General features: G+C 49.6%; 1 protein-coding gene across 1 annotated transcript; it reads right to left on the reverse strand.

The window, feature by feature from the left end:
* Window positions 1-27,693: 27,693 nt before the first annotated feature.
* MARCO (macrophage receptor with collagenous structure) lies at window positions 27,694-58,446 on the reverse strand. Its single transcript, XM_046659239.1, has 14 exons — window positions 58,313-58,446; window positions 50,126-50,227; window positions 49,052-49,273; window positions 46,758-46,802; window positions 44,181-44,288; window positions 40,763-40,861; window positions 40,620-40,655; window positions 40,032-40,130; window positions 39,882-39,944; window positions 31,652-31,696; window positions 30,599-30,697; window positions 30,021-30,065; window positions 29,183-29,359; window positions 27,694-27,986 (listed from the first exon to the last, which is right to left on the reverse strand). Exons 1-14 carry the CDS (start codon window positions 58,419-58,421, stop codon window positions 27,856-27,858), a joined length of 1,380 nt encoding a protein of 459 aa, XP_046515195.1. The 5' UTR covers window positions 58,422-58,446; the 3' UTR covers window positions 27,694-27,855.
* Window positions 58,447-71,343: the final 12,897 nt, after the last annotated feature.

Raw genomic sequence — 71,343 nt, forward strand, 5'->3', positions numbered from 1 at the left:
TGTCCTGGGCTGAGGTAAGGGGCTGGGCTTTTATACCCTTGCACCAATCAAGTATTCTGTATTGTCTGCCCTGGAAAGTGGGCGTGACCTTGAATATGCCAAGGCAATTTCCAACGAGGGCTGGCTGGCAGGCAGTTGAGTGCTGTCTCCCCACAGGCTTCTCAGAAGCTCAGGGAGGGAGTGAGGGAGGGAGTAAGCCCTTCATTCCTGTAGGGGAGTCTGGGTGGCACATTACAGCATCCACTACAGATGGGCCATTATTTTCTCTTGTGGTCTCCTAAGTTTCTGCCCTGTTATTGGAATATCACAAGAGGCAGCAGTTTCCAAAATTGGTGGATGGTGGAGCAGTCCTCTCACGGTGGACTGCTGCTGCATCAGCAGGCAGGGTGACCATCCCTCTGGGATACCCGCGGGACACCTCCCTGACCCCTCCTTTTCTCCCAGCCCCTAAGCACAGAGGACAAGGTCTACTCATCCAGCTCTCTTGACCAAGCACGTGGGAGCAGGGGAAGGGCAGAGGTGGCACAGTCCCTGGGGGTGAACAGGTTTCTGCAGGCAAGCTCCTCCCATGCTTTACCATGCTTGTCATCCTTGCCATCCGCCATCCTGGAGAAGAAAGTCCTGCATCAGTTTTCTTGACCATGACCCCCACAGTACACAGGCCACTCACAGGTGCCTGTTTGACCTGGGAGAGTCAAACTGATTAGAGCTCATAGAGGAGAAGAAGGGAGCTGCAGACAGGCTGCCTTCTCCTCATAATCCCCTCCTCCTCACCTTCCTCATCTTGTCCACGAGAATCGTGTAAAGCATTTTGTTTGTTAGTTTCCAGTAGCAGAAATCAACATGCTAACTCAGCAGCCAGTAGGCCCACTGAGAACTGGGCTGGAGGCAGAAAAGGGACAAGCACACACTATTTGAAGGCGAGGGAAAAGTTTAACCAGTCACCAGACAGGTTCCTTGATTGTGAGCACACAGCCCTGGGCTAGGACCTGTGCAGAACTCTGAAAGGAACAACTAGCAAGCTTCTGGAGACAGCTTTCTCTGTGTATACTTCCATCCAAAGAGATCAATGTTTATGTATTTAAGTAAAGCCTTATATCTCAGTGTGAGCAGGTGGAACTGTTTACTCAGCCTGAATCCCTGGTTGCAGATCTCTCTGTGAATCCAGGTCCTTTGAAATTCAAACATATTCATGAGGTTTAAACACAGAGCCTCTTTATTAAGGCAGAAGAGGCTGTCTAAAAACATAACTCCCAACCCCGTATACATGCTTGGAAATAGATGCGTTAATTGAAGCGTCCCTGTCGTGGAGGAGCAAGGAACTGATGACTCCGGGGAAGGGGTGCGGCGTCCCACAGCCCCGGGGCCAGGGCTAAACCCGCAGCAGTCCGCCTGCACAATCACGGCTGAGCGGCAAGAGGAGGGAACGTGTGCAACGTGGAAGGCAGAGCCGGGGCTGCACAGGGAGCTCCGGCTGCGCGGGATGTCGGAAGGAGACGCACAAAAGGCAGACTCGCAGCCACGGACAAATGCTAAGGAACGCTCTGGAGCGGTAGAATAGTGTCAGGAAAGCTACAGTCCTGGATGAGCTGAGGTTTGGAAGAAAACAAGTCAAGGGCAAGAGAAAATTCATTCCTTTTTTCGTTTTGTTTGGATCCAGGAAAATACGAATTTGGCCCCTGGTTGGAGGCCGCTGGGTTCTCTGCGCAGGTGACCAGGTCCCCCCCCCCCCCCCGCCAACCCCCCCAATCCCCCACCGCCCCCCGCCCCCACACCCTATGCAGGGAGGCAGGCGTGTGCCAGGCTGCGCTGGTCCTGGGGCACAGTGGCAAGCCCGGGCACCCAGGCCTCATTCACAGTTTTCCTCCTGAGGAGTCTTCACGTGATCAGGAGGGTTGAGGGGTTTGATGTGGAAGGTGAAGCCCCGAAAGTCAAGAGACACACCCAGCCAGGAGGGAGGCGGAGAGGAGGACAGCCGCCCCACGGGCGGGCGGCCCTGCGGGAGCTTCACGAACTCTGTCTCATTCAAGTCCTGCGCTCACGCAAACTGTATCTCAAACAGGAAAAGAACTCCATGATACGACCTCAAAGAATCTCTGAAGACTCAGGGAGGACAAGAGGGGAGGAGCATGCGCACAGACACAACAAATGCGGTGCTGATGTTCAAAACCGAGAAAGAGAACAAAGGCGATTCCAAACAGGAAACTAAAGGCCCCTGGCCTTGGCGTTGATTCCTGGGGAAACCTCCAGACCCAGCTGCTCAAGAGCCCGTTTGTAAGTGCTGGAAGAAGGGAGCAGCCGGGCCAGGGAGGGCTCGTGAAGAAACGGTGCCAAATACAGGTGATTTTGTTTTAACTGGGTGAATCTGGTTGATCCCGGTGTTGGAACTTCAGCACAGCATCTCTGAGTCTCCAGGGGAGTCTGGCCTGTAGGATAGACCCACGGGGGCTACATGGTAGGAGGAGAATATGTGAGGCGTTTGAAGAAGCCCCCGAAAGAGTGTAGGTGAGCGGAAGGGTCTCCTGCAGTCTATCGCAAGGGTCTCTTTTTAGCCAGACTCCTCTTGACTTAATAGGTAGACAGGTGAGCATAGTGGTTAAAAGAGGTTTTTGACTCTAATGAACTTTCCACATGAAAATCTTGGCTCAGTCATTTAGCAGGTGCATGGCCAAAAAAACTTACTTTATTTCCATGAGCCTCAGTGTCTCCATCTGTAACATGGGAGATAATGCTACATCTACTTACAAAATTACACACATTCACACATACACACACGCACATAAGTGTGTAGGTATGTAGACATATACATACATAAATACATATGATATGTGTGTTTTTTATATATATGCACGCATATGCTTGTCACAGGTGTGGAATGTCGTGCGTACTGAACCAGCCACTGGTGGGCAGTAGTCTCTCATCTGAGTGCCCCCTCACCTCTTCCTCCAGGAGGCAGGGCCAGAGCTTATGCCCTTGAAGGGCAGGTTTGGGCGGCCCTCAGGGCATGAATGAGTAAGAACGTCAAGGACTTCATGAAAGGGGAAAATTTAAGGTTGGAATAAGTCTAAAAGAAAATAATAAATCCCGAACAGATTGGCTAAATGAGAATGGATTGTGGCCCTGTGGCCAGAGGGAAATTTAAGAGTTGGTGCAGTAATTACAGACCTCCCAGAGTTATAGGGCGCACCAGACAGTCTTTAGCTGATGCCCTTCCCGGAAGAGTAATTCACCAGGCTGGGCTGTACGTTTACAGAGAAGCCCTGCTCAAGACCAAGTGTTTTTTTCTCCCAGATTAAAAAGCAATTTACATCCCTAAATCACAAGCTGCTGAGTGCTCGCCCACACCACTATGCAAATCTTATTCTATAGGCAGACAGATTGAGACAGCAGTAAAAAAAAGTCACTGCTCCATACGTTGAAAGGTCCTCAGCTCTCTGTTAGGACAGAGCAGAGCGCAGGCCCCCACCCCTGCCCACACAGCTTCCAGAGCCCGGTTGCATCTGCCCTGTTCGCTCAGTCCATTCACTTGCTGAGCACCTGCAAAGTCCAGGCCCCCATCTGCGCTGCCAGCTCAATATGGGCAGCAGAGAGCTCATTAAGCCCCAGGCGTTCAGCTGGATCCTAAGGAAGGACTAGGGGATATTAAAATAACATGGAGGGAATCAATAGCTACTGAGCATGTCTTATGCAGTCTGGGCTCTCGAGTGGCGATTCTCACCGAAGAAACCCAGTTAGTACCATTATCCCTGGATACTGAGCATCAGTGAGGTGAGAATTCTTCCAGGTTCAAGCGACAGGAACCCAACCCAACCCAGAGTAGCTTCAGCAGGAAGGGGGTGTAAATGAGAGCTTAGCGGAAGGAGGAAGGACACGGGGGAGCTCACAGAAAGGCAGAAGAGGTGTGCAAACCCTGAGGACTTGAACCCCAGAGCCCGGACTGAGGGAAGCGTGCTCCCCCGGGACCCAGCCTGCTCTCTTCCCACCCCTTTGGGCTTTCTCAGTCCTTGCACACTCTCACACCCTCCACCTCACTGCTCTGCTTTCTCTGCTCGGCTCTGATTTGTCCAAGTTGGATCATGTGCCCACCCTCTGGACCCCTCATAATGGTACCATGATTGGCAAGCTGGGGGTGCAACTGGAATGAGGAAGAGCAGTTTGCCAAGGGACCGTGCGCATGTGTGGATGCACGTGTGTGTGTCGGGGGGCGGGTTATTGTTGGAAAAGAGGAGAGGAGAGCTAGGCAACAAAAGCTGCCAATGTCACTACATGTGTCCGAAGACCCCTGCAACCCACAGGAAGACCCTCTGCCTCAAATAGAGAAAAGGGGCAAAGATGTCCACAGGGACTGCTGGCATTTGGATTGGGCTGATGTGGTGCTTTTTAACCTGTGGTCCACTGACCCGCAGCATTGGAATCACCCGGGGATACTTGCTAAGATGCAGGTTCATGGGCCCAACCACAGCCCTAGAGAGTCAGGCTCCCTGGGGTGGGTCCTCAAGATCTTTCGGTTTGACAAGCCTAAGAAGGAGCAGAGGAATATCTCCACAGTTCCGGCACAAAGGGGCCGAGACATGTGTCATCCACATCTTTCTTGTCACCTTAGATGGTCTTTATGTGGAGTAGAGCCCTGTGACTTTCAAACCAGGACATCCCAAGGGTACCACAGGCCTCTAAGAGCATTCATTCATTCGTTCTACACCTGTTGACCATCTACTGTGTGCCAGGCACTGTGCCAGATGCTGGAGAAATGAGCCATGATCCCCGACCTCAGGGAGTCTACAGATGGCAGGAATTCTGCGTGCTGATGTTTACAGCTTCCCAGAGAGCCTGGTAACATATTCCTCACAGAGCAAACTCTCAGTAATTCAGAGTGAATAAATGAATGAATGAATGGAGCTTATAGGACCGCTAAGCTCTCATTTACTACCCATAAAACAACAAGCACGTGACAAAGAATTTAAAAAAGAACCTAGAAAATTGCAGAGATATACGTGTAGGGGGACTGGTCACTTGGCTGAGGTTATTGTTTCCATCGTGTGGGCATTTAAAGCTCATCTGAGGCCAGCCGGACGCTGCTGGAACAGGGCTGGCCAGTTGCTGAGTCTGTAGGGGGCCCTAGGGCCGCACCCATCACAGATCTTACTTTGGGATCTTACTCTGGTCTACATTATCAACAAAATCTGTCTATTAGGTGCCCAATTGCCTGTTAAACAGGACACTTTGTCTCCCTCCCTCCTGTTCTCTTGCAGCCTACAGCTCATCATGAGGTGGAAGAGAAGGTGTTTAAAATCAACACATTTGCGTAACCCTCTTTGTCTAAGAAGCCAGGAGGGAGCAAGCTGGGGAGGAGCACTGAGGGCAGTCGTCTTCCTCCAGGGCAGGGAGCGAGCCCCTGGGGGAGGGGCGCAGTGTCTCCGCTGCCCACGGTGGAATGCGGGCACTCCAGAAGTGCTGGCTGGGCATGTGGCTGAGCATGTGCTGGCAGCCCTCTGGGGCGGCCAGCCTGCCTAGCCAGTCCAGACCTTCCAGCCTGGAAGCAAACCCCCTGCCACAGGTGCCCTCCGTCCCATCTGTCTTCCTGTGGCCCAGGCCTTCACTGAGCTGCCGTCCTGGGTCAGAAGATGAAAAAAGCTGCCTCTGTGGCCTCTCCCTTGGGTGGAGCACCTCCTCTGGAGCACCCCAGCTCCCTGCCTGCTCCTGGGCCTTTGGCTTTGCAACCCAGTCTCTCCAGTGCTCCCTGGAGGGAGCTGATGCTAACTAAATATCCTGTACCTGGTGCTTGCCCTGGCCAGTCCCCTCCCACATACAGACGCAGCCCTTCAAGCAGCGTGGAAGGTGCTGACCAGCTCCAGGCTGCATCCGGGATCTTGTCTTCTCTCTGTGACCTAATGAGCAGCCTGCACATCCGTCACCAACCGGATGTCACCCATCCACCTGGGCCCTGTCTGGCACCAGAGGCTGCAGAGTTTCCAGAGAATGAGAAGACGGAGGTCCTCCCTCGAGGAGCTGGGAATCTCTTTGGGAGATTAAGTCTGGGCACAGTCAAGCCATCGCAGAGCTGCGCAAAGCAGGGTGGACTGCAGGTGGGCTGAGATCCAGGAGGCTGAGGGCTGAGCACCTGGGCAGGAAGGGTCTCGTGGGAGGCTGGGAGCGAGCTGATGCTAATGGAGCACGTTCCATAGGGGCTGAGAAGGGGGTGCTGGAGCTGGGAGGAGGGCGTTTGCAGGCTCAGGGAGGCCTGGTGACATGTCACACTCCACCGTCTACATGTTATGCTCAGACTGCATGTGTGACCCCTGGGACTGCACATGTGTTTCCTCTGTCCAAGTCCCCTTGCCTCCTGGATTCCTTCAGAACCTGCGAGGGGGCCTTCTCTCCAAAGCCCACAGACCAAGAGAGCGAATCACCCCTTCTTCTACCACCCCCACTCCTTGTGCCTCTGCCACTTGCTGCCCTCCCTGAGCACAGGCCTGTCTTCCCTTCTCATCTCCGACTCCAAGTGCCCAATATGAGGCCCAGCACACAGGAAGTGTGCGACACAAGCCGATTGGATCAGACTGAGGCCCTGGCCACACCCAGCCCAACAGCATTTTCTGCCGTGAATGTGCCCATTCCGTCCCGATGCTGGTCCTCCCCACTCATGGCCCCACAACTCTGCCCGTGCCCTCCAGCTCTCCTCAGAGCTGGCCCCTGGGAGGCACTGGAGTAACAGGACACACTGAGTTCAGAGTTGGGTCTGGCTCTGCCATCCACACCCAGTGACCCCTGGGCCACTTGCCTCAGCTTTTGGGCCTTGGTTCCTCCGCCACATCAGTTGGTCATAGTGAGATCTCAGCACAAAGTCATCATGACCCTCAGGTGTCCTGCTGCCTGCACCTCGGAGGCCCTCAATAAACATCTATTTCTCTCCCTAGAGCCTGGATCCCTCACTGGCCCCTGTCCTGCTCCTGCAGCCCCCACCCATCTTCCAGCCTGTCCTCCCATCGCTGACACCTCTCCGTAGGCCAGGTGAGCCTTCCAGGGCCTGGCTGGGCTGGCCCAGAGTGGTGAAGCTTCCTTAGCAGGATGCTCTGGCATGTTTGGTTAATAGGTGACAACACACCCTGGCAGAGGGAAGACTGGAGTGTGCAAAGGTAGGAATGAAAGCACAGGGAGTTTGACTCCCAAAGAGGAAGACACAAACTCAGCCAGCCCTCTCCCTGTCACTGTTTTTACCTGCGTTTGTTGTGGTTGGAGGAAGAGGGTTTGCCCAGTTGCACATGCTCCAACTCCACTGGGACCTAACAGAGACTGAGGACAGGGGAATGTGACAGTGGCTGCACAGGTGCTAGGTCAAATCCTACTTTGGCCACCTACTCAGCTGTGTGACTTCCAGCAAGTTAGTCTACCTCTCTGAGCCTTAGACTCCCTAGGTAGAAAATGAAGATGGTGCTAGAACTGTCCTCACAGAGAGTGATATGAAGATGAAGTGAAACAACACTAACACCATGCTTAGCATGGTTCTGGGAACATGGGAAGCATGAAATGAATTATATAAACTAGTAAATATGTGCATTTTTGCCACTTGACCAAGCCCAAAGAATAGAGCAATCCTTAGGGTGTACAGGGCCCCAGGAAAATATTTGATTAAAAATGTGTTATAAAATGCACATGGCATGTAATGATTTATTGATGAAGATTTGGAATAACGGGGAGAGAGGAGGAATTTAATTGTTTATCGTCTCATCAGTGTTCTTGAAGATTCTTCAGAGTGCCCAGGCACTGTCTCTTCCTGTTCAGGGCCAGGAACCATCTCTCCATATTCTTTATTGTCAAATGCACATTCCCAGCTAATTTCGTATTTCCCACTGCTAGGAGAAGGTGGCGACATCCTTTTAACGACGATGACTGCTCTTCGGAACCTGTCCATACTGAAACCACATTAATCTCTGCGCCTCTGCAGGTCCTAACGCTGTTTATTTAACGCTGCTTTGCATCCTTACTGGTGAAGTGATCATGCTGCCCATGAGAACTGACTTTACTGACTTCCCGTTGTTGCTGTGCTTTGCTCCTATGACCACATGTGCAAGACTTGCCCAAAGACTGCAGGGAAATGGCAACAAGAATTCGTTTTCCGGTCATGTTAAATCTGTCACTTGACATAAACACAGAACATATCTTCCACCCACGTCTGCTCTTGAACTTGTTAGCTGTAATAACCCGTCCCAGAATGTGATGGCTCTGACTATGGCCCAGGCCCCTTTCCTCCACACACTGCCACCGGCATGGAGGACAGGCAAGGGGGCGTGGGGACGCCAGCAGGCAGGTGCGTTCACACAAGAAGCATCCATCCCCTCTATGATGTGTCTTAAGAAGGGCTCGGGCAGCGTGGTGTCACCACACCCCTCAGCCATAAGAGAATGCATCAGTTGGAAAGGTCCACTGGCATTTCTCCAAAGCCCTCGGAGGAGACAGGTGTGGCCACCCCTGGAAGCTGCCTGACTTGGAGCCTGGGGAGGAGGTCTGAGCACCAGCCTGGGTGCTAGTGGTGGGAGCACACAGGGTGAAGGGGGCTTGCGCCCACTCCCACCACCCTTGGTGGCCGTGGACCTGAGGCAGCACTGTGGTGGTAGCTCACTGGGAAAGCACCAATATGTGGCCCACACTCAAGCCCGTGGGTCCGTGGGGGCTGTGGATAGCTCAGAGCCCCACCTTCATCCTCTGTCTGGTGTGAATGAGAGTTACCCCAAACCAGCACGTCAGCACCATTCTAGGGGCCCAGGGAAAGAAGTATCATGCCAGCCAGAGGTTGCGATCCTCTCCGCAGACCACCCTCCTGGAACCGGCGCGGGGCCTAGGTTGGTCCCAGGCATGAGTCCTGGAGCTCCTTCAGTTGTCTCATGGATTCCACGCGCAGGGGAGAGTCAGAGAGCACCTGGAGAAATAGGGCCACAGGCTCAGGCCAGTCTAGGTCTGGACTAGGCGTGCCCCACACCCACGGCTCTGCCCACCCTGGAGGGTCTCAGGTCCCAGAGGAGACCTTAGCAAATTTCAAGGAGGGTGCACCTGGAAACTGGGACCCATGCAGGTCCTGGTCTGGGCCTGGGGTGTCCTGCCTGGACAGGACTCTCTGCCCTGACTGGTCCCAGCTACCCAAGTGCGACTCAGAGTCAAGGAGGGCTCCCCAAAGTGGGCCCCCTGAGCTACAGGGCCAGGGCAGGGGTCTGCTTGCCTAGGCCTCAGGGAGATATTTCCAAAGAAAACACTGAATGAGGTTTTAAATCTGAGGGTAACGAAAAACTGAATTACTTAGGAATTTCTCTGCCCTGCCCAGCCCAGCGTTCACTCTAATTGCCGTGGGCCTGGCCGGGCTGCTGTGGGGCAGATGGGCCGGGCCTGGGTGGAGATGGCCCATGTCCCCCAAGAGGGCTGCTGCTGGCAGAGGGTAACTCAGCAGCCCAGAGCTTCTCTCTGGGCCTTGCCCTCCTGGGCCGGGACAGGGGTTCCCAACCTGGTTGCACTTGGGAGTTATCTGGTGATGTTCCTGGACCCACGCCCGAGCAGTTACATCAGAACCTCTGGGGGCCCCAGTGCTCAGGGATTGACGAAGAGAGGGAATGAGAACAGCAGGGGCTTTGAGGTCAGCACGTCAGAGTCCAGATCCTAATTCCTCCACCTACAAGCTGTGTGACTCTGAACACATTAATGAACCTCTCTGAGATTCAGTTTCCTCCTCTGTAAACAGGATACTTATGCCTCAAAAGGCTGTCATGGGTGCAGTGACTGAGACCATGGACTTGGAGCTCAGGCTGGTGTGCTTCTGCTCTTTATTGGCTGTGTGACTTTGGGCAATTACTTAACCTCTCTTGAACCTTCATTGCTCTGGTGTTTAAATGGGCATCATAGCACCTCCTAGGGTAGTGGAGATAGAATTGGATAAAGTATTTTAAATACCTAACATAGTACCTGGCACATTATAGGGAATTAAACAAAACGAAACACCATTATTCTCCTGCCTGTAGACCTGCGTATAAGGAGTGGATGATCCGAATGCCCCGTCCAGCTTCAGCCGTCTCCACTGCCGCCGTCCTGTCCGCCTCCCCCGCCCCCACCTGGCAGCACACGCCTCGTCAGTCCTTCTCTCCCCTAACTGCTCCAGTCACATTAATCTCCCTTGTTCTTTCTTATCTCTGAGCCTTCGCTCCTGTCAGGTGCAGCTGGATGACGTCCCCTCTCCTCTCTGCCAAACCAGGGGGGGCGCTCCGTTCACGCCTCTGTCAAATGAAAATTTCCTCCACGGCAGAAAAGACCACGAGCAAAGCAAAAGGACCAACAGAGGGAATATATTTACATACTCATATCCATGCCATGTGAAGAGCTCTTACAAATTAGTGAAAAAGACTAACAACTCAGTTAAAAACACAAGCAATGATCGTGTAGAGGTAGTTTACAGAAAGGGAAATACAAATGGTCACTAAACATATGAAAAGAAGCTCAGACTCGCTCATTATTAAAAATGTACATCAAAACAGTGAGATGCCATTTTTCACAATTATAATGGCAAAATAATGATGACAACATACGGTCGGACAAGGGCATGGGGAGAAAGACACGGCCGTGTTCTGCTCATGGGAATGAAAGCTGGCACAGCCTCTTCAGGCGACGGTCTGACAGATTTTCCAACATTTTAAATGCCTATCCTCTTTGAGAGGGCAATGCCACTGCCAGGAGCTAGTTCATGGTTGTAATAACGCATGCACCTCTGTTCACTCAACAACTCTGTAGTAGATGCCTACTGTATGCCAGGCACTATTCTTGGCACTGGGAGACAATGAGGGGAGAGCAAAACACAGCCACACCCAGGTTAGTTTCCTGTTCCTGCTGTGGCAGATTACCATCAACGGAGTGACCTGAAGCAGCATGGATTTATCGTCTCACAGTCTGGGGGTGAGGAGTCGACAATCAAGGTTTCCACAGGGCCGTGCCTTCTGGGGAATCTAGGGGCAAATCCATTTCCTTGATTTTCCACCTTCTAGCAGCCACCTGCATTCCTTGGCTTGTGGCCCCTTGTCCTTTCTCGGACTCTGACCTTCCTGCCTTCCTCTTAAAAGGACACTGTGATTATCTGTAGGCCCACTCGGATAATCCAGGATGATCTCCCATCTCCAGATCTGTAATTTAGTCACAGCTGCTAAGTCCCTTCTGCATATTCACAGGTCCTGGGGATTAGGACGTGGGCATCTTTGGGGCCTGTGCTGCCTACCACACAGCCTCGTGGAGTTAACATTCCAGTGATGCTTACGCACAAAGATTACATGGCAGCATCATTTGTAACAGCAAAGAACTTGAAAAGCCTAACTACTCCTCAATAGCGGACTGGTTAAATCGATTATGATACATCCATTTAGTGGAATCCCAGGCGACCGAGGGTCTGCACATGCAGAGCTGTGTGTAGTCACAGGGATCCGTCTCCCAGACAGTCTGTTGAGTGAACAAGTGATGGCAGAACAGGACGAAGAGTAAGCTGATTGTGGGGACCGAAAAGCACATATGCTTTTATACGTACAGAAGATATTTGGAAGAATACACAGGAACTGGTAACAGAGACCGAGAACGGGCACCAAGGCTTGAGTCAGTCCGGCTTACTCTCCATAACATATCCTGTTGTATTGCTTTCCTTTTTAGCATTTGTGAAAAATAACTTTCCAGTCAGAAAAAATATCGCTCGGGAAAAGATAGAAATGAGACCTTTAGTGTCTTGGCTGCAATTCCCCATCACTTCCTAAAAGTCTGTTCTCATTCTCTTCCTACATGACCTCCCCTCGCAGGCATCCTAGGACAGGGAGCGGTTGGTCTGCCCAAAATTGGAGCAGTAGCAGCATGCATCCTGGGAGGGCTGGGAGGGTGTGCAGAACCCTCGGGCTGAGGCAGCAGGCAGAGCGCAGAGGCGGGATCTGATGGGAAGCGAGGGCAGCCCAGAGAACGGCCAGATGTCCATTCATTCATTCAACAAGTATATGTAGGAAGCCACCAACCATGTGCAGGGCCTGAGTGAGGGCCTGGGAGGGAGAGCTTGGAGACGTCCCTGGGGAATGAGGGGCACTCACTGAGCCCCATCTCTTAAAGTCCCCCCCGTCTCAGTTCAGACCACAACATTTGTCAGACGCCCACTCTCTGCCTGGGCCCGGGCTGGAGTTTTGCCCCAGGGGATGATGAAGTCAGATCTGAATTTCAGAAAACCCCTTGGGCTGCAGGGGGGTACAGAGATCAGAAGGCGCAAGAATTGAGGCAAGCGACAAGGTGGAGGCTGGTTCAGGGGGAAGAACACAAGGATCTGGGTTGAGACAGTGGCTGCTGAGAAGAAGGAAAGGACCTGAGGATGACCTGGCGGCAGAACTGAAAGGACCTGGGGGAGCTGGAGTGAACCCCTTGGTTTCCTTTCTAAAAGACTGCATGGTGAAGTGGGAGAAGGGACATGATGGGAAAACAGTGGTCCTAGTTGGGGACTGTGCAGCTGAAGGCACTCAGGGGGCACCCAGAGGATGGTGAAGATGCAGCAGTGGGTGAGGTGGCCCAGGCAGCAGGGGTGACACCCAGGAGGACAGAGCAGCAGCGGCAGGGCTGGGAGGGGAAGGGCCACACTGGCTGGGGCTGCGTGTGCACCTACAGCCCGCCGCTCTTGCTCAGGTTACAGCGATAGAAACAGCAGAGTCTTCTAAGCTGTTTTCATTCAAGCTTTCCTGGAGAATGAGAAAACACACTCTTCACTGGCCTTTTTCTCTCCTCCTCTTTCCTCTTCATGTGCTTTGGAGGTGGCTTTGGGAGGAAGCAGATGGAATCGGCGGGTAACCACCCCCAGCCACCACTTGGCGTCCCCTCTGCTAGGAAACACGGTTAGTGAAGAAAGAAGAGGGTGAATGTGGGCTTTTCAGGGGCCGGCAGAGGGAGAGGAGCCAGAGAGGAAGGTTGAGGGGGAGTCAGGGAGACAAATGGAATAAGACTCCAAAAAACGTCGAGAAAATAAAGGGTGGAGAATGTTCCAAAAAGCACAGAGTGCATTTTGAATTTAAAAAAACATTTTGTTTGAAAGGAGGCAATGTTTAACACGGTCAAGTACGTCCCCTACCTCTGTCTGTCTCTCTGTCTCTCATCTATCTGTCTATCCATCCATCCATCTAACTAATCAGTAAATCCTCAAGACATGCCTGCCCAGCACAGGCATCGTGTGAGAACCTGCGGGCAAGGCTGTGCAAACGCCTTACACTCTAGTCCGGTGAAAACTGAAACCAGCTATAAAATATTTAAATAACACCTTCGCCCTGAAGCCACAAAGGAAAAGACTGATAAGTTTGACTACACACAAAAATTAAAAGCTTTAGTGCAGAAAAAAAAGTCTTCAGGCCAAACTGTGAAGGTATTTGTAATGCATATGCCAGAAAAAAGACTAATTTCCTTAATTTGCCTTGAAAGAATCATTGAGAGAAAGACCCCAAATGAGCAGCTGAGAAGAGGAAGTTCTTAAAAATGAAAGCCAATATGAAATATTCTCACCCTCATTCATAATTAAAGAAAAACAGCGATGAGACCTCATTGATCACATCTCAGGTTGGCAAATACGAAAATGCTTGTGACTACCCAGTGCCAGCCAGGGTGCCGAGACAAAGGCCCCCTCCTACGACTGGTGGCAGTCAACCTGTACAGCCTTTTTGGAAACTAATTTAGGACTATGTCAGCATTTAAAATACATATCCTATTTGACACAGCAATCCCACCACTAGCAATAAGCCCTGCAGGAGCCCTCGCAGAGGGCCACCAAGGTATTCCATGAAGGTGCTCATGGCAGCACTGTTTGGAAGAGCAAAGATGGTGAATAACCTAATATCCATCGACTGGGGACTGCAGAGATGCAGTCTGCTGCATCTGCACTGTGGACTATCGCGTAGCCATTAGGCAGGACGGGCTATAAGAGAAACCAGCTCAGCAGAGAGCAAGGGTCTAGCATTACGCCATTAGGTTGGTAAAAAGCATGTACACTGTGTATGAATTACACTAATTTTATACCAGTGACCATTTCTAGTTTGACACACTTTATTAATTGTTGTTTCATGAAGTAAGATGAGAAACGCAGGAGCAGTTCTTTGGGTGGAAATCGTGAGTCTGGCTTTTGACTGTTGAGTTTAAAGTATATTTAGGAGGAAGACTGAGCAGGGTTCAACATCGAAAGGAAGGCTGCTATTATCTGTTTAAGGTTTTCAAGTACTACGTGGACTTTTTATTATGTGCATGCATTACTTTTATTTTATAACTGATTTTCATATGAAGTTATTTTCATATAACTAAATTTCATATGAAGACCATAATTGAGTAGCTGGCCCAAGGCCACACGTGACAAACATCATCGAATTGTTCAGCCAACAAGGGCCAAGACAGGAAGTCTCTCTGATCACCCCTCTGCACCTCATTGTTTCTGTATTTCATGAAGTCCTTTTGTCACTGCACATCATTCGTGGAGGCCCTTAGGAAAATCCTCTGCAAGTTGTCCAAGAGTTCCCCCACCATGGCCAGCCCCCATCATCTTGCTCCAAGATACAGCCATGACAGGAGTTTGTTCTGAGCAATCTCCATTTCACTGTAATCCCAAGACATCAAAGTATTGTCTTGGCCAAAGAAAGAATGAATGACTAATTTGGGCAACTATGTGCATGTCTCAAGGTGAGTGGCACAGCTTGTGAGTGGCAGGAGCCCCAAATTAGGGACCAGGAGGCTTGGGTGCTGATCTAGCTCAGCAGTCAACCAGCTGTGTCCCGGGACCAACCTGGGACCAATTGCCTCTCTGGATCTCCATCACTCATCTCTAAAATGGGGGAGCCCAACTCAAGTCATGACCTCTAATGATCCTCGGGGGGCCAGACATTCTGGTTTTCCTACCTTTCTAGATCCCAACTCAAGCCTTGGTCCTACGTTCTTCCATCTCTCTGCTTTGCCCATAGAGCCTCCTGTAGGGCGGGGCCTAGAGAGGACTGGAGTGCATGGTACCCCGAGGTGGAGAGTTTGGGCCTTGGAGTCAGATACCCTTGGGTTTGAACCCATTTCTGCTCCTCACCAGCTGTGTGGCCTGGAATAAACCAATTAATCTCTGAGCCTTGTTTCTCCCTGTATAAAGTATCTTCAAGGTGGTGGTACAGATTAGAGGGGCTTCATCTCAGGGGCCTGGCACATAGCAGGTGCTCAATAAAAAAGGAATTCTTACAATTGCACCAGAAAGTAATGATAGGAGAGTGCAGAATGCCTCCTCCCGTGCCTCCTGCACGTTTTCTCCAACACCCTTCCTTGGGCATTTATGCCCCCCCTTGATTGTCCGTGCCATGCCCTATTGAAATTGTTGCTGTCTCTGTCTCCCCTGGATCATGACTTTAATCCCTTGATGCCCAGTACCTAGCATGGTGCCTGGCACAGAGAAGCTGCTCCATATGCCTTTGTCCAGTGAGGGTACCATGTGGTTTCCTGCCACAAGTAGGCCAGCAGGCTTTGGAGGGTGGTTTTGCCTCTGGCCCAAGTCGTCGTGCGCCCACATGCGTCAGCTCAGATTCAGCTGACCCTAGGAGGGTTCCTGTATGGATGGGGGTGGGGAGGGCTCTCCAGGCAAACAGCTGTAAGTAGTGATCCCTTCGCCCCTTGCCTGCTGGGGATTCAGCTGTCAGCCAGGAGACTCTGGGAGACACAAGTCCATTCATCCAGGTGATAAAGAGCCATCAGGTGCTGAGCTGGGAGCATCTGTAAACGCGCTCACCAGGGGAGGAGGCTCATGTTTAATTAATTGCAGCCTCTTTTATCAATGACAGCAGGGGCCACAATCAGCATCATAGAACCACATTAATTGCCTCTGAGCACTCTCACCACTTTGGGTGACTTGGGAGGGCCTCCTCAACAGGCCCAGGCAGCCCCGATGGGTCTCCCCTGTTCATGCCAATTGGACAGCTCCTCCACGGGTCCCACAGGTCCAACGCAAGCTTCCTTCTCCCCCAAACTGCCCTCCTCCCAAATTCTCTGTTTGGTGACTAGCACAACTACACTCCCCAGCACCCCGAGCCAGGAACCCAAGAGTTAGCCTAGAGCCCACCCTCCACTCCAGGCGTCAAGGGCCCCTCCATACCCCTTGCCCCTGTTCCAGCCCTCATCCTGTTTTAGCGGAGCTGCTTTACCCATCTCCTCACTGGTCCTGTGCCTTAAATGTCCAGCCCCCACACTCCCCTCATCCCGCTCCCTCTTCCCAGAGCATCTTCCCTCTGCCCTCGCTCCCCTAGCTGACTACTCATCCTCCCAGCTCAGGTGGGGAGAAGCCACCCATGACCTCTGTCACCCCCAGGGGGCCACCATCCTCCTCTGTGTCCCCGGACCCTGTATTGGATCGTCTAGTGGTCTGCTGATGGTTCTGTCTCCCCAGCTGGACCGAGAGCTCCTTGAGGGTCCGGTTGGCACAGGCCATCTTCATCTCCATGCCCAGCACCTGCTGCAGGGCCTGACACTTACAATGTGTCTGGGCAGGGTTTGTGCTCATAGAGGAAAGAGCCTCAGGAAAGAGACAGTTTCCAGCAAGGGAAGGGTGGGCTGGGAATGCTGGGGGCATTGCCCAATGCCAGAGGATGTGGGACATAACCTGCACCTGTGGGCCCACCGAGACCATGGGTGAGCACCTGCTGGTGGGGGCATTTGCTGTCCTGCTCCCCTGCCTCCTCAGACCACTGGCCACCCTCAGGCAGGCCTAGGGCAGGGGCATCTTTCAAGGGCTCTGGTCCTCTGGTGCCCACACCCTGCCTCACAGAAGGCACACCTGGAGACAGTTTGCATGAAGGCCCCCTCTGGGCTCTTTTCTGTCCTCAGTGGCCAGCCCTTGGACGGAGCCCCTAGTCAGGGAGCCCTCCATGTGCAAACTGGTGGAGACGTTGGGGGGCTTTGGAATGACCTAGTCCCACCCCTCTATGTGTCCCCTTTGGGCACTGGAGGAAGAAGACTCGGCCTGAGGTCACAAACCAATATTTGACGGAGTAGGGACTAGAACTCAGGTCCCCTGACTACTTTGGTGCTTTTTCCACTACAGTGCCCTTAGTTTCCCCCAAGCTCTTCAGAAGTCCCTCTATCAAACCTGTTGGGGTGGCCGCCTCCTCCTGCCCAGATTCTTTCCCCTGGGGTGTGGGCATGAGAAAGGGATGGCAGGTATATGGGAAGGAGGTGGGCTTCGAGGTCAGCCTTGGGTTTGGACCATTCGCTCTGCTGCATGCCAGCTCACTGTGTGGCCCTGGGCAAATAACCTAACTTCTCTGAGCTTCAGTTGTCTTCCCAGTAACATGGGAGCTATAGAATCTCCTGGCACTGTTGTAAGGAATTAATGCATATACGCAACCTCATGCAGTACCAGTTCACCGTCCTTCATCGACGGGAGTTTTCACGCGTCTTAAGGGTGCTGACCCTCTAAACGTGCCCTTTTGAATGAGTTCGGTCCAGAGCCAGCTGTGAACTGACTATTACTGGGGATCAGAGGAGAGAACGAGGAGGGAGTTTAGTGGAGGCCCGGACTGGGCACAGATGAAGGGGGGTATTTCTTCTGAGGCGGGTGAGTGGGTCCTGGGGGCGCCGGCCCTGGAGCTTTGGAGGGGACCGCAGCCTCTCCAGGTCCCTCGCTGGCGCGCCCGGAGGGCCGAGCACGGCCTGCAGCGCCCCCGCGTGCCCACGGCGAGGAGGCGACCTCCCTGCCCGCGGCGCGGTCTGCAGGTGAACGTCCCCGGGCCTTGCGCATCTGAAGGGAAAGCAGAGTCCCGCCCGCAGGCGCCGCGTTATGTTTGGGGGGCAGGAGGCCTGAAACCCACCTTTCTCCAGAACCGTTCCTCAGTCGCAGCCCCGCCACCACCTGCAATGGTCGGTCATCGCCCAGCGTTTACCACGTTCTCACTGGGGCGCCAAGACTCCAGGTACCAGGCACCTGCTGTGCTCCGTGGTGGGGCGGCTGTGTTCTTCCCAGCCCCGACCAAAAGGGGCAGAGGGCTGGGGAAGAGCTCCCATCACCTTCCCGGAGAACTGCTATCTGAAAATCTAGAAAAATGCCCTTTGAACGTGCATTGTAACAAACATGCAGATTTCATTCTATCTTTTGTATGATGTTGGGTGCATTTAGTGGAGAGACACCATAAAGCTGTTTTGTATGTGTTCATTAGGATTTTACTACACAGATTTGGGAAGAGGGGTGAGGGAGGGAATCCCAGTCGTGCCTGGAGCCTGGTGGGGGTTCACAGAAGAGACCCCTCCAGCCCCCGCATTCCTGGGCCAGCCCAGCCCATCTCTCTGTGCTGAGATTGTTTTCGCCCGTGGACCCCGACATCAGCGGACAGGAACTGGGTCTCTAATCTTTGCATCAGTGGCTCCCAGCACAGCCCCTCACATGCAGAAGGCACAGGTAAATGTCTGCCAAATTGCAGGGGGAGATGCAAATGTGAGTTCATGAGGTTGGGAATAGGGTTGTGACAGGTGGAAAGGAAAACAGAGGTGTGGCATAGGGTTAAGCACAGAGAGGGGCCCTCATTAAAAGCACTCCTGACCTCTCCGAAAGGACATTAAAACTTTGGCAGCCATTGATGTGTTAGAACCCCCAAATTTGCTGGGCCCTCGGGAAACGGGACTTGACCAGGAGGTGAGCAGTGGCATGCGGTGGTGGCCAGCTGGGCAGAATGGGAGGCAGGGCGGGAAGGCTGAGCAAAGGAACCTTCAGCAGGGTGTGTGGAGGACCACACTCGTCTCTGCCATCAGATGTACCTGGGTTCAAATCCGGCCTCTGCCTCTTACTAGCTGTGTGACCTTGAGCACACAGCTCCTCATCAGCACAACAGTGCCAGGAATCCCCACCTTGCTGGTTGTTCTGAAAATTAAATGAGAGAATGTGCATCTGGCACAGAGTAGGCCCTCAGTGGAGGGTTGCCTGATTGCTCCTAACACTTCTGATAAAGTCAGCAGGGCAGCCCTCCCCGCTCCAGAGTCGGTGGGACACCCCAGCACCCGTTCCCTGCCCCCTCTGCTCAGCTGCTGACCTTGGCTCGTGCCCTCTGAGAAAATAGAAGCAATCAGATGAGAACTTCCCCGTCTCTCATCGTCCCCCCCAATCCACTGCCGTCTGCATCTTTATTCCTGTTTTCACCTGCCTGCCTTCTTGCTCTCATGGAAGACCCTGCTCCCACCAATTGCTCAGCACCCCTTGCTCTCTAGAACTTGTAAGGACTTGGCTCCTGGAATTATGCCCTCTCTCCTGAATTATTAATTTCTCCCCCTCTACTCAGCCATTCCCAACAGTATACAAACAGGACTTATTATATCTTATTATAAAATATAAACTCCCCTGCACCCTGCCTGTCTCCCTCCAGCTGTGGCCCCTTTTCTCATCACAGCCCACACAGCATAGGTATTCTCTGCACCCTGGACCTCTGGCATCTGAGGGGCCCACGCACCAGTGACACACAGCAACACACAGGGGGACTGGCTGGGACTGAAGTCTGAGCTCAGGAGGGGAAAGATTCTGGGCTCTTTGATGATAAATATTGTACTTGTATTATTTACTTTAAATAATAATTTATTGTATGTGTTCATTTTGATCTTACTGTACAGATTTGGGAAGAGGGGTGAGGGAGGGAATAAAAAATAACTTCTTTTAAATTACAGTTAACAATTGTAATTTAAATAAATGCAATAACAATTTCTTTTCTGCTTATAGATATATACTCATGGTGGATAACTCCCCAAACATGGAAAAATGCAAAAAATAAAATAAAAATCAATCATCATCCTACTGCCAAAGAAAGACATTTTGGTGGGTTTCCTTCCAATTTTTCTCCCTAGGCATATTACAGTTTTAAAAATTATTCATCTATTAAATATATATGTATACATGCTGCACGCATGCCATGCACTGTGCTCAGTATGGGAGTACAGCAAGGCAGACACGGTTCCTGCCATCAGAGCAGGGAGAGGCAATGAGCTCCTAAACTATACTGGGTGCCAGGATGCTGGTCGATTCCAGGTGTATGGGGCCCAGATGGAATGAGGACGAATGGCCACAGCTGTTCCGAGGGACTGAATGGAATTCCTCAGGGTGGAGAGTAAATTTAGGCTAGGTGGCAAGGGGCAATTCAAAGACTGAGAGGTCGGCGGGGATCAGATGACCAAGGGTCCCTTATACCACTGTCGGGAGTGGGGACTTCCTTGTGATGGCAGTGGGTGCTCTTTGAAGGGTTTGAAACAGGGAGAGTGACCAGATCTAAGCCCTCTCTGGCTCTCTTGGGTGAATGGCTAGGAGGAGGCAAGACTGAAGGGACAGAGACCAGCTAGGAGGCGATTGCAATCATCCAGGCCGCCGGTGGTGGGGCTCAGGTCAGGGACCCCAGGAACTGTGACCTCCCCTTACTGTCCCCCACAAAAAGGTGCCCCTCTCCAGCCACCCTCTGAAGTACCGAATAACGAACACCCCACACAAGACAGGAAGCGGGGGGGCGGGGGGTGCACAGGTGAACACACCAGGAAGCATCTGAGGAGGAACTCACAGGTCTTTGGTGCTTGATGGAATCTGGGGGAGGGTAGTGAGGAGACGGAGGAAGCTGTTTGTTAAATTGTGGTCCTTTTCTATAGACTGTTTTATAACTTTTTTCTCTTAAAATAAATATATCATGAATACTTCTCATATTCCTACGTACCCTCTGTGATATGGTTTATAATGGCTGAATAGTCTGTAATTGCATTTTATGTGCTGTCCTGTAGTTAACCAAAACGCTCCTGTTGGCCATTGGCTATTTCCAATTTTCCTTTACAAGAGAAGCAAATCTCAACTCATAAGGAAGAAATCACATATAGTCAAAATGCCTTTGAAAACCCCTTAAATTGCCCTTAAGTACCCTCTTTGCTGTTCTGTGTACACAGCTGTGTACAGTAGTATGTACATGTAAATATCTAATGTACAGCCTCTAATAAAGAAGATATGTGCAAAATATAACTTTAGACCACAACTTCTATTCCTATTTTTCTTTTAATTTTTCCGAACTCAGGTAGTTGAATTTGCATAGGTCAAAGGCGCGTCTGTGCGACTCCACAGAGTCAGACACAGTGCCCCAAAGAACTTCCATGCGCTTCTGTGGGTTGGTAGATGCCTCACTGGCCCCACTTCTGCACCCCTCCCACACGTGCCCCTTGCCCCTCTGCTCCCACTAGAGGTGGAGGGAACCTCCTGCCCTATGACCATGTGACTTGCTTTGGTCAATGAAACGTGGGCAGAGGTGACAGGGTACCAGCTCTGAGCCTAGACCTTAAGAGGTGTGATGTGTTCCTGCTTGTCCTTTTGTGCTGCTGCCTTCACCGGAAGGCAAGCTCTAAGGGGAATGCAGGTGGAAGAGCCTAAGCCCGAACCACAGGGAGGAGCCAGACCCAGCTGGACCTGCAGCTGGAAGCTGCGCTGCCTGGTGGAGCCCAGCCTAGGTCAGCCCGTCTCAGGCCCACCTGCAGGTACACGGATGAGCATAAATGATGTAACCTACCAAATCCTGGTGTGATTTGTGACGCAGCAAATAACCAATACAGCGGGCATTTCTGACTAGTGCCTATTCCTGATAGAAGCAGCTCAGGTCACATCTTGCTGAATCACCCCCCTGCTGGGAAATCCATCGTCATTTCTGTGGGCAGGTGCCTGTTTCCCTTCTCTCTGACCAGCACCAAGGATTTCTTTAAATCACCAAATTGACATGCACATAAGTGATCTTGCTTTGTTTGCTATAAGTGAGGATGAACTTTTTTATATGTTTCCTGGCCTATGGTCTCTCTTTTGTGAACTGATGGTTTATATTCCTGGGACTTGATCTCATTCACCTCTGATCACCCTGCCACAAAGGGGAACTGAAGAGGGTTTCAGTGAATGAATTCCTTGAGTTCTGATCCGCTCCTCAGCCCCACAGACTCAGGACAGCCCTCTCCGGTGAGTGCTGTTTGTGCATTATTTTAATAATACAGAGTCCTATGTTGCAACAGTACACATTTCTGAGTGCTTCCTGCGTCCAGCATGGTCCAGCATAAGAGAAAGGATTCACACCTAGAGGACCAGGAGAGGAGTTCTAATGACCAAAGGAAAGTCCTTCTATTTCTCCTAGCCTCAGTTTTCCCATTTGTAAAATGGAGATAATAATGGAGCATTCCACTCAGTGTTACTGTGAAGAATAAGTAAGATCATGGGCAACCAGCACAAAAATATAATGTATCTAGCATGGTGCATACCACACAGTAGGCCCTCAAAAATTCTTAGATTCTGGGGCCAGCCCTGTGGCTGAGTGGTTAAAGTTCTGTACACTTCATTTCAGTGGCCCAGGTTCCCAGGTTCGGATCCTGGGCATGGACCTGCTCCACTTGTCAGCCATGCTGTGGAGGTATCCCACACACAGAATATGGGAAGGTTGGCACAGATGTTAGTTCAGGGGTAGTCTTCCACAAAAAAAAATAAAAAACGAGGAAGATTGGCAATGGGTGTTAGCTCAGAGCGAATTTTCCTCGCCAAAAAAAAAAAAAATCTTACTTTCTGCTCTGATTTTTCCTTCCTTACATGGACGGAATGTAGGGGTTGAGAGAAAGGAATAATTTCTCTGGAGTGAGAGCTATCAGGAAAGGTTTCCTAAAGGAAATACAATTTGAACTGGGTCTTAAAGAGTGGAAAGGATTCTGGAGCTCTGAAGAGAAGGGAAGATATTCTGGGTGTGGAGACGTGGTTAGATGAGGCTTGGAGTCAGAGGCTGGTCTAAGAAATGCCGCTGTTACTCAGTCCCCAGTATGTGCCAAGAGCACAGCTGTCAATCCACATAAGGTAGTACTTTATTTTTCTTTTTATCATCATCATCATCATTCCCACTTTACAGGTGGGGAAGCCGAAGCTCAGAGAAGTTATGTGATTTCCCCAAATCCACGCAATTGGTCATTGGTGCTGGGATTTGAATCTGATCCCAAATCCTATGTTCTTTTCAGCGAATCATTTCTAGCAGCCATGGAGGTGCTCCTGGGTCTCCGGCTTCAAGAGAGAACCTGTGTTCAGCTGTGGGAGCGCAGGAGCCCCCACCCCCCAGCCTCAGTGCAGCACCTTCAGGATCCACCTCCACTTTCGGGGTAGCCCCGGCCAGGGCCTGAGTCGGGGAGCAGTGACTAGGGCCTGGCTCACCCATGGACTCCTCCCGGGGCAGTCTGTGCTCTGGGGCTCCCACGGAGCTGGCTGAGGCTGTCAGTCTGCATGTGGGGCTGACGCCCTCCTGTCCAGTCCTGCTCCCTGTGCCTTTCATCTTTCACTGGTCCCCTCCCACCATAACCGGCTCCCACTCCTCACTGCATCTATGTCGGCTTCTGGAAGACACACCATCCTGGTCCATCCTCCCCCCAGCCTGGCACGGATGGGTGGGCCCCGAAAGACCCAACCACCTGGTGCAGAGGGCTTGGTGGGGCAACGCTGGGGGGTGAGGGGTGGATGTGAAGGGTCTTGGAGGATGATAATAACGAATCCTTAGCATTTACCATGTGCCAGGCACCATTTTAAATGCTTTTTTAAAGTGATCATTTCAGTTAATCCTCACAAGAATTCTGAGAGGGAGGAACTGCTACTGTCTTTATTTTACAGACGAGGAAAGCAGAGCCCAGAGAGCTTCAAAACTTGACTGTCCAGGTAAAGGCCTGGGACGTGGAAGCACCAGGATGCTAACCCAGGCAGTCTGGCTCCAGAACCATCTTTCTTAGCTGTGTCTCTACAGCTGGAAACTAGGGAGCTCTCTGGGCCTGCCCTGCTGGGGGAGCTTGTGCACAGAGGGTCCTTTGAGGGCATTGCCATCTCAGCCCTGCCCAGCCAGTCTGCTCACTGCTGGTGTTTATCCCGCAGGCTGCCGCCGGGGCACAGCGTCTCCAGGAGGGGGAAGCAGGAGGGAGGAGAATTATTTCAAGGGGAGGTCACAGAGGTTAGGAGGCCATCCCAGCCTTCGGGGGCCCCAGCCCAACCTGAGCCTGCTCTCTGGCCATTGAGGATGCTGTCATGGTTATTTTATTCCGTTCCTCCTCAGCCCCGCCATCAGCCACTAAACGACCACAGAGCCAGTGTTCCCACACTCTGCGGCCATGGGCTGTGGCCCCTGTGGTTCTGCAAGGGCAGTGTCCTCAGCTTAGCTGGGCCTGGGAGCTTATCAGAGGACCCACCCAGCAGAGGTGTGGGTGGCAGCAACTCTCCTTTTTCTCTTCATCTCACTGGGGTCGGGCAGACCAGGTTCGAATCCTCCTCTGCCTCTTACTAGCCCTGCATCGGCGGTCAAGCTAATTTTATCAGGTGATTGTTACTGTACAACAAACCACCCCAAGACCCAGTGGCTTTAAGCCACAACCATCTGCCACTGGTCATGAGTCTTTGGGTTGCTTGGCAGTGAGTTCCTCTGGTGTGGTCCAGGCTTGACCAGTCTCGGCTGGGCTCACTAGCATGACTGCGGCCAGCTGTAGGCGGCTGATGGACGATGGCCTCAGCTGGGGCAACCGGGCCCTGCTCCACGTGCTCACTCAGCCTCCAGCAGGATAACCTTGGCTTGTTTTCATAACATGGTAGATTTCCGAGAGAGAGAAAGAGCACCAGACCCGCTTCTGATGAGAGGGGCTGCAAAGTCCCATTGCACAGGCCCTGAATGTGAGGGGGTGAATTGGAGCCAACGTTCTGCCCCCCTTCGCCTCTGTGACTCAGGGTGCTCATTATAAGGTGGGAGTTCTCTCACTTGTGTCATGTGATGCTCCAGGGTCTGTGTCCTTTTAGGGGATGGTTAGTTGGGCGCAGCTACAAGAGAGGGCACAGGAGAACAAAGTTTATGATATCATAAGTCCTAGAGCGAGAGAGTCACTGTAGGGTGTGAGGGGGCCCCATGGGGACAATGCCAGGGAAGGGGCTCAGCCAGGCAGGCAGGGCACAGAGACAGCAAGGACCCATGGGCAAGGGCCTGGGTGCGGTATGGGAGCAAAAGGTGAGAGGGGATTTCATTGGTGTGTTTGAATGTCACTAGGTCACAGGAGGGTAGGAGGGGGAACTTGTGGCAGGGGCCTGCTTTACCACACTGGTGCACCTGGTCACTGGGTCGGCGCTCATCGTCTTTTGTGGGGATGCTGAGGCAGCTGGGAGATACGAACTTTAAAAAAAAATGTTTAGAACAATACACCGAGTAAAACTTGGGCCTCGTGTTTCTGTTTTGAAAGCGAACCTTATAAAGCGTGAAAGGCCAGGGATTACATCTGCCTTTGGAGGAAGTGTTCCTTGGTATCTGGGAAACTGTTGGAGTGGGGCCCTCTAGTCATGGTAACCATAAGCACGCACCTCTGGAGGGAAGGCTAGGAAGCAATCCCAGCACAGAGAAGCTGATGCTCTGCTTAGCATTCCTCTGTTCCTTCATTTGTTCCTGCAGTTGTTCATTTATTCAGGAAGTGAATCAGAAGCTATTTATCCCGAGCCTGTGGTAGGAGACTGTGTACGAGAAACTGCATGGATGAAGGACTGAGTGTAACAGAAGAAAGGAAACATTGAGGTTGCTGGAGGGCTGTATGAGATCCACTGTCGGGGCGCTTCCTTGTAAGCCATCGTGATGAGTTTGGCCCCCTACCTATGGGAATGGGGAGCCATTGAAGGCTTTAGGCAGGGAGTGGTGTGGTTAGCTTTGTCGTTTCTTAAGATCTCTCAGGCTGCCATGTGGCAAATTGAACAGGTGATTGGTTGGTGGAGTGTGCTGGAGGGAAGAGACTAATTAGGAGATGTTCCAAGCATCCAGGGCATCCGTGATGTGGCCTGGACCATTGTGGTGAGAAGAACTGAATGGACTGGAGAGAAATTTGGGAGGTAGAATTGGTGGTGAGGGGTAAGGTGGGGGAGGCACGGCGTCTGACACTCAGTTTTTGTCTTGGGCAGTGGGTGGAGGGAGCCATTGGCTGAGATGAGGAACAGGAGGGTCAGACGATGAGTCAGGCTTTGCCTGCCCGGCCTTGGAGGTACCCGGGTGGAGGCAGCTGGGAGACAGGTACATATGACCAGAGCTCAGGAGAGAGGTCTGCGCTCCAAGTACAGGTTGGGGAGTCAACAGCTAGAGAGGAAAGGCAATGCCATGAAAGGGAAATGTTGGGTGTGGCTGAGCGACAGTCGTGTCTCTGGCTTCCGTGCTACAGTGGGGGCGGATGGTCCATTCTCTGCAAGGATTTTGACTATTCTGTGCCTGTAAACTGTTGTTTGTTCCTATGGAAAGACATATGTGTGTGCACGTGTCTGTGTGTGTATATATGTGAGAGTGTGTGTGGGAATGTGTGTGTGTGAGAGAGAGAGACAGAGAGAGAGAGAGAGAGCAACTATGCTGACACATTCCTAGGAATGGCGGAAAGGAATCCCTAGGCAGGAGTCAGTCCCACAGTCCATCATTCTTGGAGGAGGCACATCCTGGGACAGGAAGTGAAGATGGGGGAGCTGGGCCTGAGCCTGCCAGGGAGGCCCCTCCCCCCGACTCCTGTCTCCTCATTTCCTTTCCCACCATCCACCGGGAGGAGGCAGTGGGGCTCTCATGTCCCACCTTCCCTTTGCTCCGTTCAGACCTCCCTTCCTTAAAACGCTACGACCGAGTCAGCCAGGCTCGGCTTTTGTAAGCTAAATGGAAAAACTTAGAAGCTTGTTTCTGCTTTGCACTTTTTTTTCATGGCTCTCGTGTTTCTAAAGAGGTTCAGGAAGGCAGCTTCGAGATTCCCATGGGAGAGACGACATCTTTGGTCCAGGCAGTGCCTGCCCTTTCCTTCCCTTGGGCAAAAATACTTCTTGGGACATAAGGAACAGGCAACAGGGTTAGAGAGAGAACGGGGCGGGGTGTGGATAAGACACATTAGTTACACATTTGCAAAGTATTATATCCCAGAATGCCTGATGCAGCTTACAACGTCTTCTTTCCTCTGACCTACCACTCCCCTATCCCAACGTGCCAGAAAAAGGTCCATCATTATAGAGGTTTCTGCCAAATTGAAACTGCCAGCTTTCAAGCCCCCTTCCCATGCCCCCCTCCCTGCCAAAGAGCCAGAGCCCTTCTGTCTTCCTGCAGCTCTGACACTTGTCACACCTGGAGAGAGAGGGAGAGAGAGACAGAGAGAGAGAGAGGGAGAGAGAGGGTCTGTGATCGCACTTAGAGAGTACATATTCCAGGCAAGGCTGAAAAGGGAGAGGGAAGCCAAATTTCTCAGAGAGGGTGAGCTTCTCTACCTTCTTGGTTTAACTCAGTCATTCATTGGATAAATAGTTACTGAGCCCCTACGGGGGGAATAAAACAGACAAAAGTCTCTGCATTTGTGGAGCTCACATCCTAACGAGAACTAATTTTCACGCTTAAAGGTACAATTCCTATTTATCGTGCAACATGGTGCCAACCACAGGCCAACCTCTTCGTTTGCTGGCCAACAGCTCCAGGGCTGGAGGGAGAACTCGCTGTGAGAGATGCTACATCTGAATGACTGAAGGGATGGTCATGACTAATTTTGACTACAGGTGATCTTCACTTTCTGCATTGCATTTAGCTCCTCCTCTCCTGGCTATACGTGGAGACCCCACTGTCCCCGTGTGCATAGAGTGGGAGTATCAGTAAGGGATGGGAGGTGTGGACTAGTGATTTCAACCACAGCCAATGACGTTGCCAGGTAGCGCTTTGAGCTTTATTAGTGGCCCCACCCTAGACGCCTCTCAGCCACTCCCAGGGAACCCCTCTGGGCACGCTGGCCTTCCCTAGCTGGGCTGAGCATCCAGGCTGCAGACGCCTTCGGAGCAGAGTGGTGAAGGCCTGCGGAGGCTCAGCTGCAGTTCACGCCCGCGTCCTCACTGTGGTTGCAGTTGTGAGAGCCCCAGCTGCTCTTGTTGCAGCTCCACAGGGTGTGCTCTGACCCTCGGCAGGCAACATCGTCCAGCCAGATCTCCCCAGTGCCTAGATGCAGAGAAGGTAAGGAGGGAGGAAGGGGAGAGTGGTGTTAGGGTCTAAGCAGAGCGCCCGTGTCCCGGGGCCTCCGTTCGGGGCAGACAGGCCCGAGGTGCTGACGGCTGGTCTACTTCTCACAATGACTCTGCCTCTGTTCTGCTTTCTACCCTTTGACAAAACTCCCATCCAAGCATTTGATACTGAATCCATGTACTATTTGAAATCCCCCCTACGAGTGCCCCAGCTTTCGTCTCTTCCTCCAATGCCTTTCGAACCAGGCCCTTCCAGCTTTAAAGCAGCCACACCCCCTCAAAACCCCTTCCTTCTAACATAAGTGACTTCAGATCCAGAGCTCAGGTGAAAACAGTTGTCTTGTTTGATTACAGTAATTTACGCTAGTGTGACAATCTATATAGGCTCAACCTATATAAGGAAAGTGTGTATTTTAAAGGAGTTTTACAATCCAACTGGACTCAGATTAAAAAGTAGGTCTGCACTTTGGGGTGGAGTAAGGACAGAGAGCATTTGAGAGGGGAGCGGGAGAAACCAGCCCAGTGTCCCTGCCAGGTCAGCTCTTATGCCAAGGACATGGTCTCAGCCTGGGGACTGAACTCCTTTGTTGAAAGTCTGAACCTTCTGCTGGAAGACATGGGCTGAGTCTCCAGCACCCCAGGATGTCTTTCCAAAACGGATTTTAGGAATTCCCTGCTCTGATTTGGTTTCTCTTCCCTTCCCACCTTCTCCTTAAAGATGACGACAGCATGGGCAGTGTAGGCCTCTAGCTTCCAGATGGCTGGAATGAACACCCGTGTCTGCCCGCCCTGCGTCCTTTCTCTGTTCTTCTGGCACCAGCACTTCAGCTGTCCTTCGGAGAGCCACACCCCACGAACACCCTCAGCCATACGTCATTCTGGCTTCAGGGCTGGATGGACATTGCCCCAAGCCAGGCCAGCCAGCGCACCAACCCAGCCTTTGCTGTCACTGTTGGGGAAGAGAGGTCATCTTTCTCCTGGGACTGCCAAGCAGGGAGGAGGTAAGCCTGGGCCCTGAGCTGCGGAACTTTTCAGTTGCTTGAACCAATCCTTTTCTTTTAACCCAAACCATGCCGAGTCACTTACAACCAAAAGGTGCTGTCACTCAACTAGGGAGAGAAAGCCCACGTCACCACCTCAAGGAAGGAGGCTCCTTGCTGAGGACTCACTTACCACCTCCAAAACTGGCAATGGCCGTTCCAGTAGAGTAACCCAGCATGCGGCAGAAGACAGTGGCATCCGAATTATCCCAGCCGTCATCACAGATTGTTCCCCAGGAACCGTTATGGAAAACTTCAGCCCGGCCTCGGTTGCTAGAGCCGATGATCCTGACCGCTAACATGGAGTCACCTGGGTGAGAACACACATGGAGAGTGGACGGCGGCGCAGGGCTTTGTGTGAACGCAGCCTCTGCCTTTTCATTTTTGGAAGTTGCATCATTAGGGGACAGAAACGTCTCTGCTTGGCTGTCACCGCAGCTGGGAAGACTCCACATTATGGCACCAACACAACCTGGCAAGCAGCCTCTGTGCACCTGCACCTGCAGGCCTGAGGCCCTTGGAGCAGCCTCTGGGGCTGGTCCTGCAAGTCCAGCCACCCACGGCTTGCCTTGTGTTGTGAAGAGAAAAAGAAGAAGAGTTGAGAAGGAAGGAAAGAAAGAAGGGAGGGAGAGAGGAAGGAAGGGAGAGAGGAAAGGAAGGAGGGAGCAAGGAAGGGAGGGAGAGAGGGAGGGAGGAAGGGAAGAAGAGAGGGAGGGAAGAAGGAAGGGAGGAAGGGGGGAGAAAGGAAGGGAGAGAGGGAGGAAGGGAGAGAAGAAGGAAGGGAGGTAGGAAAATAGTTGCACTGTGGCTGTATGCCACGGGCAGGCTTATTCAAGGGATGAGCCCATTAGTTTTTCCCAAAAGTAAAGAATTTCTCTGAGAACCAAGGCCTCTCCCCTACTAGACACACAATTTTCAAGTACAGAATTGACTCTAAGGCACAAATTAAAGAGAATAGAAATAGCAATTACCTTTTTGACCTTTTTCTCCCTTTACTCCTGGTACCCCAGAAGATCCTGTCATGAGGAGAAAAACCACAGTTTGAAGGAGACCAAGCCAGGGTCCCCTCGCCCTCCTTTGCCAGCAGTGGGGAGGAGCAGAGGGGCGGGGAGGGGGTCAGAGTCTCTCCTCCACCTTTGCCAGTGACCTGGCATCCGGGGGACTGGATGTGCCATGGGTACCAACGGTTGAGAGAGAAGAAATGGGCCTAAGCTACAGCATAAAGGATTTAGGCTGGATTAGTGAGGGATGTTTAACAGGAAAGACAGGAAGTGGGAGCCTCTCCTTCATGGAAAGACATGCTCAGTTGTGGAAACCGGAATGGCCGGGGGCACGGCTGGGCATGCTGCAGGCGCAGGTTCGTGAGCCTGCCTCTCTGAATGCCGGGGCTGGGCCTTATTCTCTCCTGTGTGCTCAGTGCCAAGGACAATCCCAGCACAGAACTTGTCCACTGAACCAATACACCTCTGCCCTTCTGGTCCCGAAAACTCCAAACCCCTTATGACAGGGCCTCTCCTTAGAACCCACAAATCAGAAACGGAGGCCTTACCTTTCGCTCCTTGGTCTCCCTTTTGGCCACCTGGTCCAGGGGCACCCTTGGGGCCTGCCAGGCCTGTGCTTCCCTTTTCTCCCTTCACGCCTGCAGTTCCTGGAGAAGAGAGAGACCAGCTCCATCAGATGCTCTGCTCTGCTTCCCAAGGGGACCAGGGCCTTGATGTTTAAAGAGTGAGTCCTCAACTGCTAGGTCTACCGCGTGAATGGGCGCCTCGGATACTCAGCCTGTGTCTTTGGGCACCTGAGGGGCGGGCGTGGGGGCTGCTCTGCTCTCTCGACCCCCAAGTGAATGCTGGTTGAGAACACGCAGGTGAAAGCAGCTGACGGGGTTCCAGAGGGTGTTGGTCCTCACTGACTACAGAATTGTGTGGCAGTTCTAGCCCTTCTGGAGAATTTGCTAGGATGTGTCTAGGCCTCAATTTCTCCTTTTGTAACTTAAAATAGAAATAGAATATCCAGCTCATGAGGAAGAGAGATTGCTCAAGAAATGGTCTGAGAAGTGCCCCGGCACTCCTTAGGGTCGGGGGTTGAGAAGAGTAGGGCAGCTGTGGGGCAGGTGTGATGGCAGTCACCAACCAAAGGGCTGAGTAGATGAAGAGGATGATAAGAGTCTGCTGAGAAGAGCGCGAGGTGGGGAGGGCCTTGAGGGGCCAAAGGGGAGGTGGAGATGGACCAGAGCAGGTGTGCAGAAGCAGATAGAGACCTTGCAACCCACTGGGGCGTTGGAGAGGAAGGTTGCACAGCTCTGTGGCGGCTCTTCAGCCTGAAGCCACCACCTGACCCCCAGCTCTCCTGACATTTTTACCTCCACCCCCCTTAGCCCCTGCCCCTCTGCCTCCTGGCCTCAGGTCACTGACTTCCTGTCATTCCCCAGCTTTTCCAGGGGAAGGATCTGAGGCCTGAGTGACAGAGCCCTGGAGTGTTAGCCTCAACCCGGCCACTCCGTGGAAGGTCACAGCCGTGCGTTCGCAGTGAACAGGACCCGCCCGCTAAGCACGCGCCTTTCCAGTCATCATTCTGAGAAATTAAAATAGAGCCAGCTCTTTACCTGGAACTCCTGATTCTCCTTTTGTTCCTTTCTGTCCTTGAAGTCCTAAGATCAAAATACAAAAAAAGAGAAGAAGATAATAAAACTTAGATATTAGACACTTTTAATCTTAGACAACCTCTACCTTTTGTCTGATTAATGCGGACGGAAAGACACATTGGTCTCCCCGGTTGTTTAAAGGCTCTCGGCAGAGCATAAAGCAGACAGACTGCAGACAAATGGGCACGGCGTGTGGGCTGAAATAGAAATGTGTCAGATGGAGGTCTGGGTGGGACAGGCAGACCCCAGACCCACCGCTGGCCTTTCCTGTCCAGGGAAAACCTGATGGGGAGACTAAATCTACTCCCGTTCCTTCCTGTCCCATTTTATTGGAAAAGAATTGAAAGAGATTTTGAAAATGAAGTTATCTTTGTTTACAGAAGACTGCGCAGGACTCAGTGGCCACCAGCAGCTTTGGGGGGTCCTCACTCATAGTAGATGTTCCACAGCGTCTGTGGGTTTATTTCACTGTGGCCAAAGATTCATGTGGCTAAAGGGTCTCCTGTCCAGAAAATGGAAATACAATCACCGCAATCATTGGTGACGACCCCGGCTGTGCTTCTGACGTGAGAGACCCTCTCTCCCCTCCCCCTTCCCTCCTTCCTTCCTTCCCTGCCTCCAGTCATCCCTTTACTCAGTAAATGTTCACGGAAGGCCCGATGCTCCCAGCAGCGTGCTGGGTCCCTGTGTGGGATAATTACTTGTTGGTTTAGCAACATCGTGGTCTCTCAATTTTAAGTGCCAATATTGATTTTATTTCAGAGAAATGGGACCCTCTAAGACAGTTACACAAACTTGGGGAAATGAAAGCTCATTACTGACTGTGAAGTAACAGTTCCTAGAGGGTAACAATGGGAACACAAATGCCTCTTATGAGTGGCTGTGCTCATTGCCATGCCCTTGTCTGGTGTCCCTCCCATGGCGCAAACTGGCCTTAACCAAAGACCACCCCTGGTGACCACCAGAAACCACAGGGAACTCAGTTTCCCTCCTAGCCCATTGCACGGGGAAGCTCCTCCCTGAGGGAGTTCTCACCTCCTGCTTCAGTTCCTGATTTTCCTGAGCACCTACTATGTGCTGGTCAATGGAGGGTAGGCCAGGGGCCCGGCAACCTCTTCAGGACCTCTTCCTAGAATAATGAGCAAGGGAAGTCCTGGCTCCCAGCAGGCTTTCAGATGACTTGTCCGAGGCTGCCTGAGTTGGAGGGTCAGAGGGCTAGGAGCTAGGAGCTGCTCCCGCACCAAGAGACACAGGAAGCACTGTGAGGATCTGAGAGGGCAGCTAACTCAGCCCCTCATTTCAGGGAAAGAGACAGGACGGAGGCTCAGAGAGCTTCTGCTAAGAGCTGAAGTTACCCTAGAGTCAGATCCCAGCAGACAGGCCGCAGCTCCCCCTGGGCCGTTTGTGGGCGTGCTGGTCCACTCTATGCCTCAGCCCTTTGGTCCCCTGAAAAATTCTGATCAAGTCAGTAAAACCTGCTAAGAGGGGCCGGCCCGGTGGCGCAGCGGTTAAGTGAGCACATTCCGCTTCGGCGGCCCGGGGTTCACTGGTTTAGATCCCCGGTGTGGACATGGCACCACTTGGCAAGCCATGCTGTGGTAGGCGTCCCATATATAAAGTGGAGGAAGATGGGCATGGATGTTAGCTAAGGGCCAGTCTTCCTGAGCAAAAAGAGGAGGATTGGCAGCAGATGTTAACTCAGGACTAATCTTCCTCAAAAAAAACAAAAAGAAGTGAAAAAAAAACCCTGCTAAGATGTCAGATGTCACCGACTATGAGGGCCTCTCTGACCTCACCCATGGATGGTGCACTTCCTGCCAAGGCAGTGAAGTGGTCCAGAGTCAGACTGCCTGGGCTTCTGTCCGCCTCTGTGAGCAAGGTGTCCCCCCGCCCCGAGCCTCACTTTCCTCCTCTGAGTCTCCTCGCTGCCTCAGGGGACAGTTGTGATACTGAAATGAAGCCGTTTGTGTCAGTGCTGGGTTCCATGTCCAGGAAGTGCTCAATAAATGGTGCCACGAGGACCCGGTGGACCCCTGTTTGTGGGTGTCTGTCTCCCCTCCAGTGGGAGCATCTCGGACAGCGGGGCCGAGGCCCCAGCACGAGCACTGGCCTTGCTGCCCTGCAGGCCTTGTAAATGTCTGATGTTGACCTAGGGTCGCCCAGCAGAGGTGGCAGACGTTTCCTCTCTGCTCACCTGCATCTGAATCACCTAAGCCAAGATTAGGGGGAGAAGCCACATTTGGAAATACGTCTTCGCTTGTTATTAAATAGAAAACGGTCCATATCGAGACTCTCGGCCTTTTCTGTCTGCATCCTAGAGGGTGCCATATTGCAGAAATCTCTACCTCAGAGGCTGTCCCTCGAAACAAGGGTCAGGGACCCCAGGAACTGTGACCTCCCCTCTCCAGCTGTCCTCCAAAGTACCGAATGACAAACACCCTGCGCAAGACGGGAAGCACAGGGAGACCCCTGTTGACTGAGTGCGTGGTCCCCGTGGCCTGACCCTCCCTTTCCAGCCCCTCACCTCCTGGGGACTTGGCCTCTGCTGCTGCCTGCACTATGCCAGGCCCCGTGCCAGGGGCTTGACACACACAGCCTTGCCCCATCTCTCAGCTGCCCTGCAAAGTAGTGCCATTTCCCTCTTTACAGAAGAGGAAGTCCACACTCAGAGACGCTAGGTGATTTCGCCAAGGTCACACAGGGCGTGAGTGGCAAAGTTGGGGTTGGAACCCAGTGTCGGCCTCCTCCTGAGCCCTGTAGCTGCCTGTGCTCCTCCATCATGCCAGCTCACGCCTCCCTGGAGTTTGACTTGGACTGTCCCCCCTGGTTCCAAAGACCAACCCCCGCCCCCAGCCCACCTTGAGGAGTCAAACTAGAGTATACATCAGAATCACCTGCACAGGGCTGGTTCAAAGACAACTTGCTAGACTCCACCGCAGAGTTTCTGATTCAGCGGATCTGGGATGGGGACCTGAGACTGCATCTCTAACAAGTTCCCAGGTGATGCTACTGCTGCTGGTCCGGGGACCACACTGTGAGTAATGCTGCCCTAAACACGTCTCACTCCATCTTCAGGTGCCAGCTCCCAGCCGACCTCCTCCGGGCAGCCTTCCTGTCTCTGAGGAACTCACAGCCCCTTCCCTGTCTGAGCACTCCCAGAACCTGATGGCTCTTGATAAAATGCCCTCTGATATGTGGATAGTGGGTGCGGGTTTTGTCTTCAAAACTCTCCTCCTCAGGAGGAGGAAACTGGAATTGAATTTTGTGTGATTTCGCTCCAAGCCTCACTGAACTCTAAGGAGATGCTCACAGAATGGCTGTGCGTGGACTAATCGATGAAGGAACCAGTAATTACTTCTCTGTAAATCAAGGCAGCATCCCGATTGGGTCAGGGAGAGGGAGAAATGGCTGAAAAGTATGGAAGTGCACATTATAAAACAAAACTGGACATTGAACAAATGCTGGGGTTTTCCTTTTCACCACAAACAAGCTGGCCTTTCCTGGGTATCACAAACTTCCCAAGCTGAGGGGGCCCGACATATTCATTTGCTTGGTGTTTATTTAGAGAAATGATTTTCTACCAAGAATATAGTTTAGTCAGAAAGCGCATGCCTTTCTATTGTTTGGTATTCAGCTTGTGTTCTGCCTAAAATCTTAGAATGTTCCTGCTCCAAGGGGAAATTGTCTATTTCAGGCCAGTGCTGTCAAGCTGGCAGGGAGTTGGATGTTATTCTAGACTACTCCTCACACTCCACAGAGGAGGAAACTGAGGCCTGGGGAGGTCAAGTCCAGAGCCCCTGGCTAGTCACCCAGCTAGGCAGTGGCAAGTCCAAGTTGAAGTGTATGTCTCCTAACTCTGATTTAATATAGAAATTTCCAGTACATTAGGAAACTTCCTTAAATACCATTCTGACTTACAGGCTAAGCGCAGCCTAGAAAACATGGGATTAATTTAATAACTGACAGACTGAGCTGTGTGGCAAGATGTAAAACGGTGGGTAGGGGGACCCAAAATTGGGATGCGTATAGACTTGTGCAGATGTCTCTAAGAAACTTAGAGGAAAACAGGAAACATTTTATAAGTGACAATTCAGTAATATGATTTGGTAGTATTTAGCACATTTTTGGACTAAATCAATACTTAGATATGAGGAATGGAATTAACTGAGAAATTATACTCACAATATAGGGCTTAATTGCTATTATGGATTATTCTCTGTTGCTTATCTTTAAAGTAAAATGACTTAAAATACAGATGAGAAAATAAAGTTCAAGTTATTTGGCTTTGCCTCAGAGGAAAATAAAAGGACAGAAATTCAGATTCTTGTCATATTTTAGATATGAAGGCTGTTGAGATGCAGAATTTCTGATCAGATTGGTGTTTTGGAGCTTCAATGTTTCGGCTGCTTCTAACATCATTTCATCAGGTGGAAATGGTAGAAAGAGAAATACCGTGATTAGAAGTTGAAATGAGCCCTTCCTCACATCCAAACAAACTTTACTTTTCAAAATGGCTAAAGGATTTAGAGCTAAAATAAGAGTTGTTTTTTTTTTTTTTGAAAACTTTTCTTTCTTTTCATAATCAAAAGGATTTTGATTCTGAAAGATGCGAAAGATCAAAAGTTAGAAAAAGCTAAGTTTTGGGGGTTTGCTAAAACCCTGTTTTGTGAAGGGAGAAGGAATTGACTGTTAGAGAAAGTTGTGTGGATGATAACGCCCTGCTTAATAAACTGTCTTCCCAACAGAGTGGAAGGAGTGACCTCTTCGCCATACTCAATCTGTGACGGTTCTTCTCTCTCAAGAGGTGTGAATGGTGGAAACGTTCCACCGGAATGTAGAGTGTGGTTAGTGACTGTTCACAATGGCAGGAAGATTTGGTGGCTGAGCCAGGATTCACCCATCCACTGTGGGTGGGAGGGGTGGGGGGACTGATTTCTCTTGAGTCCTACACACCATGTTTTTCTGCACAACAAAATCTGGAAAAGCACAATTTTGGAATCAAGCTGTGGGATTCACTCCCGGATTCAGCATAGATTAACTGTGAGACCCTGAGGAAAAGGTTCATCCTTTGGAAACCTTTGCTTGCTTGGCTGTGAGGCAGGGATGGTGAAAACCATGTGTGTGGGTGGACGAACTAAGATCATGGGAGTAAAGTTGCAAGCACCGTGCCTGGCCAGAGGCATCATTAATAGCAAACAGACCTCTTAGTTTTTTATAATTAATGCACCATAATGAGATCTAGCTGTTACCTAGGTCAAGCCAATGCACTGTGATTTCTCTGTTTTTATCCAGTACGGCTGGATAGTCCCTTGAGAGATTAATGATTTTATTTACAAAATGGGAAATATATCACTTTGAAAAGCTGGCTTGATATAATCAAAACTGGCCCAACACCGTGGTACCTCTAGTTTGGGGAATACCAACGTCCTGACATTGAAAACTGTGCGTTATCTTCCATGATGAGAAGATCTGTCTCCCGCTCACCACCCACTCTTCCTTCTCCCACTTCAGAAAGCTGACCTCTCCAAGAGTTCATTAACCTATGACTTTCAGGATGATGTCTGGACCCGGCTGCAGTCAGCCAGATCCTGGTCCTATGGGAACTCCCTCCTGAGATGTCCACGTGGACCCTCAGCTACTTGATCAAGACAAGTATGTGGATTTGTGTGGGAAACCTATGCCATTTTACATAAGTTGTAATCATCACATGCCCCAAATTGAAATTGTAATTCACCATGTTTACTTGGGCAGCTGGAATTAAGGAATAATCCTTAGAATTTCCCTGGTTAGCATTTATCACCAGGCCTGATTAATGGAGATCCCCATAAAGATGCTCAACGAGTACACAAGGACTTGATGATGGAGTTAAAGCGATTCCCAGACTGTGAGCTAAAGGTGTCTGTGCTAAAATGAGGCGAGATCTTGGATAAATAACAAAAAGCCATAACAGGGCCTGAGAGCTTCACATTTCCTTCTATGAGTGGAGGAAGCTGCTGTAGCTTCTGCTCTGATCCTTCCTGGACTGAGATGGAGGCAGAAGGCGTTGCTCCTCAGGGTGCTCTTGGGGTAAGGGGCTCTTAGGCTACCTGGGGAAGAGGACGGCATGATAGAATCTAACGGATAAGGCCCCGAGCTTTGGGTTGGCCAGTCCTGGGTTCAAGCCCTGGCCGCATGTCTTCCAATGAAACACCACTAACAAGAGCACTCATCCCACTGGGTTGTGATGAAAATGCCCATTGTCAGGAGCTGCTCTTATTATGCAAACCCTGCCAGGATGCAGAGTGCAGGACAAGACTCCCTACCTTCAGATGATAGGAGACAAGCTGGGGGCCTGGGGTGTGGGCACAGCACCCTTGTGGGTAAAATCATGTTTTACCTCCAAAACTCTTGCTTACTCAAGAACCATTATTCTGGCAATGGGGGGCAGGTGGAGGGGGAGGGAGGCTCCCTGTTTTATAACTGAGGGAGGAAAGCCGTCATCTCCACGAAGGCAAGCAGGAAACTCAGGGGCAAGACAGCCTCAGGCCCAAAAGTCAGACACCCTAAAATCTGGGACCAGGGAAGATGGAAGTATAAGATCAGAAAGAGGCAGCCAACAGGTTAGGGACAATGACCACCACACCCAGTTGGTGTCTTTTTGTAGGGTAAGACTTTGCTGGTGGCCTTCAGGTGGCATCTACATGGCATCAGGTAGCAGATCCGTTACCACACTAACACACAATCCATGAAAAAGAAATCAGCTCCAAGGCTGGCCAGATTGGAAGGACAGCAGGTGTAGGAGCTGCCCATGCCATGGCTCCAGACAACCTTCAGGAAAATCCCAAAGGTCAAAGACCCAGAGTCCAAAGCCCACCATGAGGTGGCCCACCCACCCCTCTGGCCAGAGCTCCTGACCCTGCCCCACCTCCCAACATTGGATGCCTGGGACACCATCCTACAGATGCCTCGCTCTTTTGTGACTTCGCCTGCTCTGTTCCTCTCTCTAGACTTCCTTTCCCCTCCTCCACATGGCCAAGTTCCACTCATCCTCCAAGACTCAGCTCAAGCTGTCACATTACCCTGCACTGGTCTGCCTTTTGCTACCCCCACCAGGCCTGGCCACTGTGAACCCAAAGCACTTAACAGAGTTAAGTCACGTTTGTCTAAAGAATCAGTCAATCAATCAATCAGTCAGTCAACCACTGGATCAATGAGAACTGAGAGGACCTGCCCCTGGGGTGGGTCTCTACATGGCCCTGGGGGAGGGCATCCAGGTTGCCTCACTCAAGCATGGCCTTCTGCTCAGGCAGGGAGGGGGGCTGTGGCAGACTGTCCATCGACATCCTAGGGAGCCGCAAACTCTTTCTCACAGCCCTGCACTGCCACAGCACCTCCTGGCTTGCCCTTCTTTCTAAACAGCATGTGGCAAATGCCCACATCAGAGTGTGCCTGACACGGTCTCGCAAAAGTCTGTCTGCCTGTCTCCTGTACCAGCCTCCATGTCCAAGGGCAGGAACCAGGTCTCATGCATCACAGGGATCCAACACTCACGTTGGTGGCCCAGACTTTTTAGACCATTGTGGGTGCCTAGACTTACTTAGTGATTATAAACCACTTTGTTGACATAGTGGTTTGTAAAGTAGACCACACTGGCATGATGGTTTTTAATCTAGACTAAGTTGGCACAGTGGCTTACAACATAAACTAAATTGACATGACTGTTTATAACCTAGACTAAGCTGACATGATGGTTTATAAACTAGTCTCTGTGAGTTAAGTTACTGTGGTCACTCCTCCCAACCTGAGCACCACTGGGAGACTGTGCAAGAAGGGGTTTCTCAACACTCCCTGCCCGAATCCAGAGCCTGGGCCCTCGGGGCCCCACTGCAGGTCAGCAGGAGAGCATGGAAACTAAGCAGACAGCTGGAAGGCAGACCAGGAGACAATGTGGGTGAGGTACCCTGCTCTCCTCTTTGACATTAGAGGTTTGCTCATGGCATTCAACGCCTTTCAGGGACCCTGGGCAGAGAAAGGGCAGCCCAAGGGCCTTGGGCTCAAAGCGTCCTAGCAGAGGAAATTGTCCTCTTTAAGGAGAATGGCTCAGGGGCAGAGCCCAGGAGACCCTCTGCCTCCTTCTGGGGGCCTGCTAGGAGGCAGTCCCTCCCTGACACCCAGCAACCCCACTCACCCGCCTGCCCACACCCTCTGTTACCTGTGTCTCCCTTGCTTCCTTTCATGCCTGGGGCTCCTGGACTTCCGACTATCCCTGGTGGTCCTGGACAACAGATGCCATGGAGGGCATAAGGGTAGGTGGATCTTCAGACCGCATTCTCCATGCCCACCACAGGACTGAGGACCTCACCTGTGAGCCCAGGGGGGCCAGCGCTGCCAGGCTCACCCTTGGCACCTGGGGATCCTGCCGCGCCCGGAGGGCCTGGAAGACCCATCACTCCGGCTTGTCCTGAAAGTTAAGACATGACTGCAAGGCTGAGGGTAGTGGGCAGAGGGCCTGGCTGCCCACCCCCTCGACACGCCTCTGTTCGCAGCAGTGAGGCATGCATCTCTGAACATCTTATATGTGCCTTGGGCAGCTTTAAACATCTCTCTTTGGAAGCCAGGAAGTAGCCTTATTAGTGGGAGGAAAATTACAGTCTCAGCAATTTATTAATTGTTTCCATTCACTGCTGTAGTCTGGGGCTCGTGGGCCTCCCAGGAGCTCTGGGTTGTGAGTGTGCAGCTCCACACCCCTGGGTGGCAGAGTCGGGTGAAGCTCTAAAGAGGGGTATCAATGAAGCCTGCTCTGCACATGCTGCTCTGGGGTTTTAAGAAACCCCGGACGATCTGGGTTAGTTCTACAATGAAGTAAAAGATGGTGGAGTCAAGTTCTGAACCTGACTTTGCCCAGGGACAGTGGGCGCCGGAATGATACCCAGATTTCCACAATTCTTACCTTGATCTCCTTTGAGTCCAGGAATTCCAGCCACACCTAAAATCAAGAAGGACTTTTAGGGGGTGTTTTCTCTCTGGCTCAGACTGCCAGTAAAAACAAAGGAATACCTACAGGCCAATGGACCTGACCGCGCAGGCTCTTACCTGGAGGGCCTGGCCTCCCCGAGTCACCTTTACTCCCCGGGGCTCCGGGGAGTCCCATGAACCCTGTGTCTCCTTTCAGGCCCCTGTCCCCCTTGCTTCCTGAAAAACCAAGGAATCATGGTTAGGCATGGAAGAAGGGCAAACCCGGGTGCCAGGTCCCACTCTGACACTTCCCGTCCCACCCAAATTCCAGACTCACACTCCTTGACCTCCTCCTTGGTGTCCAGAAGTGGAAGATGCAGTAGCTGCCCTCAAGGAGCACACCACCTCGCCCCAGAGGCAAGACATAAACTCAAGAAAAATGCACGGGTTGATCTTGCCTGGCTGATGGGCAGTGGCAGGTCCGGAAGCCAGGCACTCAGGGCCCTTGTCGGCGCCCTGGTCCCCTTGGGATGGTCCACAGCCCAGGCTCAACCAGCACTGCCTGGCTCATTTTAGTGTTTGCATTTTGAGAATCATTTTTTCAAGCCTCTCAAACTGAAATCTGAATATTCCAGAAGGCAGATCCCAAATGCTGAGAATGGAAAGTTTGAGGCATTGATGGAAAGAAAAACATTGCAGCAGCTCATTCTCCTGCCAGCGGCTCAGCCATGGGCTTTCCTGGTGCCCAAGGTTTCAAATTTTCCATTTGTCATCAGCATTCAGGGCTTGTCCCAGCCTGTCCTCTCCTCGGTCCTCCCTCCTCCTTTCTGCTACTGCTTAGCACAGAGCAATTGAAGGAAACTTCTCGCAGGGAAGGGCTCAGCAACTTCTTCCCAAATGGTGAGTTTGGTTTGGGAGTGGGCTGCATGGCGTAGGGCCTGCTCACCGGCAGCCCGCTGGCTTAGCTGGTATTCAGGGCGCTGGTGAAGTCCCACTGTCAGCCAAGCCCCATCCCAGTAGCTCCCTCAGCCCTGGGACCGGCCCGTTGGGATGGAATTTGGTTAAAAGCCTCTGTGCCATTATTTTCACGGTATCAGAGCTGGAGAGGACTCAGAAGGACACCAGCCTTCTCTCGAGTGAATTATGAAAGGAGACAAAATGGTCTGAAGAGGAGGGAAAGAAGCAACTGTCGTACAAACCTCCCAGGGTCTAAGCTTTGAGTGACATTAGGGGCAAGGCTTGGGAATTAGATTCTTTGAGATGGTTTGGATACTTGAAGAACCACTATTCCTTGATGGAAGACAAAACAGCCTTTAAGACATTGGTGACAGTTGAGTTGGTTACAACAGCCCTAGGAGCCAACAGCACAGATGGCAGTTCTTGATCACTCAGAGTGTCCACTTTGGCAGAAGGGCCAAGTGGCACTTGTTAGAAGGGACTAGGAATTATTTCCCTAGAGGAATTGGTTGGTGCCCTAAAGCTCTGGGCCAGCCAGGACCATCACGTTATGGCAATTGTGTGGCTGTATGAGTTTCTCGAGAGTGGTTTCTGAGTCTGAATTGCTGTGACTCCCATGTCTCCACCAAAGGGGGCAACCTTGGGGAGCAAAGCAGTATCACTGAGAGGACCAGAGTCTGGAACCAGCTGACGAATCAGAGCTGCGCCTCACTTCAGAACTCCCCGATCATCGCTAAATGTGGAGTGTGTCCCAGAACTTCACCCCCATGGCGTTACCCATCTGCTGGGACAAAAGCAGAAAACCGCAGTACCGCTGGGTGGGTCTCGCTTGGTGGCCAGCCCTGTCTGCCGACAGTGGATTGGGCAAGCAGTGGGTAAAAGAGATCTTGTGATCTGGGAGAGGAAATCTGAGAAGAGGAGGGGTAGGTGGGAGTCCTAATTTCAGAGGAACTGAAGCTGCTGCGTTTCCCCTGAGTCTAGAGGAAACAGCATTTCCAGGCCCGAGTCTGGCTGTGGACTCCACGGCCTCCTATGTGGCAGTGCGTGAGTGGGGGATGGGAAACAGTATAGCTCAGACTCCATGAGAGAGAACTGGAGGGCAAAGGTCTGGCTGTCACTCCTTCTGTGGTTCTGGGAGGGCCACCTTGAGAGAACTGTAGAGGCCACCTTCAGAACCATGCCCAGAGGTCACCTGTCCTACCATCTGCCTGGTGCAAGGATCCCCCTTCAGTCCCACCAAGGAGAATTCTGCAGCCCCTGCCTCCCTCCCCAGTAGCCAGCTACGCCCTAAGACCCACGTCAGCCCCTTCCATCCTGGGGCAGCCCCAAGTTCAAACTCGTTCCCCCTTCCTTACCTCTGTATAACTGGTTCTCCTGGAACCTTTGCCCACTGGTCCTCGTTCTTCTGCTGGGCACCGCCTAGAGAAAGTCTATTTTCTCTTCTCCAAGAGCTTTGCTAGTATTTGAGGGGGGCTCATGCGTCCCTGCTAAGGGGTCTTTTCCTGAAGGAAGCACCCAGTTTCTTACCATGTAAATAATTCCTGTTGGCGGTATAGTATCACACATCTTGTGTGTCTTAGATTCCTGTTGTAATTAATCCTCATTAAAGTTGCTGTTACCATCGCTTTTTTATAGATGAGTAAATTGAGGCTCAGAGAATTTAAGTCATTTGCCCAGGGTCACACAGCTAGTGAACCACATTAGAACCCAGATCTGTCTGATCTTGGAACCAACGTCCTTTCCTCTCTACCTTACAGGATCACTGAGCCTACTACCACCAATGGTTATCATTTATCTAGTGCCTACCATGTGGCAGAGTTTAAAGACATGCTCACCAACCCTTATAACTGTCCTGCAAGATGTGTATCACTTAATTATTATTTGAATTTAATTACCATTCTCTTCTGAAATGAAGAAATTAAATCTTAGCAGGTTGAGCCATGTGCCTGGTGTCACAGGGGAACAGGTGCAGAGCAGGGATGCCAAACAAGCCCACCAGCTCCATAGCCCTCATTCTCCTGGCTGCAGCCCCAGTCGCCCCAATGGCCACAAGAGGCCAAGAGACCAGGCACAGGAAGATGCTCGTCTTTAGCAAAGCGCCTGGGACAGCGCTGCTCAGAGCGTGCCCAAGACCTCCACGGTCGGAATCACCCAGGGCCTTGGAAATATAGACTGTTGGGCCAGACCTGCATTGTGAACAAGTGCCCCAGATGGATCTTAGCCATGGCCCCCAGCTGGAGAAGCCCTGCTCTAGAGACAGCACCTGCCATCAATGGGGGTTCTAGGCGCCTGAAGTCCCCCTCCCGGAATCTGGCCCTTAGCCCTCGCTGCGAGCTGCTCCTCTGAGCTCCCAGCCCTGCCTGTGTCCCCACTTGTCACAGGTTGTGCCTGGCATGAAATCATTGCTCCTCTCACATTGCTGTTAGCTTTCACATCCCTGTCCTCTTCTCTCCTGGACAGAAGGGCCCACTTTGTACTCCTGGGATGCCCATGAGCAGAGCACAGCCCTGCCCTCAAGGACACTTAATAGACACGATCCGCAGAGGTGGTGCCCAGCCCCTCAGGCTCCCGGCGAGCGCCGACCCCACGCGGCCCTTACCTGGGAGACCCAGGCCTCCTTTTTCTCCCTTGGCTCCTGTTTCCCCTTTTGGGCCAGTGAGACCCCCATCGCCTTTGCTGCCCTTCTCTCCTTGGCGTCCCGGGGTGCCTGCAAAGGGAATGGCCAGTGAGGCGGCTTCCCGCCGTCCTCCGGGGGATGGGTTCTTAGGCAATGGGGCAGGGGCATCCTGGGGAGAAGGGAAAGGGGTTCCCAGAGGAAGTCTAGGGGATGTGTTAGCTCTTCTCTTGGGTGGTCTAGACGAGGTACAAGCAGACTCAAGGGAAGGGACTGTGGGAGGGTGTTAACCCCTGAGGCTGACTATGGGGAGGGGAGACTGGGGGAAACTGGCTCAGGCCTCCCCCAAGGCCTCGCAGAGCCCAAGCAGAGGAAGCACGAGTTACCAATAGCATCTTGCTTCCCTGGAGCACCCTTGAGTCCTTGGAGGCTTGTGAAGAGGGAAAGGAGAGCTCAGTCACTGTGGTCTGGGCTCTGCCATCAGCCAACATTTTAGACCCCTGCCTTGGGCAAGCTGCCCACAGGAGAAGATCTCTCTCTCTCACACACACACACAGGCACGCATGCAACACTCATGCACACACACTATTGAGTCCCCAGCCACTCCAAGCAGTGTTGGCTCTATTCCCAAGGGGTGGCATAGCACCTGGGAATGCGCCCCGGGTGGTGGTGGAAGGAAGGCTTCAGAGTAAGGCAAGTAGTTGGAGTCATAGCTCTGCTCCTCAACAGACTGGATGACTTTTGAAAAGTCACGTCAGAATTAAGTACCTCAATTTTCTCCTCTGTAAAATGGCGCTGGGAATGACCCCCTGATCTTTAGCAGGTACATAATTATGCTCCAGTGCCCAGGACAAATGGAACTGAGGAACGATGATTCCCTCCTGCATGGCACAGGGATAACAGGCTAGGGTGTGGAGCACAGACTGGAGGCGCAGGGTGTCCCTGGAGCTTGGGGGAAGTCAGGGAGGGCTTCACGGAGGAGGAGGGGCAGGAGCAAGACAGTGAAAGTGTGAAGGGCAATTGAGGGAGGGAAGGAGAGTGGGCAGAGGGGGAGGGAGAGGAGAGACGGGGGGATGGAGAGAGAGAGGTGCTAAGGGAGTTTCCGAATTACAGGACTTTTCTGGGGCTGGGTGGGGGCACAGAGGGGCTCTGACCCCCGCTCCCCCTGGAAGCTCGGCAGCCTTCCTCTTTGACCAGATTTACGTGTATGGGCTCCGGGGGGGGGGGGCTGGGTTGGAGAAGGGTGGCCCGGTTTTAGTGAGATTGCACAGCCCTGCTGACTCTTCTGTCAGAGTGTGTGATGTGAGCGCCTATCTCAGTCCTGAAGAAGGGACGCTCCAGGCTCATCTCTTCTCGAAGGACTGATGGAGCAACTTGGGATTCTGGCTAGCCCTTTCAGGTGGGCCCGTGTGGGGCTGCGTGGTGAGTTCCTGGCGCCCAGCCCACTCGCTTCCTCTCGGGAGAAAAGAGGAAGGAGGGAGACCCACCACCTTACGGGTGACCCAGCCCTGAGCTCCAGAGGCTGAGTGGGAGTGCGTGGGAGTGCGTGTGTGTGTGCACAAGCGCGTGTGCACACATGGATGGGTGTGCAGGTGCCTGCATGTGTCCCCCACTCAGCGTAAACTCTCCTCCTGTCGTTTGCCCATTGTCCCCTCGAAAACCTCCTTGGAACGAGCCCTGCTGCAGACTTAGAACAGGAGACTCCTTGGGATCCTTTCTATTAAATTCCTTCTAAAGACTAGTTCCTTGAAAAGCCTTGTCCCTCCCCACATGTCTGCCTTCTGTAGCTGGCCGTGTTTTCTTTCTGCCTCAGTGGGCTGGAGGCTTAGAGACTCGTGGTTTCTTTACTTCCCCCTTCCTGGCAAATCCTCTTATTCTGCTCTTCCTCTAGCAACGTCTTATTGTCTTTGCATTGTTACATCTCAGCAACCTCAACCCCTCAGGGGACCAGGGACCGGGAGGTGGAGAGTGGAGCGGATTGCGACAGCTGAGGGCTCTGGTTTGGGTTTTCCCCGCAGCGGGGCGGCTGAGCGCCCCAGATTCTCTGGCCCAGCCGTTTTGTGGCCATCTGTAAGATGGCTGGGCAGGTTAAGGCTGCAGCCTAAAAGACAGAAACAATCATGGGCTTTGAACCATGACCTCTAATCCCCCAGGCCCCTCTGAAGCACTCTCATCTCCATTTCACAGACAAAGAAACTGAGGCTGGGAAAGGTAAGGGAACATTTCCAAGGTCACAGAGCTAGTCCATGGTGTCAGACTCTAGCGTCCCTGCTGGGCCGGTGCACTTGACTCCCCAAGTGATGCTCACAGGCTTGGACTCCTGGGCACTGAGGAGAAGATTGGAGCATCCACCTGCTCCAGCCCCACGTGGGTGCCTTCCCTGTGAGGCAGGGGACTTCCCAGCATCCCAGCTCATCCAGGTCTCCCACCGGGCCGGTCTCCCTCTCTTAAAGACCCCACTGGGTGTTTAGACTCTGGAGTGGGTCCGCATCTGCAGGCTTCTGTCCTCTCTCTGAGAAAGCCTGTTGTACGTGCTGGTGCACACACCCAGCCCCTACTCACCTGCCTCTCCCTTGATTCCTGGAGGACCTTTGGGTCCTGGGAGGCCTGGAAAGGAAAAGAAATTCAGAATGTAGTCCAGACACACAGGCAAAAAAAGATTAAGGGGCCAGCAGCCACCAGCTGTCATCTGTGGCTCCATGGTGCCCCTTGGCCTCCTTGGCCCCGTTCATAGCCCAGTGGCTATGGCAGGCCCCCTAACAGAGCTGTGCCTCTTCCTGGTGGATCAAGGCCAGAGCCTTCTGCCCCTGGCACTTTGGGACAAGTGCCCGCTTGTTGACAAGATGGATCAAGGCCCTTCGGAGGGGTTTTCCAGGGCGAGCCCCTAGGATCCTGTGGCCCTCAGCATGTCCCCCTGCCACCTCAGGCTGTACAGGCTGTCCCAGCTCTGTATGGTGGCCCGGCTCCTTGAGGCTCAGCATCTGGAGTCTAACTCAGGACTCTGTATTATGTATTATGTATATAACTGTATTATGTTACACACCCTCCCCACATCTTTACGTTCTTGTAGGAGAGATGAGCCGTGCACCACTAGAAATGATCACAGCCAGACGGGGTGACAAGCACTAAGTGTTAGGTAAAAGGCACCTGGAAAGAGTGCTTATGGGAAACAGAGGGGAGCTGCGCTTGCACTCGGAAGCCTGGGGGAGAGGCTGGCTGAGGGGGATGCGCTTGGGCTGGACTTGGAACATGGCTAGGCTTGCATGGGAGGGCTGGAGGGGGGAAGCCATTTCCCATTTCCGGCAAGGAGCAGGGTAAAGACCCAGAAGCTGGGGATCCAAGCATGGTCAGGGGGCAGAGAGGAGACCCAACTGAGGACGAGTGAGTTTGTGTGGGGGCTTTGGGGACCAGGGGAGGTAAGCTGAGGTCAGGTGTTGAGGCCCAGCAAGGCACAGGCCAAGGAGCCCTTGGGGAAGGTCGGGAGAGGGCAGGACGAGCCAGAGAGGAAATGAATCCACCTGGAGTGCCTGGTTCACCTCTGATCTGGAACCGCTCTGCAAGGGAAGGAGAGTGGGTGGCAGGCCGAGCCGTGGGGGTAGGCACCCAGAGCTCCCAGCTCAGCGTCGGAAGGCTGAGCCCTCCGCAGTAAGCAGCAGAGGATTTGAGCAGATGTGCGGGGTTGGATGACAGGGGCCAAACACCTGGAACTCCCCAGGAGTTGCAGAAGTGTGGAAAGAGAGCTGAGATCCCCTGGAACACACCCCACATTGTTAGAAGACTACGGAGTCAAACCAGCTGAGGAAGTGCCTCAAGTTAAAGGAAAGGAACCTGTGTTGACCTAAATGAACTCCTTCATGTCTCAAGGGAGAGGGAGATACTCCCTGTGTCTGAGCATCCCAGCCTGGACTCTGCCCATCTGCCACAGGTGTCACCTCTCCTCGCATCCTGACTCGGCTCTCATCCATGCTCACTGGGGAGACTGCAGCCTCTTGGAGGGGTTATCCCTCCTGGACCCCATGTCCAGCATATGTTTCCGTGGGTGCAGGACCCCGGCCATGGGATCACCCTCTTGAGTCTCAGCCTGCCCCAGACACAGGCGCCAGAGCAAGGAAGTGGAGCTCCAGGTAACAGTGTAAAGCCTGATAGTCAGGTCACACCTAAGAGCTGGTTTTGCCCAAATTAGCCCTTCCTATCCTGGAACAGCCTGAGAGATGGGCCGGCGTGGCCTCACTTGGCCCAACCACAAAGCCCAGAGGGAAGTGAAAAAAGGGGGACCCCTGTTCTTTCCACCTGTAGCTCTGTTTTCTCCTGCCTGCAGCCCTACCATCTAAGCCACCCCCAACAGGTCCAGCAGTCCTCTCCCCACCAAGGTCCCTGCATCTCTGGACTGGCTCAGTGCCCGCCATTACTCTTCTCAGCCATGGACCAATATTCATTGGCTGCATGGGCGTGATCCTGGGAATCACCCCCAGCTCTGCATCTTACCTGCCCACCTAAACATTCTGGATCAATCTAAGGCCTGTGTCACTCAGACCTGGCCTTGAGCTGGTTGCTCCAGCCCATGGCTCTTGGGGTCACACTTGCTTGGACCGGGTCCTTGGTCCTAAGTTCTTCACCCTGCTGTCTCCCCGAGATCTGTCTGCAATCACCTATGGGGCCTATAACTTTATGCCCACCCCATAGGGCTCTCACCCCATGTCTTGGCCACCACAGTCCCATACCAGGCCAGGATTCTGGAAGCCCCTTTTGCCAAGGAAGGGGATTCAGGTGCACAGACCCCCTGGCCCCTGAAGCAGCAGCTCCTCCTTTCCCATCCTCCTCTGAGGAGTCCCAGTCTGGAGGAGAGGGGGCCAAACCTGGGCTCTGAGTGAAGTTGTCCACCTGTTGCTTCAGGTGCTCCTGTCTGACACGGACGTCGGTGAGCTGGGCCTGCAGGAATTGCAGCCTCGGTGCAGCCCCAGCCAGGCGTGGGGCGTGCGCTGACTGGAACGAAAAGAACGACGGGCTGTCCCCAGTGGCCGGCGTTTCATCGGCGAACTGCATCTCCAGGGCCCAGAGCCGCTTCTGCAGATTCAGAACTGGACACCCCACCGCCCCCACAACATTCTTTTAGGGACCTCATTAAAGCCTGGGGCATTTGAGCATATCCTTGACATTCTTGCGTCATGTGTGTATCACTTCTGGATGTCCTGAATACGTAAACACACATTTCACGTGCTGTGAGGACCCAGCGTGAGCACAGAGCTTTTTCTATATCTTACACATGTGCACTCCACACTCAGGCAAGACATCATGTGTCCATAGCACATTCCTGCCTGGCCTAGAGACGTCCCCACTGCGTCACAATCAACCCTCAACCTTCAAGCAATTAAGAGCTTTACGTGGGCTCTAGGCGTGAATGCACAACAACTAATATGCTGGTCTGACCCAATCCTGTCTGACCTTAATATGCATGTGACGTGTGTTTATGACAATGGGGCACATGACATTCTTGAGTGACCCCAGTGTCTGCTGATGGAATTGCTGCATGACCTTAACATTTGGACGGGGAACACTTTGAAAGCAAAATCACATTAAAATGAACACTGATCAACAAAGCCCCTTCTCACTCAGAGGTGGGGAGTCACTGGCGTGAGATGCACATGGCATACGCGTGTGGATTCGTTGTACCTTTTCCTGACTTAGACACACACAGGCTCACGTGTGCGTTCTCTCTCTTTCACACACACACACACACACACACACACACACTCCCTTCTCTGCTTGTCCCCTCCTGCCTCCATCACTATGGCTGCTCAGGGACTGAGAACTGTCTCCCAGTGGGTGGGCAGCACTGGATCCAGAGCTCTCCACTCAACCCGAGCCCTGTGTCAGATGGGGCCATGTTCAGTCACCCCAGGAGGCGCCGGACAGGACCAAGACTGCCTTACCCTTCACGACCAGCAACCCGGCACCCACAGTGAGCAGAACCAAGTAGATGGACACCATGGCCAGGAAGCAGCTCATCCCATATTTCTTCTTGGGCTTTGGATCTGAAACACAATGTGGGAAAAAGGCGGCTGCTGCTGAGGGCAGAGAGCAGGGTGCCCCAACCGGTGCCCGGATCCCCTTTGTATGAGCAGAGGGCTCCGGGTGAGGTCAAGGGAAGAGACACAAAGGCCCACTCCCCCTAAATCTTTCCCCGATCCTCCTCTTGCCACAAGATAAGAAGTACCATTGTTGGTTGCTCATTTGTGGTACACAATCCCGGTGCCATGCAGCATTAGTTGGAAGAATACTGTGCTTAAGCCAGGTGTGACGTCACTGTCGGAGCCCCAGCACAGTGCCTGGCCACCCGTGGCTCTCAACTGATGTTTATTGGATGAATTAATGAATTAACATATTTAAATTTCAAAATTGTAAGAGGAGGAGGCTTGTTCCCATTTTACAAACAATGAGTGAGGTTTGGAGAAGTTGAAAAGCCTATTAGGTAATTAGATGCAGGTATGGAACTCATGTCCAGGCCTTTGTTTTCTTTTCCTTTAGATTTTATAATTATAAAAGTAAAATGTGCTTAATATAACTTACCAAACAATGTAAAGAGAATTACAAAGGTTAATAATCTTGTAATTAGGGACCTCAGGAGACCTCCGTCCCTTGAGGTTCTAACCTGCTGAGGTAACCTTGTTAGCATTCTGCGGTGTGGCCTTCCTCCCATCCCCCTTGCTCTCAGAGACTTGCAAACCCATATGCTCCTAGATAGACTGGTTTTTTCTTTTAATTTTACAAGGATGATATCATATTACATATAATATAGCATATTGCTCTCTGCAATGAATGATTTTCCGTGGCCATTCCTCTAGTTTTCTTTGTAAAGAGAGATTGAACTATTCATTTTAATAGCTGCCTAATACTCCTTAAAGACAAAAGCCGCAGTCCATGCAAGCATTTCCCTATAGACAAGCTGCTTCCAGTTTGGGGCATTACAAAGAACTGCAGTGGCTCCAGCTGCAGTCTTTCTCCCATGCCAGCTGTCTCCCTCTTTAGGAGCATCCAAAGGCAGGGGCTCAGCCTGCAGAAGGCCCTGTGATTACCACAGTGACACTGACTGAACACCGACCCTGCTCCAGGCAGGGACCAACATCATCTCCGATCCTTGCAGCAATCCTGCAAAGTAGATCTTACCACCTCCTTCTATAGAGGAAGACCCAGGGTTCAGAGAAGGCAAGCTGGCACAGCAGGCACGTGACCCCTGTTCCATCTAACCCCAAGGCCTGAGCTCACCTCATGGGGAATCTTCACCGAGATAAACCATATCCTGGGACATAAAACAAACCTCAACAAAATGCAAAAGAAATGAAGTCGTATGGCGTATGTTCTCTAACAATGCAATCAAAATAGAAATCGACAACAGGTAGCAACAGGAAAATCTCCAAACACCTGAAAATTTCTTTTAAAAACTTTTAAATAATGCATGAACCATAGAGAAAGTCTCAAAAAAAAAGGCCAGAACTGAATGAAAGAATGCAACATATCAAATTATAGGATTCAGCTAAAGCAGCACCAAGAGGGAAATTTAGAGTATTAAATACCTACATTCTAAATAAGGACAGGTCTCAAATCAACAAACTAAGTTCCTACCTCAAGAAACTAAAAAAGAAGAGCAAAACCTTAAGCAATCATAAAAAAAGAAATAATAAAGATCAGAGCATAAATCAATGAGATTTAAAATACAAATACAAAGGAGAAAATTAATAAAACAAAATGCTGGTTCTTTGAATAAAATCAATAAAGTTGATAAAGCTGTAGCAAGACAGATAAAGACAAAAAGAAAAAAGACACAAATCACCAATATAAGGAGTAAAACAGGGGCTATTACCACAGATCCTGCGGCCATTAAAAAAAATAAGGCAAGGGGTCAGCCCCATGGTGTACTGGTTAAGTTTGGCACACTTGGCTTTGGCATCCCAGGTTTGTCCATTCAGATCCCTAGCATGGGCCTACACCACTAGTCCGGCAGCTGTGGTGGCAAACCACACATAAAGTGGAGAAAGATTGGCACAGATGTTAGCTCAAGGCTAATCTTCCTCAAGCAAAAAACGAGGAAGATTGGCAACAGATCTTAGCTCAGGGCTAAGATTCCTCAGCAAAAAAAAAAACAAAAAAGGAAATACTAACTTTATGCTCATAACTTAGAAGAAATGGGCCTATTCCTCAAAAACCACAAATTACCAATAGTCAATCAATATAAAATAGATAAGATGAATATCTATAACTATTAAATAAATTTAATTTGTAATTAAAATCTCCTGAAAAGAAATATCCAGGCCCAGATGATCTTATTGGAGTATCCTAACAAAACTTTAAAAAAGAACTAACACGAACTTTATACAATTTCTTATAGATAACAGAAGAGTGGAGAGCACTTCCTAACTCATTTTGAGTTCTAGATTATCCTGATATGAAAACCAGACAAAGACAGTACAAAAAAAGAAAACTAAAGATCAATATCTCTCATGAAATTTGACACAAAAATTTTCAACAAAATACTAATAAACCATTTCAAGAAACATATAAAAAGAATTTATATACCATGACTAATGGAATTTCTAGGTATGCAAGACTGGTTCAATATCCCCAAATCAATCAATATGACCCACCGTATCAACTAGCTAAAGAAGAAAAATCATATAATCATATAATTGATGCACAAAAAGCACTTGACAAAATCCAATTCATCATAAAACTCATAATTATAATTCATAATTACAACTCATAATAAATAACAAATTCATAATAAAAACTCTCAGTAAACTAGAAATAGATGAGAACTTCCTCAACTTAAGAAAAAAAAAGAGCATCTACAAAATATCTAAAGCTAACATCATGCTTAATGATGAGACAGAATATTTTCCTCCTAAGCTTGGGAACAAGGCAAAGACGTCTGCTCTCACTGTTGTATGCAATCATATTCCTATATACCGCTGGCAAACAAGTGGAACTCAAAATTAAAACACAATGGCTCCAAATAAAATGTAATATTTAGATATAAATTTAACAAAATTTATACAGGATTTATGTGCTGAATATTACAAATCCCTGATTTTAAAAAATTAAAGACCTAAAAAATGTGGAGATATACCATGTTCATGGATTGATGTCAATTCTCCTCAAATTAATCTATAGGTGCAATACAATTCCTACAAAATCCCAGCAAGGTTTTTTGTATGTATAGATAAGCTTATACTAAAATTTATATGGAAAAACACAAGCCATAAAAATAGCTAAAATCAACTTGATAACAAAGAATAAAATATGAGGAATAACTCTATCTGATGTCACGGCTTACAATAAGCCTACGGTAATCAAGACAGTGTAGCATTGGTAGAGAAATAGACATATAGATCAAAGGAACAGAATAAAGAATACAGAAATAGACCTACATAAACATGCCCAACTGATTTTTGACAAAGGTGCCAAAGTAGCTTAATGGAGGAAGGATGCCTTTCAGCAAATGATGTTGGAGCAATTGGACGTCCACAGGCAGAACAGAACAAAGAAACCTTGACCCAAACTTCAACATCTTATTAAAAAAATCAACTCAAAATGAAATGAGGACTTAATTATAAAATGTGAAACTATAAAACTTTTTAAATTAAACATAGGAGAAAATCTTTGGGCCCTAGGGCTAGGTGAAGAGAACTTAGACGTTACACCAAAAGCACAACCCATAAAAGGAAAAACTGATAAGTTGGACCTCAATAAAATTACACATTTTTGCTTTGCAAAAGACTCTGTTAAGAAGATGAAAAGGCTTGGAGAGTTACTGACTGGGAGAGAATATTTGCAAACCGTATCTGGCAAAAGAGTTGAATTTCAAATATATAAAGAACTCCCAAAACTAACAGTAAAAAGACAAACGATCCAAATAAAACATTGGCAAAAGACATGAGATATTTCAATGAAGAGGATATACCAGTGGCAAATAGGCACATGAAAAGATATTCAACATCATGAGCCAATAGGAAAATATAAATTAAAATTACAATGAGATATCACTATCATACACCTACCAGAATTGCTAAAATAAAAACAGTAATAATATCAATTACCGGCAAGGACACAGAATAACCGGACCAGTTGTACATTGCTGGTGGGAATGCAAAATGGGACATCTACGCTGGGAAAATAGATCATCTGCTTCTTGTAAACCCAAACATACACTTAGAATCCAGCAATTGCACTTAAAGCACATATCCCAGAGAAATAAACACTTACGCTTACACAGAAACTTTTACATGAGCGGTTATGGTAGCTTTATTTGTAACAGCCAAACACTGGAAACGATCCACGTCTTCCAGTGGGTGAATGGTTAGACAAACTGTGGGACATTCATATCATGGAATAACACTCATTAATAAGAGGAATCAACTATTGATGCATGCAACAAGTTGGATGGATCTCAAGGGAATTATGCCATGGAAAAAAAGGCAGTCTTAAAAAAGTTACATATGGTGTAATTCCATTAATAGGAAGTTCTTTAAATAACACAATTACAGAAATGGGGACCATATTAGGGGTTTCCAGGGAGAGTGATTGCTGGTGAGGGAGGGAGGGATATGTGCAGCTAGAAAGGAGGAGCATGAGAAAGACTTTTGTGGTGATAGAACAGTTTTGTGTCTTGCTTTTTGGTGGTAGTTACACAAACATATACACAGGATAAGATTGTAGAGAACCATATACATACATACAGAGGAGTGTTTGTAAAACTGGTGAACCCTAAATAAACCCTGTGGGGTGCACCAGCATCAGTTTCCTGGTAGTGAGGCTGTCCTCTAGCTGTGCCAGGTGTTGTCACTGGGGGAAACTGGTCGAGGGTCACAGAGACTTCCCCGTACATGTTTTGCACTTTTCTGTGAATCTGTAACTGTTTCACAATATAAAGTTAAAAAAAACCCCACAAAACTCTAGGGTAAAGCCAGATGCTTAAAAGTGCTGAGAAATAGTGACACAGCAAAGAACTAAGTCAGAACAATGACACGAAATGACAGTAGTCACATCAGCAAGGCTGACTCAGAATGGACTCTGGGGGTTAAGGTCTGTTCGGAGGATGTTTAAAATTATCTTTAGAGCAGGAAGAAGGGACAGCTAGGCCCACTGCTGGGACCCACTGCCTAATTAAAATAAATAACAGCAACATCACCTATAACTTCTCTAGCTGTACCTTTGGGGTCTTCTCTGTCAAGGAGAATGTTCTTTGGACTGAAATTTGAAGACGTATCATGAAGAAAGATGTGAAGCCTGAAATAGCTGAGGGTTCAGGGTGAGACGTCCAGAGAGACGACGTCCCACAGACCTGCTTGCCGATGTGGGAGCAGAAGTCCCTGAGGGACCAGACACGGCAGGGGAGGGACAGGAAGACTCCAGCCAGACGGGGATTCGTAATTTTCACAGAGGTAGAAAGGAGCATGTCTCAGAATGATATCATCAACAAGGACGAATGAAAGATCTCCCGTTCAAGCTCAAGGCTCCCCCGTTGAGGGGGAGATGGGACTGACACCGATTCACAAGGAAAGACCTGGGGTTGTGTGGGACGTCTATGGCAGCAAGAGCTCCTGCCATGTCGAGCCTCTCCAGAAAACTAAAGCAATCTTCGGCAGACAAAAATAAGTAAAGTGAAGATGCCTGCGGCCACTTAGTGCTCAAGCAACTACAGCTCGGCCTCAATTTATGTTGGGGCTACGTCTCAACAAACCCATCGTAAGTTGAAAATATCATTAAGTCAAAAATGCATTTAATACACCTCACCTGCTCAACATCCTAGCTCAACCTAGCCTACCTTAAACGTGCGCAGAACACTTACGTTTGCCTACAGTTGGGCAAAATCATCTCACACAGAGCCTATTTTATAATCAAGTGTTGAATACCTCATGTGATTGATCGAATACTGTAGTGAAAGTGAAAAACAGAATGGTTGTATGGGTACAGAATGGCTGTAAGTGTGTGGGCGGTTCACCCTCGTGCTCACGGGGCTGACTGGGAGCCAGGGGCCGTTGCCACTGCTCAGCACCCCGAGAGAGTATCGTCTGCATATTGCTAGCCCAGAGAAAGACCAAAATTCAAAATTCGAAGTACAGTTGCTATCACACGCATATCGCTCTCGCACCATGGTAAAATCAAAAAATCCTAAGTCGAACCATCATAAGTCAGGGACCATCTGTTGTTTTATTCATCTCAGTAACCCCTGAGGGGGACACTATGTCACAGAGCCTCTCAGTGATTACTGTCCATAAGGGCACTCATCTAGAAAGTTCCATATGTTCTATGATTGTATGAGAAGACAGAAAGTTGTCAGTACATGCAGGAAAATGTTCCATCCAAACTGGAGTGATTTGGGTTCAGGTTAGATTTTTAGTTGTGGCATCCATAACCCGGGTCAGGACTCTGGGGTTCACCCTAGACCCTTGCATCTCTCTCACTTGCCCATCCCATTGCTATAGTCCTACTGACTTTGACCTCTAACATCTCTCCAGAGCATTCTCTCCTTTCCTTCCTTAAAACCACTGCCTCTCAGCATCTCTTGCTGCCACGCTCCTTTCTGTCCTCAGCATTACTCTTCCCAGCTGATCCTCCATTTGTGCTAGTGAGTAATCTCAAATCCAAACGAATGTCTCTCAACCCAACCCCACCGCCGTCCAAGCTTCCCATTTTCCCCAAGATAAAGTCCAAATGAGCTGATCCCAGTCTGCGTCCCCACTCGGCTTCCTTACTCAGTTTTGGCCCAACAGAGTGGAGCTGTTTGTATTTCTCTGAATAGTCCTTGTGAATATATTGTAAACATGTGGTGCCCTACCCCTGCCCCAGCCACCGTCTCCTTTCTCTAACTAACCTCCTTTATCCGTTAAACTTTAAAGAGGTCTCAGCTGTCCAGGGCCCGTACCAGGTTAGATGCCACCACAATGTCCTGTGTGAATATCCATCGCAGACCATGATGAATTGTACAGAAACAGTCAGGTTATGGCGGGCTCACCCTGCCTACCTCCTGCTGGCACCGACACGACTGCGGGCTCCCTGAGGCCAGAGGCCGTGTTCATTCTGGTCTGTTCCCCTGGTACTGAGTGCAGAGCCCAGCACATGGTAGGTGCTGAATATGTTTGATGGCTGAATTCGCTTGAGCATTTTCTGTACCTTAAGGAGCCCTGTGTCCAGAATGCTGTATTCCCCAAAGCTCTGAATAGCCACCAACTGTTAAAGTCAGTTGCGCACACACCTTTGTTACCACGCTGGAAATTCCCAAAGGCAGGGCACCAAACGTTTGTCTTTGTACCCCTCAATTCCAGCTGGCGACCTGCACAGACAGACGCTGGATGGGAGGGACAGTGAGGCCAGGGGACAGAGCTGCAATTGTTCCTGAACAGACAACTTCCAGAAAAGATTAGGAGGGGAAATGAACGATGGACTTGGAAGGTGAGTCCAAGAGGATACTCTAGAATGGAGAGTCAGAGATCCCCTCTGGAAAGTGCTCGCTGGTGACTTTAAATGCTACAAATTCTGGATTTAAAAAGTGCACCACCTGTGTAACCCTGAGGGAGAAAATAAAGATAATGTGGACTGGATTTTTAAAACCTGAGTTTAATCTGAGACAAACAGTTACGAAGCTATGAACATATCCTAGCCAACACGAAATGCAGAAAGCGCTCTCTGATAAACACAATAGTTCTAACAGAAGACACCTTAAAGAACTTAAAGGAATTCCATGAAATAAACATGCGGCTCTGGGCTTCAGTTTGGGGGAACTTTTTCATCCTTCTTGTTTTGTATTGCCATTTCATCACACAACCTGTGCGTCAGGATAAGACACCCATAAAAAGGAGGGGTATACAATAAGCATTAGCATTAATCTAAGGGAAAATATTTAAATACAATTTAAAGGAATTGTGAAGCTAAAAAAAACCCCAACTAAATGCTAAAGATACAGCATCTCTTGCTAGCATTGCACAAACTCCACAATGAAGCATTCTAGAAATGTATTAGTGAGAGCCCGGTACGAAGCTAGACTTTCTATCGACTTGTCCATTCTTCTGTGGCCAACAGACAGGATCACGGGGCAACACCATTATTGGGGAGTAGCACCTTACCATTGATCTCGAAGGTCTCCATGGCGGTGAACATGGTTGGTTCAAGAGCTGCTCTTTCTCCGGGGCCGTTCAAGGACTCTTCCTCCTTTAAAATTTCCTTATTTTCCATTGCTAAGCTTTATAGGTGGCCAAAGTCCTGGGGCCAGCAGAAATGGTCCCCTCAAGAGGAACCACTTGGAGAAATACTGTTCCCATTTAAGTACTGCAGCCAGTTGTAGACCACACAGCACTTCCCTTTGGCTCCGATTTCTGAATTTGCAAAATGTTTCCTGATGTGATCAGGATTGGGCATTTCTCAAAAGCGAGCTATCCACGTGTGGAGCTCCTGCTTAGTGCCACTGCTCGTTAAAAGGGGAGTCCAGGGGGATTGGGGGCACAAGTCACAGGTCCTTGAAACCACCTCTTTCTCCTGGGCCTCCAAGGACAGGGAGCTGGATGAGTTGGGAGGATGTTTCTCTCCCTCCCCTCTGCTTATCCAGGCCCTGCCATCGTCCCAGACTCAGCTCGCTGTCCCAGCACCTCTCCAGCCACACTGAAACCTCCCTCTTCTGATGCACTTCTACCCTGGGGTTCTACCCTGGGGTTCTACCCTGGGGTTCTGCCCTTGCTTCTCAAAGTGTGGTCCCTGAACCAGCAGCTTCAGCATCACCTGGCAACTTGTTAGAAATTCAGAGTGTCAGGTCCCACCCCATAGAGACTGAATCCAAGTCTGCCCAGGATCCCCAGGTGATGTACGTGCACTTTCAAGTTGGAGAAGCCCTGCTCTGTACCACACATGTCAGCATTTAATTATATTTCTCCTTACAGTTTTCCCATGTTCTGCGTGTCCCCATGTGTGCTGGCTCTGGTGCCAGTAGGATCTAAGCAACTTGAGGGGAGAAACCCCCTCCCCACCTCTTTCGTGCCAGGCCCTCTCTACCAGGAGGTTACAGAGCATGGTGGGTGAGACACAGACCCTAAGAGCTGCAGTGCCGGCCCTCAGTTTCCGCCTCCTCCACGTAGCAGCTCTGTGACAGTGGGCAAGTCACTCAAGCTTTGAGCACCTCATGTTCCACCTTTGTAAAATAAGGAAGATGGTGCGAATTGCTGTGCATATTAAATGACTTCAATCACCGAAGGTGGCTAGGATGGCACCTGGCCGGCAATGAGCGCTAAGGTCCTGTTGCTGTTATTCTCACTGGAGACACTGTGAACCTACTGGGTGCCAGGCAGATGAAGCCAAGAGCTTTTGCCTCAGAGGAGTTCCCAGTCTAGTATGCAGCATGGATGTGGATGCAGCCGAATTCCAGAAATTGCTCACTGCAGAGGTGATTAAAGCACCTGAGAGGACCGCAGAGGCCTGGGGGCGGGGTGGGAGTGCCCCCAAGAGCCTTACATCAGATCTGGGCATGAAGGGATGGCTGGGAGTTTACCTGGAAAACAAGATAAAGCGAGGGCTTTCCAAGCGCAGCCTCACGGAGGCAGGACGGCTTGGGGACAGGGAACCATGAGACTTACGGGCTCTTCGGAACATATGAGTTGGCAGGAAATGAGGCTGGGCCCAGCTAAGCCACTTTCTTTGGCCTGTGACATGGCAGAGAACAAAAGAGAAAAGAATCTCAGGAAAGTGAGCTACTGGCAATGTCCCACTAGCAGAGGTCCCCAGTGGTGCCTACAATTTCAACGTTCAGGAAGTCACTGGTTTGGGCTGAGGGATAGGAGCAGAAGCCAGGACAGAAAAAGTTAAAAGGAGAGAGTTGGAAGTGAGGAAGTGAAGGCAGCTGGCTGCTCCAGTCAGAAGTTTGGGGACAGAGCGAACGACAAAACCCCCAGGCCAGGGAACCCACTCCCTCAGGCTGCAATGCCTCCTCTGTCTGCCTGGTCGGCTCAGCTCTGACCAAGGGCGGGCCTCATTCACGGGCGTGGGGAAGGGGCTCATTGCAAAACGCTGTGACTAATTACCTAGTGCCACCATCTTTGGAGGGAGCATTTAGTGGATGCCATGTGTAGTCATTTCAGCTCTGGCTATGGGGCCAGACAGACCTGGGACCTAAACCCAACTCTTTCATTAACTTGCTCTGTGACCTTGGGTGACTGACTTAACTTCTCTGAACCTCAGCACAAAGTAAGAGCTCATAGAATCATGAACCGTTACCCAGGATTTATTAGGTGCCACGCACTGTGCTAGACATTTACGCATATTACTCAATGCTCCCAGCTTGGAACTTGCCTCACATCTTGTAGTTAGAAAGAGATGACGCCAGAATTCGATTCGAGGACCTCTTGCCTGTGCGGCGTGGCTTAAACCCAGTTTAATCCAGGAGCTGTAATCCAGAGGTTTGGATCAGAGGAGCTTTGTGAAAACACACCTGCCAATCCCCACCTCCAGCCCAAGGCTCTTGTAATAAAGTCCATGCTGGTTCTCCAGCGCAGCCAGGCTGAGGACAGCTGCGGAGAGCAATGAAGCGGCTACACACAACACGGAGACCCGCGTGAGCCCTCAGGGCTGCCTCCTGGGAGGATCCATTAGGTTGAACCATACGAAATTACTGATATTTGTCCATTTTTGACATGCAATAAATGGATACTTCTTAGGATTCAAGCTAATGCATCCAGCCTGCAGGGCCGGGACTAGAGCGAACCAGCTGAGGCGCTGGCCTGGAGTGCAGAAGACTCAGCAATCAAGATAAATTTTAACACAATATTTTAAAATCTAAAGTTAAGGCAAAAAGCCTGTCATGAACAAAATATCAGCATTTTAAATAAAGATGGGGCAGCATGCTGTACTTGCAATGGCTGGTGACTCGCTCAGCCTGGTCCCAGCCCTGCTCGTTGCTCTGTGCTTCAGCGCCCCTATTTGCAAATTGGGGAGCCAGTGGTTGCCCTGTTTGCCCATAGGATGGCTGGAGGATCAAACGAAATAATAAAAGTATAAGTGTGCTTGTAAATGAAAGAACTCTCAGAAGAGTAGCATCTTATACCAAGACAGCACGTCATGTGAAAGTCCTGCGTTGTCAATGTTACCAGAAAAAATCCCTTAAATCTTCCATAAAGTACAAAACACACAATTTAGGAAACACTGTACAGTTTCTTCCTAAGTCCCACTCAGACATTTTTATCTCCAGGAATGCATATCTGGCTGTTACTTCCCTTGCGCACCAGATAAAGTGGTCAACTTGCATTTGGGGACCAAGAAATGCATGGTTTCACTTTATTTTTCTAGCAGAGTACGAATAATTGGATTGGAGAATTTAAACGTGTGTTCAGAGTGGCTCCGATGTAGTTATGTCAAGTTTTGATATTCTCCAAAGTGGCCTCCAAGTGGCTCACCAGATTTTATTAGACGGGGTAATGGGGCTGGAGTGCCAGGCCAGTGTGACTCCACTCCTGGTGGCCTCTGCAGAGCTTGACTGTCTGTCAACTAGTGGGTCCCAAACTCTTGTAGTCAATGGGCCACCTAGCAGATTACCAAGAACTCCTGAATAACCACATTCCAGCTTAAAATCGGGGCAGCCATTTTAACGCAGGATGTGAAAAATCACTGACATAAACTCAAAGTATTCAAAATAGGCAGAGAAAACCCCACAGCAAGCAGGCAGGCCAGGTCTCCATGGTGGTCTCTGAGTCCATGTCACACCTCGCTGGCTGTTAGGCCATTTGTTCGGCCGTCTGCTTGGGCTCACCAGCAGAAACGATAGAAAGGGGCACCCACCTGGGCTAAAGACAATGTATAAGAGACAGATGTTAAAAATTTCTATCCATTGACTTCATTTTTGCGGCTAGCTGTGCATGACAGCAGTGGTCAGTGTCCCCAGGCCTAGCTCAGTGCTTCTTAGTGCGGTAATTTCATTAATGGTACTTAATGAAGTTTAATAACTGCTGATTAATTTTAAAAATAAAATAACACAAATGACCACCAATTAAGATAATTAAGATAATTAAAATTAAGATAAATTGTGGTACATCCATTCAACAGGATGCTACTCGGCAATATAGAGAAATAAGCAGCAACACGGATGAATCTCAGAAGTAATGACATTAAGTGAAAGAAGCTGGATCTCAAGTGGACGTGTTGTATGATTTCATATATGTAGGTTCCAGAGCAAGCAACACTCATCTATAGTGTCAGCAAACAGAGCCATGGTTTCCTGGGGTCAGGGTAGGGGACACTTGGCTGCAGAGGAGCCCGAGGGAAATTTCTGGGGTGATGACAATGTTCTGTATCTTGATTGGGGTGTTAGTTACAAAACTCGTTGAAATTTGCACTTGAAATGTACATATAGTATTCAAATTATACCTCAATAAAGTTAATTAAAATGGAATTTAGGGGCCGGCCCCGTGGCCAAGTGGTTAAGTTCGCGTGCTCCACTTTAGCAGCCCAGGGTTTTGCTGGTTTGGATCCTGGGCGTGGACCTGGCACCGCTCATCAAGCGATGCTGAGGTGGCATCCCACATAGCAGAGCCAGAAGGACCTACAGCCAGAATATATAACTATGTACTGGGGGACTTTGGGGAGAAGAAGAAGAAAAAACACCCCAGAAGTTAAAGGAAAAAAGATAACAGAATCATTATGGTTGGACCTTGGCCCAATTCACAGAAGTTCATGCTTTGAGAGCCATTGGAGGGTGATGATGCCGGCCTCCTAGCAACAGGTGTAGACGGGGGGAGGTTCCCCAGGTGCAGCACAGGTAAGGCCTCACTGAGTCACCCACATCCTCTGTTCCTGGTGTTGGGTTCCTTACATACACTCTGGGATTGCCAAGTCAGGACTGCAGCCCATGCTCTCAAAACAGATGAAAGAAAAGGGAAGGAAACTGGTCTGTGGTGAGAATTTCCCACTGACCCACCCTTCCACCCAGGGCCCACCCAGGGCAAAGGCCAGCGAGGCAGTTGTGCCTCCCTGGTCTGATTTCAGGAACACAAGTTGCCTGACCTCAGATACCACACTCTCCCTTTTTAACACTTGCAATGTTTTCACTGGGGCCCAAACTTAATTCCCCAAATTAAAATGTATTCCCTCCTAGGAAAGGAAATAGTGACTTATTCACACTGAAGTGTAAATGAGCAGGTTTGGGGAGTTGGAAGAGATGCAGGAGCAGGAGACAGTGGGACCATCCCAGACGTTGGAAGTCTCTGCACAAGAATGTGTTAAATACGCACCGAAAGAAAAGCAAGAGCCACTATGAGAAATTTTGCAGGTTTCACAGTTGTGCTGAAGCTCGTCTGTGCTAATTCTCATTGATCTAAAGCAATTTTGCCTGAGCAATCCTGGGCTGAGAGCAAATGGGATGGAACAGAGAAGATAGGAAATCCATCAGAATTGCTGTGGAGGTAGCTGTCAGTCAGCCTCATTCACTCAACAGGTGTTTACTGGGTGCCTCCTATGTCCCAAGCTCTGTGCTGGTAAGAAAAGAAAACAGACCCTTCTCCTCCTCGATGAGCTTGTGATTCATCCTCCCTTAGTCACACGCTCCCAGGGTCATACCCTACCTTGTCATTTTTAGTCATTGTAAATCCTTCATAGCTGCTCACCCATTCCACCCTCTGACCACACCTCCTACCTTTCCAGATATCCCTTTAAGATACTACTTCCAACAATCCTTTGCCTCCAGGACTTCTGACCTGTTATTCTGCCACTCTGCCACTGTCCATTACCCCCTTCTTATCCTCTCTCCTACTTAATCAACTTAAATTTATGGTCAGTCATCGTAATCACCTCTTTGCACACATCCTCAACTCTGTTGTCCCCTTTTGCTTCATTGTACTCACTTGACAAAGACCATAACAGGTTCGATCCAAGCCTCCATGCACCTGAGTGTAACTGGGGAAAATGATGTGACCGTGTTGATGGTCTTGTTCTAATCCCTGACATGAACTGCAAATGAACCTTAATCCCATCTGAATTGTACTACAGTTCTTTATTCAACTCACTCTGCCAAACAACTCTTTCGAGCTTGTCTTCGCTCATCTTCACTTCAGCCCTTGTCTTCACTCTCAGCTGATGACCCTGCTCTCCTCTTTACTGAGAAAATTCAAGCAACCAGAAGTGAAATTCTCTAGCTTCCCACCAGCCACCCGTATCTCCACTGAGGATTCCACCTACCTTCCTATGACTTAGATGAACTTTCCAAGCTCCTATCAAGAGCCAGAGCCTCCCTCAACCTGGGCACTAAATCCCATTGCCTCTCCCCTGCTTAAGCTCATTTCCCAGGCAGCAGCTCTTCCTTCTCACTCCTCCCCAACATCAATTTTACAGTCTCTATTGGATTACTCCCAACTGCTGAGCATACATACTCTTATTTCTCCATCCTAAAAGACTTACTTTTGACTCACTTCCTACAACCTACTACCCAATTTTTTGCTCTCCTTTGTAGAAAACTTCCTCAAAATTGTTGTCTATACTCACTATCTACAATTCCTCTCCTCTCAAACTCTTTTAAATCCACTCCAATGGAGCTTTCACCCCCATCACTCAACCAAAACTACTCTGGTTCCCATCACCAACGAACCCTACATAGTGTCATCCTTTGGTCAAGTTTTAGCCCTCATTTTACTTGTCAGAAGCACTTCATAGGGTTGCTCACTCTCACCTCTTGAAATAATCTCTTCAGTTGTCTTCTAAGCATAGCACTCTCTTGATAGTTTTCCTACCTCGCTGGTCACTCTTGGTTTATTTTGCTGATTCCCTCTCTTTTTCCCCTGCCCCTAAATATTAGTGTGCTCCGGGGTTCTATTCTTTGTCATCTTTTCCACCTACACTCACTTCCTTGGTGATGTTATCTGGTTTTAAATTTCCCTATGTGTCATTATTCACAAATTTATCTTTCTAGATCAGAATTCTCTCTTAAACTTCAGATTCCTATTTCTACATATATGTCATATAGACATCTCAAGCTGTATGTGCTAAAATTGAACTCTTGATATTTCCTCCATTGATGGCAACTTTATCACTCCAGTTGTTTCAACAAAAAATCTTGAAGTCAACCTTGACTCCTTTATCTCTCTCTCTCTTTTTTCTCTCCCCATATTCAATCCATCAGGAAATCTTTTGGCTTTACCTTCAAAATATATCCAGAACTTGAAACTTCACATCGTCTCCCTGCTATGACTCTGGTGCAAGTCACCATGATCTCTCACCTGAATTATTTCAATAACTTTCTAATTGGTGTCCATGCTCTGTCCTTGCTCCCATATACGATCATGTGTTGCTTAATGATGGAGACACATTCTGAGAAATGCATTAAGTGACTTCACTGCTGTGTGAACATCATAGAGTGTACTTACACAAACCTAGATAGTGTAGCCTCCTACACACCTAAGCTGTATGGTACTAATCCTATGGGACCCTCATTGTATATGCAGTCCATTGTTGACCAAATGTCATTATGTGGCACCTGACTGTAGTCCACCTTCAATGTGACAGCCAGAGTTCTCCTTTTAAATATGAGTTAGGAGTGGTGTCAGGGACGATGATGGAGTAGGAAGCATCAAGAAACTCTCTCTCCAGCTGGACAAGAATTATGCTTGCAGAAACAGTCTAAAGTGACTGTTTGTAACCCTCGAGTCTATTTGAACATTTACAACTTCCAGGGAAGAGCTTGGCTAATGAATTGCAGTTAATTTCTATCGACTTTAGCCATCAGCATGGTGGCAGCTACCTCTCACCTGCCCCCAGCCCTATGGCAGGCATTTGTGGGGATAGCAACCCACATTTCTGGCATGACTTGCTAGAGGCTCTGTGTCCCGACTATGGATTGCTGCTTCAAATTTCCGAAGGGAAGACATGGAGGCTGTATGCTATTGTTTCAATCGCTGAATCAGCTTTCAGGAGATTTAAAGGAGCAGCACCTTTTGTTTTGGACTTTCAAAAACAATCCTATATACGGTGAAATTTAGAAAGCATGCTGAGTGAAAGAAGCAGGTTCAGAAAAGACCTGAGAAAACCTTAACTTTTATCTCAGGCTGATCCCCACACCTTACAAAAATAACAAGCAAATGAATAATAATAAAAAACCCTCAGCAAACTTTGCAGAAGAAGGATAATCTGATTTACAGATTTGCCACAATATAAGATTCAAACGTCCAGCTTTCAACAAAAGAATCACATGGCATACAAAGAAATAGAAAAGAATGGCCCATTCAAAGGAATAAGATTATTGGACAGAAAATGTACTTAAGGAAGTCCAGATGTCAGACTTATGAAGCAATTATCTTAAAGATTCTTAAAGAGCTAAAGGAACACATGGACAAAGACAGGAAAACAGTGTATGGATAAAATGAGAATATCAATAAAGAGATAGAAAATATAAAAGGAGACCAAAAAGAAATTCTGGAACTGAAGGGTACAATAACTGAAATAAAAAATACAATAGAGGGGTTCAAAAGCAGATTTAAGCAGGGGCCAGCCCCATGGGCGAGTGGTTAAAGTTCTATGAGCTCCACTTCTGTGGCCCAGGTTTGTAGTTTCGGATCTTGGGTGCAGACATACTCCACTCATCAGCCATGATGTGGAGGCATCCCACATACAAAGTAGAAGAGGATTGGGACAGATGTTAGCTTAAGGCTAATTTTCCTCAAACAACAAAAGAAAAAAAGAGGAGGATTGACAACGGATGTTAGGTAAGGGCAAATCTTCCTCACACACACACACACACAAAGCAGATTTAAGCAAACTGAAGAAAAGATCAGCAAACTGAAGATCTGATCATTGAGATTACTGAGTCTGAACAGAAAGAAAAGTGAATGAAGAAAAGTGAACAGAGTTTAAGGTATCTGTGGGGGACCATCAAGCAGACCAACATACACATTGTGGGAATCCCAGAAAAAGAAGAGAAAGGGCAGAAAGAATATTTGAAGAAATAATGGCTGAAAACTCCCCAAATTTGATGAGATGCGTAAATCTACAAATCCAAGGAGCTTAACAAGCAAGTACAATAAACTCAAAGGCACCCATGATGGTTATAATCAAGTTGTCATAATCAAGTTGTCAAAAGACAAAGACAAAGAGAGAATCTTTGCAACATCCAAAGCAGCAAGAGAGAAGTGACTTGTCACATACAAAGGATCCTTAATAAGGTTTCATCCGATTTCTTCTCAGAAACCTTGGAGGCCAGAAGGCAGTGGGCTGATGTATTCAAAGTGCTGAAAGACAAAAATTATCAACTGAGAATTCAACATCCAGCAAAACTGTCCTTCAGAAGTGAGGGAGAAATTAAGACATTTCCAGATAAACAAAAGCTGAGGGAGCTTGTTGCCACTAGACTTGAACGGTAAGAAATGATAAAGGGAGTTCTTCAGGTTGAAATGAAGCTAGATAGCAACTTGAAGCCATATAAAAAAATTAAGATCTCAAGTAAATGTAAATACAAGGAATATTATAAAAGTTAGTATCATTGTAATTTTGGTTGGTAACTACACTTTTCATTTTCTACATAATGACAAAGGCATAAAAAAATCATAATCTATGTTGTTGGACGCACAACATATAAAGACATAATCTGTGACATCAATAACAGAAAGAGGGGACAGAGCACTGTAGGAGCAGAGTTTTTGTATGCTAATGAAGTGAAGTTGGTATAAATTCAAATTAGATTGTTATAACTTTTGGGTGTTAAATGTAATTCCCATCGTAACCACCAAGAAAATATCTATTGAATTTATGCATAAGGAAGAATGCACAAGAGAATCAAAATGCTTCACTACCAAAAATCAACTAAACACGAAGAAGGCAGTAAGGGAGGAAATGAGGGACAAAAAAGCTGTAACTTGTGTAGAAAATAAACAGCTAAATGTCAGAAATAAGTTCCTCCTCATCAGTAGTTACTTGAAATGAAAATAGATTAAACTTTCCAATCAAAAGGCAGAGTTTGGCAGACTGGATTTAAAAAACATGATTCAGCTATATGCTGTCCACTCGAAACTTATTTTAGCTCCAAAGACACGTACAGAGTGAAATCGAAAGGATGGAAAAATACAGTCTGTATAAATAGCAGCCAAAAGAGTAGTGAAATGGGAGTACTAATATCAGACAAAATTGACTTTAAATCCAAAAAATTTATAAGAGACAGAGAAGGACATTATATATTAATAAAAGTTTCAATATAGCAAGAAGATACAATAATTATAAACATCTAGAGACCTAATAACAGACTCTAAAAACATATGAAGCAGAAATGGACAGAATTGAAGGGTGAAACAGACACTCCTACAATAGTAGGTGGAGACTTGCACATCCTACTTTCAACAATGGATGGAACAACCAGGCAAACTGAAGACAGGTAACAAAATAGAGGACTTGGGCAATACAGGAAAGCCATCGGAACCAACAGACATCTATAGAAACCATCCAACAGCAGCAGAAGGCACATTCTTCTCAAGTGCATGTGGGACATTCTCCAGGATGCACCACACGTTAGGTCACAAAACAAGTCTCCACAGATTTTCAAAGATGGTTGTACAAAGTGTCTTCTCCAACCACAATGAGATAAAGTTAGAAACTGATAATAGAAGGAATACTGGAAAATTCACAAATACGTGGATACTAAACAACACACTCTTAAACAGCCCATGAGTCAAAGAAGAAATTACAAAGGAAATTAGAAAATATTTGGAAGCACAAAATGCCAAAACTTATGTACACTTGCGGATAGTTAAAATAAATGTTTTGTTATGTATATTTTACTACAATAAAAAAAAATGTGAGATTGGCCAGGATGGCCTCAGATCATGCCTTGCTGGGTAACAGGCCCTCACACACAGTAAATCTATAGGATGGGCATCTATCTTCCCCTTTTCTCCCCCCTCAAGCCTTGTTCCTGTCCCACTGTCCCCAAGAAGTCTGGGTTCAGAGGGATACACCCTTTGGGGAAAATCAGGGTTCATTCACTAGTTACTCAGCATCATATGACTTCCTGGGAGACCCCAAGAATGAATGGAGTGATCTGAACCTAAAAAATGGAAGCGGGTGCTTGTAAAAGAAGACCCAGGCCTGGAATGATTGCTTAGGTTTGTCTTCTCCTCTGACTTCTGTTCCCAGACACCACTAGAAATGAGCCTCTGGCACTCAGATGGCTGCATGGTTGTGTGGACTGGAAACGCAGGGTGAAGAAGGGTGCCTTTGCCATCTCACGGCATTTCAGAGAGCACCTAGAGAGCGTTGGAAAGGAGGGGAGTAGTGAATTGTAGTTTGGGGTGACTGACTGGTGAGTAGACAGATGATACATGATTGTTGCATCATGGCCGACAGCTGGCTTCACAGATCCAGATGGAATTCTGCATCACATTGTCTCTGTGTTGGCTGAAGTGAGGGTGCCAGGTGGCCCCCGGGGTACAGGGTAATGTAGTCAGGCTGAAGTCAAGAGGGGTAAGATCAGTGCTCGTGAGGCTGGTCGACCTGAACTAAGCTCAGATGCCAGTGGAGAGGAAGTGGCTTCACGGGTCACTCCAGTCATTCAGAACTACTGAGCTGTGCCATGTACTTGCTCAGGATTGCTGGAATGGACATTTATGGGTTTAGGGGATGTCTGGCAACCATTTTCCCTCCAACAGCACACGAACTTCCTTTATCAATACTACCTCCTTCCCATTGTCATTCAGTTCACCCTAGTTATGATCGGGGGACCTGCATTAACCCAGTCAAGAGGTAGGCAAGCAAACAAAGCCAGGCCAATGGCCTGATCCCTTTCTGGTACTTAAGTTATAGGCAGAGGAACAATAGCCTAAAAATAGCTGGGGTTTTACTCCTTCCTAGCAGTGTTGTCCCAAGCAGGCCATTCCTGCCACTTGACCTTAGCCCTCCTCTGCTTCCTACCCTCTCAAATTGCCTGTTTCTCTCTTTTCTAAGCCCAGTTCTTTCTGCCAAATATAGAAGTCCCTGACATTCTTCCAATAAATTTCCTCCTGCTAAATTGGCTAGATTTGGTTTCAATTGCATATATAGCTAAAGAACCCAGACTTCCCTAGTTCTGCACAAAGAGCTTCCAGGACCTTCTTCTGACCCTTTTTCTGCTCACCTCTCAGGTCTGTGTGCCCCGTGATTCTGGATTCCCATTGCTTTGGGTTGGGTACCCCCTACATCAGTCTTAGCCTCAGGGGACCCAGCCAGCCTGAAGTCAAGCTGGGGGAGGGGATGCTCACAGTTTTCAGAAATGATACGGCTGATTCACTCTCCAATAATCTAATTCACTCCCCAATTCAAATCCAATAATTATTGATTTTTTTTGTCAGTTCTAAATTTTACCTATTTCTGAAAGAACAATTTTTTCAATAGTAAAATAGCAACAAACCCCCAAATTTTGAGCCACGGCAACCCAGAAACAACTATTGACTGGCAGTGAGGAGAGTGTCCCTCTCAAGGAGGCCCTAAGAAAGGACTCAGAGGCAGCCCCCTTCCCTCTTATAGTACATGACTTGGTATGAAGTCAAGAACTCTCCAAAGGCCCTGGGTGAGGCGTTTTTCTGTTTGTTTAGTTATGACTGATCTACATTTGAGCCCCATTTCAATGTTTGGGGTCTTCCTCACCTTTGGAGATTTAATGAGAGGTAGAAATCATGTTCTACTAAAGATGCTGAAGAGTCTAGTTGCTTGAGTTCCCAGCCTCGCTTGCAGCTGGGCATGGGCATGTGGTCAACCAGACACACCCTCCACTTTCCCTTAAAGGAGGAGCAGGGTTGGCTGCACACTGGAAAGGGGCAGCCGGTGTGGCAACACCAAGGGTCCCCTCTCAGCCCTCCCAGGCAACATGGGCAGCAAGAAGGCAGCAGCAGCAGATGGGTCCCCACTGGGTGAGTCGTGTGGCGTGATTTTGGCTGTGGCCCCGTATCACAGTCCTTAACCTTTTCCCAGGCCTGGTTCAGCAGTCTTATCAGCAATTCTGTGAGCTCCCAATTGTCTTCCAGTCATTTCTTTCTCAACTTAAATAAGCCAGATTTCCATTTCTGTTGCTTACAATGAATATTGCAGACTGGGACAGAGAGCAAGAGATGCAATCAGCAAGGCCCATGTGTTCAGATTTGGGAAGAATAATGAGGTCCAACTGCCTTATTTGCTTAAC

Source organism: Equus quagga, chromosome 4 (assembly GCF_021613505.1).
Source record: "Equus quagga isolate Etosha38 chromosome 4, UCLA_HA_Equagga_1.0, whole genome shotgun sequence".
Classification (NCBI taxonomy): Eukaryota; Metazoa; Chordata; class Mammalia; order Perissodactyla; family Equidae; genus Equus; species Equus quagga.

Coding starts and splice junctions, on each gene's coding strand:
- MARCO (XM_046659239.1), bottom strand. CDS start 58,421: ATGGAAAATAAGGAAATTTTAAAGGAGGAAGAGTCCTTGAACGGCCCC. Junction 40,131..40,619: donor TGGACTCAAAGGAGATCAAG/GTAAGAATTGTG, acceptor CTTAACTTTCAG/GACAAGCCGGAGTGATGGGT. Junction 39,945..40,031: donor TGGCCCCCCTGGGCTCACAG/GTGAGGTCCTCA, acceptor TCTGTTGTCCAG/GACCACCAGGGATAGTCGGA.